The sequence below is a fragment of the Dipodomys merriami genome, unplaced genomic scaffold, assembly GCF_024711535.1.
Source record: "Dipodomys merriami isolate MVZ:Mamm:240054 unplaced genomic scaffold, mDipMer1.0.p SCAF_133, whole genome shotgun sequence".
Classification (NCBI taxonomy): domain Eukaryota; kingdom Metazoa; phylum Chordata; class Mammalia; order Rodentia; family Heteromyidae; genus Dipodomys; species Dipodomys merriami.
Genome location: NW_027202638.1, coordinates 2,329,898 through 2,401,986, shown reverse-complemented (window position 1 = coordinate 2,401,986; position 72,089 = coordinate 2,329,898). Strand labels below are relative to the sequence as shown.

The following is a 72,089-nucleotide window of genomic DNA, read 5'->3' as shown; positions in this document are numbered from 1 at the left end:
CATAGCTAGCAAGATCAATAGAAAGTCCATGGCTTGGGAGATCTTCACTAGTCATACAACGGACAAGGGTCTCATATCTAAAATATACCTGGAACTCAAACAATTAAATCCCCAACAACAAATCCTCAAAGAAACAACTGCCCAATAAAGAAGTGGGCTAAAGACTTAAAGAGAAACTTCTCTGAAGAGGAAAGAATGGCCAATAGACACATGATCAACCTTTCTAGCCATAAAAGAGATGCAAATCAAAACAACATTGAGATACCACCTCACCCCGGTTAGAATGGCTATAATCAAGAACTCTAATAACAACAGATGCTGGAAGGGGATGTGGACAGAAGGGAACCTTACTGCATTGTTTGTGGGAGTGTAAACTTGTTCAACCACTTTGGAAAGTAGTATGGAGGTTCCTCAAAAGACTCCACATAGAGCTCCCCTATGATCCAGCAATCTCACTTTGGGCATTTACCCAAATGATCACAAACAAGACCATACTAAAGCTACCAGCACAACTATGTTTATTGCAGCATTATTTACCATAGCTAAGATATGGAACCAACCCAGATGCCCAGATGCCCCTCAGTAGATGAATGGATCAAGAAAATGTGGTATATATACACAATTGAATTCTATGCCTCCATCATAAAGAATGGCATTGCCCCATTTGTTAGGAAATGGAAAAACTTGGAAAAAATTAAGTGAAGTAAGCCAGGCCCAAAGAAACATAGGTCCCATGGTTTCCCTCATTTGCAATAACTAGTATATGTCTGATACAAGCATAAAAGGTCAGATAAGTTGATGTTAGGCGAAATGAACCCCAAGATAAGTATTCAAATGTTTTTTTTTCTTTCATGCTATTATTTCTAACATATTTATAGGATGATTTCTTTGTTGCTTTGTATGTCCCTCTCCCACAGTATAACCCCTGCTCTCATTGTATTTGATGTTGGTATAATTTGTGGAGGGGAAGGGCAAAAACAAATTGTTTAACTAGGGATATAGGTGGACCCACTGCAACAATGAATTGTACAAGTCGTTATGTCAAAAAACAAACTTTACAACTTTGGCGGGGCTGGGGGTGGCGGGGGGAGGGGAGAAGGTGGGAGATGGGAAGGGATGGGAAGGGGAAACAAAGAAGGCGGCAACAATGCTTGATAAGAAATGTACTCATTATCTTGCCCATGTAATTGTAACCCCTCTGTATGGTATTTTCACAATAATTTTTTTAAAAAGAAAAAAAACAAGTCACTTGTTATGAACTAGTGACTGAAATTTAACACCATGTCTTCATCCTTTCACTTTTGTTATATTTATGTAAATGAAAAATATTGATCATGCTCATATAAGAACAATATTTTTCATCAATTATAAGTATAGATTGTCTATGGACATGAGAATCCAGCAAAAATTAAAACAACTATGTTAGGACCAAATGGCTAATGGAGTTTTGATAAATATTACAGTATATTCCATTATTGTGTATAATCTCTTTAACACATCTTCCTTAAATCAGTAATATTTATGACTGACATAAGTCCATGTTGAAAACTATTGTGCTTTTGCCTAGTAAATGGATAGGACACTATTAGATGTATTGCAGAATTTGGGGCCTTCTTTTATATAAACATAACTGCATATTTCTAGGTATGCAGCCACACACACACACAGGTAGACTTCAGCAATTTGTTTCAATATACTTCATAAAACTAACATTAAAGTAAAACACTGTCTTTGAAATCTCAACTTTTCTAAGTGTCATATTACATGTCTTTCATCTTTTTAAAGGAGGTAGCAGAAATCTTCCCAGCTTGTGATTATCTTCTTATCGTAATTTGTAGGGGAAAGAGCTTGTCAAGTTTAACTCCTGCATGTGACTTATATAACGTGATATATATCCAAAGTCTATCCATATTAAATTTAGTTCAACTTACTCCAATGATTTGCATATTATAGTTATGTCTATTCATATCAGAAAATACCCATGAGTAATTTGCTTAAAATATAATGCTTATTCATTTTCAACATTTTCATAGTTAATGACATAGACTTAAGGAGAAAGGCCTCTGAACTTTACATTTTTTTCTAAAATCAGCTGTCTTTCATAGTAGAAAATTATAAGTTTAGAAAATTATCTCACCCCCAGAAAAAAATGGAGCAAGATAGTCATGTGATGTCTCAACATGGTACCATATTGGCCAGCCTCTGTCCTCTGATTTCTCTTTATTATTCTACCACTATTCATCTACCACTATTCATTGTTTACTCTTACCCTTAATATCAGTGTTAAGCTCATGACGTTACAACCACTTTGAAGCACCAGATAAAAAGGTATCGTTGATGTCCTTTAGTCTCTGGCCAAGGATTTCATTCCCTTTTTTCTAATCTGAAGAATAAATTTAGGACACCCAATTTTTTAATTACCTTTTAGAGTCTACCCCTGCTTCTAACCAACTTTCTCCACAATGTCCACTTATCTAGGATTTGTTTGAAATTGGTTAACCTCTCCCGTGGTAATAAGGTTAGCAGTAAAAATTTTTTTAAATGATCATAAAGTTTTTAGCTCTCCCCACAAAGATATGAGTACTTGGAAATGACACAATAAAACTCTTTTTTTCAATTAATATATGTTCATAAAAAGATGTATGTATTTGACTAGTGCATAATAGAGCAGAACCACCAGTCCCAAATTAAGATGTCAAGACCTATAGAATCATGAGCAAATGAATTGTTGTTTGTGAGCCCCTACATTTTGAGGTATTTTGTTACATAGTTGAAACTAATGGAAACAACAGGTAATCCAGTCACAGGAAATCTTTCCTTCCTGCCACAGTTGGTTCATGACACAGGTCTATGTTAATCAGTGAATATATACACAGGGTCAGAAATGGTCGTCAGAACCTCAAGGCCTTGGCTGAGAATAAGAAGTCACAGTTGTTCTTCATAGCACATTATGAAGTAAAGCTTGGAATTATGACAGCCATCTTGCTACCATAACAATATCAGCCCAAGAAAGAAACCTATATATGAGAACTCTATGAAACACTGCAGTACAGAGCCTTGAACAAAACTTCTATCAGCCAGGCACTAGTAGCTCACACCTGTAATCCTAGCTACTCAGGAGGCTGAGATCTGGCAATCACAGTTCAAAGGCAGCCTGGGCAAGAAAGTCCGAGACTTTTATCTCCAATTACCCACCAGAAAACTAAAAGTGGTGCTGTGGCTCAAACTGGCAGAGTGCTAGCTTTGAGCAAAAGAGCTCAAGCCTAGAGTTCAAGCCCCATAACTCACACACACACACACAGAGAGAGAGAGAGAGAGAGAGAGAGAGAGAGAGAGAGAGAGAGAGAGAGACAGACAGACAGACAGACAGACAGACAGACAGACAGACAGACAGACAGACAGACAGAGACAGAGACAGAGACAGAGACAGACAGACAGACAGAGGCAGAGGAGAGAATTTCTGACAAATGACACAGAAACTCACATCACCTTTGATTCTTACAATTATATGAGCCAGAAATCTTTTGGTATAGGCTTTTAGTTATTTGCAATTAAAACTGATACATTCTCAAACCTCTATCTGTTGTTTTCATGCTCTTTTTACCAATAACATGATTTTCAAACAAAACATAAGTATAAAATGAAGGACAATATGTTAAGAATACATAATCCTCATGGCTACTTCCTGACTCCCTGTGTACATTTCTTAGGACTGCTGAATCAAAGTGCCATACACTGAATGGTTCAAAACAGCAGAAATGTATTATCTCATAGCTCTGTAAGTTTAAAGACACAAATCAATGGCCATGCTGGCTCTGAAACCCAGAGGAAATCCTTCATGCCTTTTTCAAGATGCTGCTGGTTTGCCAGTACCTTCTGCATTCCTTGACTTCAATCCTCCTCTTCCTGAATCTCTTTTATTGTTTTGGGGGTTTTTTTTTTGGGTCCGGTCATGGGGCCTGAACTCTGGGCCTGGGCGCTGTCCCTCAACTCTTCAGCTCAAGGCTAGCGCTCTACCACTTGAGCCACAGCACCACTTCCGGATTTTTTCCTTTTGCTTATGTGGTGCTGAGGAATTGAACCCAGGGCCTCAGGCATGCAAGGCAAGCACTCTACCACTGAGCCAACTTCCCAGCCCTCTTCCTGAACCTCTTAAGATCGCATTCCTTCTGTGCTTGTCTGTCTGTACCTTAGTTTCCCTTTGTATCAGGACACCAATCATATTGCAACTAGGTATCAGCTAATGACTGATGATGACAGATTGATAAATATTTCTATGAAAACCATTTCCAAATAAAATCTCATTCTGAATTCCTGGAGGTTAAAATATAATCTTTTTTTCTTTTTGAGGGGAGGATACAATCCATCTTCTTTGTTCTCTACCCAACAGCAGTACCTGAGACAACTATCTAAATGAAACAAAACATGCTTTTATTCTAGTGGCATTTTCACATGCCAACTGTCTTACTTAAGTGTTCTTCCTCATCTTTGTTCTTCGGTTTCAAAGCTCAGAGTGAATAATATCTATTCATTCTGCTTTTCCCTCCAAAGAAGAGAGTCTTTGTTTTGTATCCTGTCACACTTGTTACCAAATCAATTACTGCTAACATTTTATGAAATTTAAATCTGTATTTGCGTGGCTATCTCCACACAAGTGAGTGATCCTAATGGCATAAGCTTATAGCCTGACACATGCTGATTATTCCATGGTAGATAGTCATATTGGATAAACAAAGTTATATATACTAATACATTGTATTAATTGCAAGAAGGTATTTTTTAAATAAATAATAGGTTTTTCTCATTCATCCTTTTAAAAACCTGGCAAAAGACTCAGGTTCTGAGGCTCTAGGTTTATGGCATGAAAATGGTTTGGGGAATGAGTGGAAGAGCAATCTAAATATTGCCAGGAAGTTACTCTTATCTCAGATTTTTCCCCATTAAGGTTTTCCTTGATGCTATAACTCCCATTATTTTAAAAAAAAGTGATCAAGTATAATGACCTCTAATTGTTTATTAGAGTCTTTGTGGTTTTCAGTTATTGCTCATTATTGGTTGTCTAATGTTCATGTAAAGGTTGGGATAAACATGGAAGAATAGCAAAATCTCAACACATTTGGTGGGTTAACTTATGAAACTTCCACTGTGTTTGTGTGTATGTGTGTGCATGAAAACATGTGTACATGCATGTGTGAGGGTTAGAATAAGGGGAGAGGGGGGCTAGGAAGGTGGCCCAGTGGTAGAGTGCTTGCCTTGCATGCCTGAGGCCCTGGGTTCAATTTCTCACCACCACATAAGCAAAAAGAAAAAAGCCGGAAGTGGCACTGTGGCTCAAGTGGTAGAGTGCTAGCCTTGAGCTGAAGAGCTGAGGGACAGCGCCCAGGCCCAGAGTTCAGGTCCCAAAGACCAACAAAAAAAAATTGAAACTAACATACTAACATCCAGAATTATTATTGGAAGGTTCATAGAATTCCAGCCGTTTTATTGCTTCTATACTGTTCAATTCTTCCATACTCTTCATTTGCTTATATACTTATCTAGTAAAAGTTGTTTTTCCATATTTCACAGTTACACTTATCTTCTGTGTGTAGAATTCCTTTGAGTGTGGCTGGTTTTTGCATGGCTGGTTTAGTGGTCATAGATTGCTTTACATTTTGTTTATTATAGAAAGTGTTTATTTCTTCAATTATGAGTAATAGTTTTGCTAGGCTCAGTAATCTATGGTGGTAGTTATTTTATTTCAGAGCTTAAAATACATCATTGCATGCCCTCCTGTTTTTGTAGAGAAATTTGCTATTATTCTGATGGGTCTGTCTTTACAAATGACTTGGCACTAGTGCTTTTAGAAAAATTAAAAACACAAACATTTAAATTACCTAGCACAATGCTACATGTATGTTACTGTCCTTTGTGCCTTGCTTTCTTAGAATAGAATTAGAATAAAGCATCTGGAGTAGACTATGGCATTGATCTCTACCTTACATGAGACATAGCTAGGACCTACTTCTCCCTGGGACCAAGTAGAAATGTGTTGACAAATTTGTAGTATTTGGCTGTCCTCTTTCTGGGCTTACTTGGTTGCCATCATTGTCATGTTTATTCTCTCAGTGTGCTAACTTTTTTTTGCCAGTCATGGGGCTTGAACTCAGAGCTGGGGCACTGTTCTGAGCTTCTTTTGTTCAAGGCTAGCACTCTATCACTTGAGCCACTTCTGGCTTTTTCTGTGTTTGTGGTACTGAGGAATCGAACCCAGAGCTTCATGCATGCTAGGCAAGCACTCTACCACTAAGCCACATTCCTAGCCCTTAGAGTGCTAATTTTAAAAGATCATCCTCTACAAATCCCTCATTTCACCATTACATTTATGACTAGTTCTTTACCCTAAGATTCTAGAAAAGACTCAGTTTAGTCCCATAGGAGGTAAATGGTGTTCTTATCTATACTTCCTCTAGATGAGAATGCCAACTGAGTTGTGCTGGTAGCTTTAGTATGGCTTTTTTTGTGATCATTTGGGTAAATGCCCAGAAGTGGGATTTCTGGGTCATGAGTGAGCTCTATGTGGAGTCTTTTGAGGAACCTCCATACTGCTTTCCAGAGTGGCTGAATAAATTCACACTCCCACCAAAAATGTAGTACAGTTCCCTTTTGGCCATATCCCCTGAATATCTGTTGTTATTAGATTTTTTTATTATAGCCATTCTAACTGGGGTGAGGTAGAACCTCAATGTTGTTTTGATTAGCATTTCTTTTATGGCCAAAGGAGTTGAGGATTTCTTCATGTGTCTATTGGCCATTCTTGTTTCCTCTTCAGAGAAGTCTCTAAGTCTTTAGCCCGCTTATTACTGGGATGGTTGTGTTTTTGAGGATTTGTTTTGGGGGGATTTAATTTTTTGAGTTCTAAGTATATTTTAGGTATGAGGCCCTTGTCTGTTATATACTAGTTAAGATCTTCTCCCAATGTGGGCCTTCTATTGATCTTGCTAGCTATGTCTTTTGCCATGCAGAAGTTCTGCAGTTTAATACAGTCCCATTTGTCCAAACTTTCTTTGATTTGTTTTGTTTCTGGGTGTCTGTTAAGAAAATTTCGACCCATGCCAAGGAGACCTAACATTTCTCTTATTCCTTCCTGTAGTGTTTTCAGTTCTTTGCTTCCATCAGAAAGAATGGCCCTGCCTCATTTGTTAGAAAAGGGAAAGACTTGGAAAAAATCATATTAAGTGAAGTAAGCCAGACCCAAAGAAACATAGGTCCCATGGATTCCCTTATTTGCAATAATTAGTAATGTCTAGGATAATCTTATCAGATGAGCAGAATAGCTCAATAGCTATGTACATAAGACCATATAAGATGATGCTAAGTGAAATGAATTTCAAGACATGGACATAAGAGGTTTTTCTTTGTTGTTGTCTTTAATGTACTATGTAATTTTTTGTTTCTTTTGTATATTCTTCCCCCTATGGTATATCTCCTGTTGTCACTGTATTTGATTTTGGTACTTGGTATTGTATATACATTCACTGGAATTAGGGAAAGGAAGGGGAACAAGAGAATGGTAAGACAAAGGACAAGAGGGGAACCAGTGCAAAAGTGACATACACAAGACAATATGTTGGAAGTGATCTGTACTACTTGGGGAGGGGGGGTTGGAGGAGAATGGAAATTAGGAGAAAAATGAGGGAAGGGGTAACAAGTTTGACAAGAAATGTACTTATTACCTTACTTATATAACTGTAACAGCTCTATACATCATTTTGACAATAAAAAATTTAATTGAAAAATAAAAAAACATCAAATATGTATTGAGCTTCTTGGTTTGACGTTGCATTCTTAATTATCTTGGCATTTCCATGTGAGTTACAGATAATACAGGATGAATTTCATTCTCTAAAATGGCTTTTCTCCACCATTTGCCTACATCCTAGTCATCTCACCTACCCCCTAGTTGATATATGTTTAGAAAACCAGAGTAATTTTCCTCATAGCCTAAGCAATATACCAGCCAACTAGTTTTCAAATCTTGTAATGTTGGATACAGTAAATGTTTGTGGGAAACATAGTAATAAAAACAGCTTGGTACTGGCATACGAACAGGCCTCATAACCAATGCAATAGAATTGAGGACCCAGAAATGAACCCGCAGACCTATGGCCATCTCAGTTTGATAAGGGAGCCAAAAAATAGAATGGAAGAAAGCCTCTTCAACAAATGGTACTGTCAGAATTGGCTAAACACATGTAAAAAACTAAAGTTAGATCTTCATATATCACCCTGAACCAGGATCAATTTGAAATGGATCAAAGACCTCCAGGTAAAAGCAGACACCCTGAAAATATTACAGGGTATTAGTATTATCCCCACCTTTGGTCTCAGCTCCACCCAGACCTGAGCTCCTCCTAGTCCTGGAGTTCCCACCGTACAGCTGGCCATGCAAACCCGCCTGAGTTCCCATCTACCTCACTTCCTGCTCCCAGACTCTGCTGCTATTTGAATAGGGATAGGTGCCATGCACCACCCCCTTGGGGAAATGTGGCTCCTCTAACAAAGGATATATAATCTCTGGAGATTCAGTCAGTTGGCATCAGGTAGGACCTTAGAGAATGTGTCTTTAGCCACATGCTAGTGGCTCACATGTATAATCCTAGTTACTCAGAACACTAAGATCTCAGGATCAGAGTTTTAAGCCATCTTACACTAACAAATCCAAGAGACCCTTATCTCCAATTAACTTGGAAACAACCAGACTTGAGGCATGGCTCAAGTGACAAAGTTCCAACAGGGAGTGAAAAAGCCAAATGAGAAATCTAGACCTTGAGTTCAAGACAGTACCAGCACAAAAAAAGAAAAGAAAAGAGATAAAGAAAGGGAAAAGGAAAGGGAAAAGGAGGAAGGGAGGGAGGGAGGAAGGAAAGGAGGGAGAAGAAAGAATAAAATGTGTTAATTTAGCACCTAAATGATGCTAGTATAATCAGCTTTCAAAGCTCTTTGATGACACATGGGTTTAGGGCACAATTCAATTGTCTTAAAGAAAAAAAATTAAAAATATATCTTTAGCATTTAAAATTTTTTTATGTCATCAGTTTTTTTCTGGCATCCCTTCCCCCTCTTTTGAAGACCTACAAGGTAATGTTTGTCCTTTAATAGGTGCCAAGATTCTGATTCATTCCATTGCAATTATCATATTAGGCTGTTATAATCTTTTGTGCTGAATCAGAATGAACTCCATTTTCATATTTTCATTGGAATTTAACAATGAAGTAAGTCTCCTAGAGTATGTGATGATATTTTAGTATTTACATTTCTTTAATATATCAATGCTTATTGTCACTAAGCTATATTGGAAACTTTTGTTGAAACTTCTTTGAGATTATTAACTCCTGGGATCTACTTGCTTGCTTTCAATGTTTGCTATAACTTTGAAAACATGATGAATCCTCCTGTGGTGTACCATAAGGATGACTTTCCCAAGAAGTAAACTGTTATTATTTGGCATTCTTCAGAATTTACTAGCAGCATCTACAAAGCTTTAAGTCCTGTCCCTTTCCAATCCAAGAGCTTGCTAACTAGAATTCCTTACAGTTGTATTGAGAATTTTCATATCATGCCTCTCATTTTCCTCTATTTGAGTAGGAAATTAATTCATTTATTTAATAAGTATTTGAGCATATAGCTATATTTTAGACATCAGAAATCTATAGGTGAACAGGCTAGACAATATTTCTGCTTTAATAGTGTTCACAGTCTAATGTGCAAAAAGAACAAAGAATTATATAATATGGTATACCAATTTTATCAGGAAGGATTCTAGCTGAGAAAGAGAACCAATAGGAAATATACAATAGATATATGCAGATACATGGATAATATGTATTTATGCAAGCATATACATATGTATATGTATATGTGTACATGTGTGTATGTCCAGAGAGAGAGAGACAGAAGTTGGGGGTTCCAAAAAATCCAAATTCTGAAATTCTTCAAAATCCAAAAGTCTCTAAATGCTACGTGAAAAATTCCATGCCTGACCTCAAAGGTATGTGATAGTCAAAATGCAATCACAGCAAAATTATTGCTGTGATTACCTTCAGGTTATGTGTTTAAAGTATATATGAAACATAAATCAATTCCATGTTTAAACTGGAATTACTTGCCCAAAATTACTTGTCCAAAATATTCCCTCCCAATGCAAAATCTGAAGCACTTCTGATCTCAACTACTTGGGGTAAGGGATACTCAAACTGTATATAAATTGGAAGGAACTGGTTTACAGGATTACTGGGTCAGGCTAGCACAATCCATAGAGCAGCCATCAGAAAGGGAAGGCTGGAAATTCTCCGGTGACAATTGAGGCTATAAATCAGAGAAGCAATTGATTTCTCCTACGGGAAATTTCAATTCTGTTTTTTGTTAGTTGCTCTTTGTTAGTTGTTTTCTTTGTTTGTTGGTTGGTACTGGGGGTGAATCATGGCCTCTGGCTTGCTAAGCAAGCATTCTACTGCTTGAGCCACACCCACAATGTATTTCTGTTTTTAAGGCCTTACAACTACTTAGATAAAGGCCATCCATATTATGAAAGGTAATTTTACATAAAAAACTGGTTATAGATGCAAACTACACCACACAATGCCTACACATAAGTAGTTAGACTAATTAGTGTTTAATGGATGCCTAGGAAGTCTGGCTAAGGTGACATATGAAGCTGCTAATCAAAGAAAGCAAAGTTTAGGAAATGTGAAGGTGGAGAAATACAAATGACCATGAACACATATCATATATGTATCTTACAGAGAGTATGTGTACCTGGCCTTTATCTAAGGGAGTCAGATAATACTTCCCAGAAGAAGAGCAGTTAAGATCTAAAGGATAAGCAGAGAGAGAGAATTGTGTAAGCAAAGGCATAGAGACCAGACAGATAAAACACTAGAGATGTAATTTTCTTTTCTCAACAATTTTTTTCTGGCTTTCTTTTCTGAGAATATCTTTAGCAGAAGCCAAGATTTGATTCATTTCTTTAAAAAATTATTAGATTGTATTAGTTCAATGTCCTTGCTGATGAATTAAATGAGACTTTATTTTCATGTTTTAATTTTATTTTTTATGAGTGAGATAAAGCACCTTTTCATATGTTTATTTGACATTCAAACTTACTCCTCTATAGATTTCCTGTTTGTAATCTTTGTATCATTCTACTGGGTAGTTTTCTTTATTGATTGGATACTAATAGAGACATAGTGTCTTTACAGACATTGTAGGTCTATTCTTCTAGAAAATACTAGTCAAAAGTAAAAATATTAGTCAAAAATTGTTAAATAGAACTTGCAAATGAGAGCAAGAGGACTAGAATTAAGTCAGAGAATGTGGAGGTGATCTTGACTCTGGGTCCAAATCTCACTCTAGAACAAAGCATCTATACTCAGCAAGAACAATAGAGAAATAGGACAAAGTAGGACAGGAAGGAGCTCATTGTGCAGACCTACAGTATTTTTTTAATCTTTCAGATACACTACAAACAAGGAAGCTCTAAAACCCTGAGGCTAGGAAAACTATACTATCTTCCCTGCTAACACAGGAAAACTCATCTTATTAAAATAATAGTACAAAATAAAAGTAGCTAATCCTTGGAAATTATTGTCAGAGTAATATTCTTTCAAGCAACTATAACAATCCAGAAGAACATGTCCACAAATAAAGTATAACTATGTTCTACTATTTTAAACAAACAAATAATAGAAGTTAAAAAAGACAACTTAGTTTCAACATAACTCTAAAATAGTATTAGAAAAGAGAACAAGAAGTGAAAATGGAGTTTATAAAAACAAGGAAAATATTAGACATGAAAGAAAAACTATTTTGGAAATGGAGACTAAACCATAAGTAACACACTAGTGGATAGAAATCATGGATTATAAGAGAAACAGAAAGTGTAAGGAAGGATTATGTTTTCAGTTAAAGACATGAAAAATAAGCCAGGTGCCAATGGATCACACTTATAATTCTAGCTACTTAAGAGGCTGAGATCTGAGGATGATAGTTAGAAGCCAGCCCAGGCAGGAAACTCTGTGAGACTCTTATCTCCAATTAATAACCAAAAAACCAGAAATGGTACTATAGTTCAAGTGGTAGAGAGCTAACCTTGAACAAAAGGAGTTTAGGGATAGTGCCCAAGCCCAGAGTTCAAGGCCCAGGACCAGCCAAAAAGAAAGTATGAAAAATATAAGAAAACCAACAACTCAATAGCAAAATGTCACCTGATTTTAAAATGGGTAAATAATCTGAGCAGACATTTTTTGAAAAGAAAACATATACCTTGGTACTGACTGGCTCATACCTGTAATTTTAGCTACTCAGGAGGCTGAGATCTGAAGCCCACAGTTCAAAGCTAGCTGTGGCAGAAAAATCCATGAGATTCTTATCTCCAATTAACTAGCAAAAAGCCAAAGATGGAGGTGTGGTAAAGCATCAGCCTAGAGTGAAAAATTGCAAGGCTCTGAATTCACACCCCAATACCGGCATGCACACACACAAAGAAGACATACAATTAGTCTACAAGTACCTGAAAAAATACTCAACCTAAGTAATGCAAATAAAAACTACAATAAGACAATATTGTATCCCAGTTAGAATGGCTATCAAAAAGGCAATAAGTAGCACCTGCCATTAAGGATATGAAGAAAAGGGAATATATACCCTGCTAGTAGAAAGGCAGACTGGTACAGCCAGTTGTGAAAAACAGTAGTGAAGTTGCTCAGAAAAAGTGAAAATGGAACTATTTCATGATCCAGAAATCTGGGTTATGAAATACTGATAACAGTATTTCAAAGGGAGATAAGCTTAGAAGATACTACATTAAATGAATAAGCCATACACAGGAAGACAAATGCCAACTGTTTTTATTTCTACATGGAAGATAAATAAGTTGATCTCATAACCATTGAGAATATAATAGTGGTTATTAGAGGCTGAGGAAAGGTAGGAGAAAGAAGAGATAAAAAGAGGCTTGCCATAGGATTAAAAATACAGTTCCATGGAAGGACTAAACTATAATATATAGCACAATAGAGTAACTATACTTTACAATAATTTATTCCATATTGCAAAATAGCAAGGAGAGAAGACTTATTTTAACATTCCCAAAACAAAGAAATGACAAATATTTGAAGTGGCAGATATGCTAATTACTTGATTAGATTATATATTATATACATTATCAAAATATATCATACCTCATAAATATGCAGAAGTATTCTATATCACTTACATTTAAAAACACAATTAAAATGAAATTAAATCTACTTCCTTTTTTCCTTTTTTAATTCCATTTTACTCTTCTGTTCACTTTAAAAATTTTTATTGATGCATAATCTGCACAAAATTAAATACACTCATTTAAAGCTTATAGTTCAGTAAGTCTTGACAAATAAATTCATTGCCAAAATCAAAGAACAAGACAGCATTGAAAAGAATTAAGCAAATTCATTTCAGACAAAAGAAAACAAGAAAAAGGAATATAAACCAGAGGGGCAAGAACAAAATAAATAGAACAAAAAACAAGCTCCATTATTATCAGAAATTAAATATAATCAGACTATATTTAAGAAAACAATCCCTAACTGTATGCTTTTTATCTTTATGTGAAGAAGAAAGAAAGGAAGGGAGGAAGGGAGGAAGGGAGGAAGGAAGGAAGGAAAGAAGGAAAGAAGGGAGGAAGGGAGGAAGGGAGGGAGGGAGGGAGGGAGGGAGGGAGAGAGGAAGGGAGGGAGGAAGGAAGGAAGGAAGAAAGGAAGAAAGAAAGAGAGAGAGAAAGAAAGAAAGAAAGAAAGAAAGAAAGGAGAGAGAGAAAGAAAGAGAAAGGGAGAAAGGGAGGAAGAAAGAGGAAGGAAGGAAGGAAGGAAGGAAGGAAGGAAGGAAGGAAGGAAGGAAGGAAGGAAGGAAGGAAGGAAGGTAGGCAGGAAGGCAGGAAAGAAAAGAGGAGAGGAGAGGGAGGGGAAAGGAAGGGAGAGGAGGGGAGAGGAGGGGACATGAAAGGAAAAAAAGAAAAAAGAAAGGAAAAAGCGAAAAAGGAAAAAGGAAAGCAAAGCAAAGCAAAGCTGGGTGCTAATGGCAAATACCTGTAAGCCTAGTTACTCAGGAAGCTGAGATCTGAGGATCAAGGTTTGAATCTAGCCCCAGTAGACAAATCCAAAAGACTTTTATATCCAATTAACCAACAAAAAGCTGGAAGGAGGTATGGCACAAGTGGTAGAGTGCCAGTTGTAAGCCAAGCAAGAATGTGAAACTCTCAGTTCAAGCCCCACTACTGGCACATACAAACACACACACACACACACACACACACGAATGAGAAAAAACATTCCATGAAAACACTAACTATATATATATATATATATATATATATATATATATATATGTAATAGTTACACAGTTCCAGGTAAGCAAACTTTAAGATAAGCAGTATTAGAAATAATAAGGGTACATTCCACAATCTTAAAATGTATAAATTCAGAAGTAAGGGGAAAAAACTTACATTTTAAATGCACATAGTTTCAAATTATATGCAACTGAAATATCTGGAAGTATTAAGAGAAATAAATAAACCCACATAGTTGGAGAATTTCACACATCCTTCCCAACAGCCAACAGAAAAAGCGCTCAGCAATTACAATGTACATAGGATTTCAATGGGCACAATTAAGCAACTCAACCTAATTGACCTACAATTTGACAACCAAGTACAGAATCCATAAGTTATACTAGAAAAAATACTAAAATAGACTACATGCTAATATAACACAATTCTCAATAAATTTTGAAGAATTGGAATCACTGAAAGGATTTGATCATTGTGAAAATAAATTAGAAATCAACAGAACACATACAAATATTTGAAAATTAAGTAGTATACTTCTATATAACTAAACATCAATATAAGACATATCAAAATTTATGGACTATAGCCAAAATGGTCATAGAAAAAGTTAAAGTTTTAACTTCATATGCTAGAAAAATAATTTAAAATGAGTTATTTCTTCCTTCATCACAAAAAGCTGTAAAAAAAATCCAAAGAAAGGAGAAAAAAGAAAATAACAAAAGCAAGAGTAGAAATTAATGAAATAATAGAGAAATTCAACATAGCCCAAAGTAGATTCTTGAAAATTATTATTAATCACAATATTTGTTTCAATAACATATAATGTTCAAATTACCAGTATAAAGAATAAAAGGATAGACTCCATACAGATATCAAAGGACGATAGTATGAATAATTGTATGTCAATAATTCTAGCAATTTTGATAAAACTAATTTCTTCAAAAAGACAATGTCCTCAAAATTTATACATGAGAAAATGGAAAATATGAACATTACTACATCTGATAAAGAACTTTTATATGTAATTCAAATATGTACCACAAAGGAAACTTTAAGAAGGAATAAATAAATAAAGGTGCTGGTAGCTCAAGCTTGTAATCCTAGCAACTCAGTAGAGATCTAAGGATAGTGGTTGGAAGCTAGCCTCAGCAGAAAAGTCCATGAGATTCTTTTTTATATATTTTATTTTTATTTTTAATGAATATTTTTATTGTAAAGATACTGTACAGAGGGGTTACAGTTACATGGGTAAGGTAATGAGTACATTTCCTATCGAGCATTGTTACCCCCTCTTTTGTTTTTCCCCTACCCCTTCCCTTCTCCAAATTAACCAACAGGGGAAGTGGAGCTGTGGCTCAAAGTGGTAGAGGCCTCGCCTTGAGCCAAAAAGTTCAGGGACAGCACTCAGGCCCTGAGTTCAAGCCCCATGACCACCACCACTAACAACAAAAGTAAGAAATATAACCAATCAAACAAAAACGTCCTCAGAAAAAGAAAGAAAAATCATTTCTCTTACCAAAATGTATAAGGCAATTATTATTGAAAATACAGATAAATACATTTCATGAATATACAATAACCATTAATATAGTAAATAATAATAAAAATAGATGTACAACTAGCCTTTCTGAATCCTAAACTCCAGCTTTATCATTTACTTGTTTATGACTTTAAACAGATTGCTTAACCTATTGGGCTGTAGTTTTCCCATCTGTACATGTTTATTCTAGGAACACAAGATTGATTTTCCATCCAAAGTCAGTGTAAATCACCATATTGACAGAATAAAAGAAAAACACCATAACTATCTCAGTAAGATATAGAACAGCCATATGGTAAAAATTAAGACCTTTTATAACCCTACTTAGAAATAAAGACTTCTTATTCTAGAAAAAAAGGATATTTTTAAAAATTGTATTGCTATCATCTTATCTTATTTAAATATTTATAAAATAGCATTGCTATCAACTTCTTTAATGGCATAATAGAGAACAATTTGCTCCCTCATGGATATACTATCACTGGCTCTTTCAATATTGCACTAGAGAGTCAACAAATATCCCCCAGCCATTTCAGCATCAATTAAACTCAAGAGATTTCACTTACTTTCCTGTGAATTTAATTATTCAGAAATGAGAAACATTTCTGAGTTCTATATCCATTTTCTTTTTCTTTCAGATTGACAATATTTTAGAGCTTTTAACTGTCATTTGTATAGTTCTCTACTGCCACCTCCTGGTAATAAACTGTTTTATCTGACCTATAAACCTCAACTTTAGGGAAGGTATAGGGAAAAGATAATCATCAGAAATCAAACTATTTATCAAGCATTGTTGCCTCCTCCTTTGTTTTTCCCCTACCATCCCTTCCCTCGCACCTAATGTACTCATTACCTTGCTCATGTAACTGTAACCCCTCTGTACAGTATTTTCAAAATAAAAACATATAAAAAAAAGAAAAAAAGAAATCAAACTATTTGACCAGAAGCACACTTGTGACTGAAACCCCAGCCACTTGGGAAACAGAAGCAAAAGCATTGTGGTTTGAGAACAGCCTGCCAAAGGGCCATGTAAAAGAAAGTGTGTAAGACTCTGTCCTGGACAGTAACAATACTTTGAAGGATCAAGGAAAGAAAAGGTCTGTTAGTGAAAAGTTAGGTTGTGGGATGGACCACTATGGTAAAATAAAGGGAAGGATTGTGAGGCCTGAAGATCAATGGAACAAACTAGAAGACCCAGAAATAAAGCCATGTACTTGCACAGTTGTCTAATACTTGACCAGAGAGCCAAAAATGTACGGTGAAAAAAAGATAGCCTTTTCAATAAGCAGTGCTGGGAAAACTGGACATCCATATATAGAAAACTAAAATTGGCCTTTTCTGCTTGACTCATACATATACTAGATATTGCAAATAAGGGAAACGATGGGACCTATGTTTCTTTGGGCCTGGCTTACTTCACTTAATAGAATTTTTTCCAAGCCTTTCCATTTCCTAACAAATGGGGCAATGTCATTCTTTCTGATGGAGGCATAGAATTCCATTGTGTATATATACCACATTTTCTTGATCCATTCATCTACTGAGGGGCATCTGGGTTGGTTCCATATCTTAGCTATGGTAAATAATGCTGCAATAAACTTAGTTGTGCTGGTAGCTTTAGTGTGGTCTTGTTTGTAAACATTTGGGTAAATGCCCAAAAGTGGGATTGCTGGGTCATAGGGGAGCTCTATGTGAAGTCTTTTGAGGAACCTCCATACTGCTTTCCAAAGTGGTTGAACAAGTTTACATTCCCACCAACAATGAAGTAAGGTTCCCTTCTGTCCACATCCTCTCCAGCATCTGTTGTTGTTAGAGTTCTTGGTTTTTGCCATTCTAACTGGAGTGAGGTGGTATCTCAATGTTGTTTTGATTTGCATTTCTTTTATGGCTAGGGATGTTGAGCATTTCTTCATGTGTCTATTGGCCATCCTTCTTTCTTCTTCAGAGAAGTTTCTCTTTAAGTCTTTAGCCCACTTATTTATTGGGCAGTTGTTTCTTTGAAGATTTGTTGTTGGGGGATTTAATTTTTTGAGTTCCAAGTATATTTTAGATATGAGACCCTTGTCTGTTGTATGGCCAATCCGTGGACTTTATATTGATCTTGCTAGCTATGTCCTTTGCCATGCAGAAGCTCTGCAACTTCATGCAATCCCATTTGTCCAACCTTGCTTTGATTTGTTGTGTTTCTGGGTCTCTATTAAGAAAATTTCGGCCTGAGCCAAGGAGACTGAGGGTTTCTCCTATTCCATCCTGTAATGTTTTCAGAGTGTCTGCTTTGACTTCGAGGTCTTTGATCCATTTGGAGTTGATTCTGGTGCAGGGTGATATATAAGGATCTAGCTTTAGTTTTCTACAAGTAGTTAACTAATTTTGCCAGCACCATTTACTGAAGAGGCTGTCTTTCTTCCATTCTATTGTTTTAGCTCCCTTATCGAAGATTAGATGGCTATAGGTCTGTAGGTTCATTTCTGGGTTTTCAATTCTATTCCATTGGTCCTGAGGCCTGTTCTTATGCCAATACCAAGCTGTCCCTTAGATATGTATTTTAATGTTTTTTTTCTTTCATGCATTTGTTTCTAACGCATTTATAAGATTATTTCTTTGTTGCTTTGTACGTCCCTCCCCCCGCAGTATAACCCCTGCTCTCACTATATTTGATGTTGGTATAACTTGTGGAGAATATGGGGAAAAACAAGTCGTTTAAGGATACAGGTGGACCTGTTGCAACAATGAGAAGTACAAGTTGTCATGTCGAAAGAGCTTTGCAACGTTGGTGTGGGGAGGGGAGGGGGGAAGGATTGGGTGGGGGGGTGGGGGGAAGGCTGGGAAGGGATACGAAGGGTAAACAAAGGAGGAGGCTGCAATGCTTGATAAGAAATGTACACATTATCCTGCCCATGTAATTGTAACCCCTCTGTACAGTATGTTCACAAATAAAATAAAATAAAATAAAATAAAATGAAAAAAAAAAGAAAACTAAAATTGGAACCCTGTTTGTCACTATGCACCAATATCAACTCAAAGTAGATCAAAGACCTCAGTATGGGAACTGAAACACTGAAATTTCTAAGATGGAGTGGGGAAACATTATAACTTACAGGCATAGGCAGGAACTTTTTGAAGAGTCCCAGGGACACAATAAACAGGAGAGAGACTTGACAAGTAGGATTACATCAGAATAAAAAGTTTCTGCAATGTAAAGGATATAGTTACTAAACTAGAAAGATAGCCAACAGAGTGGAAGATCTTTACCAGCAATACATATGACATAGGCCTAGTATCCAAAATATACAAAGAGCTCAAAAAATTGACCCCCCCAAAAGAACTAATAAACCAATCAATAAATGGACTATGGAGCTAGAGAGACTTCTCAGTAGAAGAAGTAAGAATGACTCTAGGGAGGAACTCAAAATCTGAACATTTAAAATACTATTTATCAAAATGAATTCTAGGATGTGGAAACGGGGTTTTTAGTGTCATTGGTGGTGGTGTTTCTTGACTTTGGATATTTTTTTGTCTTTTGAGAGGAGCAAAGAAAGATGCAGAAAGGGAGGGAGTGGGAGTGAACAAATGCAGTAGTGTTATTTCAGTATACACTGTGTGGGAAATGAAGCATGCAACTTGTAGGCAGGGACATGAGAGGAAAACTAGGGTAAAGCAAAGGTAGGGGTTACATTGTCCAAACAAGAAATGTACTCATTATCTAACTTACGAAATAGTAACCCCTCTGTACAATGCCTTAATAATAACATTAAGATTGTATTAAAAAATAAATAGCCAGGTGCCAGTGGTTCACGTCTGTAATCCTAGCTACTCAGGAGGCTGAGATCTGAGGATTGTGGTTCAAAGCCAGCCCAGGCAGGAAAGTCCATGAGACTCTTATCTCCAATAAATCACTCAAAAACTGGAAGTGGTGCTGTGGTTCAAAGTGGTAAAGCAATAGCCTTGAGCAAAAGAGCTCAGGGACAAAACCCAGGCCCTAAGTTCAAGTCCTATGACCAACCAACCAACCATACATACATTCATACATACATGCATGCATACATACATACATACATACATACACATACATACATACATGGAACAACTGTGAGCCTCTGAGATTAGGAGAGGCCAGTGATAAAGAGCCTTCTCTGTGGTACCTGCATATAATGAAGCAATGTCAGAGTTGTACCACTATGCCAACTGAGTGTTACTCCTAATTAGGATAATTATCAATTATCCTGCAAACTCTCCTAGGAGCACTCCCTAAAGAATGTCACAGAAAACCAGAACCTACAGAGATTCCTGATTCCTGGCTGCGGACCACCTGTGGAGCACTCATTCCCTTGTCTCTTTGGTGACAGTAAGGGGTGATTGACAAAAGCTAGAATTAGTCTTCACAATGAATGTGGAGTTACCTGCCATCCCACTCTGAGACACATAACAGAGCCTATAGATGCTACATGCTGAGGATTTCTCCACAAGAAAAAGAACAATCCCCAAAGACTCACCTGGAAGAGGCTCAGAAAACAGAACTTGGGTCATCCTGTTTCAGAAATACTTGCCTGCCTGCTGTATACCTGTTTTTGCTACTTGAGCTGGGTCACAGAGACCATCTGTCAAGTCTAGGGTTGTATCATCCTTGATTATTATTGCTCCTAAGGTCATCTCAAGACCAGAGACTTGGGTAGTGCAAGAAGTGCTGCAGCCCAGGGCCATTTAGATATAGTTTTATGACCAAATGGCAACATAGGGACATGCTAAGTGGTGTTTAGGAGCTTTTTTCCTGCTCACCAAGCTCTGTTCTTACTGTGAATTTTCTATCCCATCTTGAAGTCTTCAACATTCTATGTCAAGAGCAAAGTCTTCAAAACCAGCTTAAAAACAACTAAAGAGGAACCAGATACAACCAGTATGGGAAGAAAACCAGACAACAGTCAGGAGCATTCAATTGGCAATGCACCCTAAAGTGAAGGGAGCAAAACTGTTAGCGGTTTCTCCTTCCCCACCAGATATTTCAGAACTGAAGCCAAAGGTGGAGAATGTGTAAAATGTGTTCAGGTCCTACCTGTACATGCCTACAACATAGATTTTGACACACTTTAGTGACAAGGCTGTCTACATTGCAGAGAAGACATGCCAGTTAGTACCATGCACTAGGAGCTGCCCCCTATATGCAGTCAGCAGAAGTTAGACTAGGCAGGGGGATCTTGAGTTGGAGCAGTAGAAGCCAAGAGGACAGGTCACACACCCTCCATTAGGAGGTGCAGTAAACCAGGGCTGGGAAGGGGAAGGGTGACCTTTTCTGACATTCCACATTCTGTTCATTCGTTCATGCTCCACAAAGGGCATCCTCTGCTTCTCCCTGGTCAGGTTTGGGCCAGTCCAGGGCTGGGAAAAGGTGCTATCCCTGGCCCTGGAACATCATAAATATCTCCACAGATACCCTCAACCTGAGCTAGTGCTCTATCTGATCTCATTTCCTGCAAGGTCTTCACCTTGACAAAGTAAAATGAAAGGTGTGAAAGAACAACATACTAAGATTAACTAGAGTCCCATTTATCTACAGCCAGGGCATCTTAAAAGTTTGATGGTATCCATTCCCTGGCTTCATACTGCATTTACATAATCCATTCCAGTGTTAGAAAAATGTCCCTCTGTGGTGAAGAAAAATCCACATCTTCCTATTTCAACTATTAACACCTACAAATAATTTCTATCTTCAGTGGAGCCTAAAACAACTGGGCCTCAGGTCCTGGTGAACAAGCTTAGTCTGCTGGATTCCTGGCCAGTGTGTCTCTCCTATCTCTCCAGGATATGACCTTTGAGATACATCGGGGTTGGATAGGGTACCTCACCTGGATCCCTTGGCTCCTGGTCCTGCTCTTGCTTCTGCTCCTGCTCCATCTCCAGCTCTCTGGTCTTCATTTGCACATAGTCCTGTACTAGTGAAGCCAGTTGAATGTATGCATCCTTCTCACTGAGGGAGGCAAGGTCTGAATTGCTCTCTTCTTCCCCTGAGGAAGTAGTCACCTTGACAACTGAGGCTCAGGCTTGAGGCCAGTGTCCATCTGAGGGTGTTCATTCACTAAGAGCCAAGCACCAGTGTGGTCTCTGAGGCAGTCTGATCCCAAAAGCACTGGGAAGAGTGTGGGCCTCTGGCTTGGCTGTGTCACCTGAAGGCTGCCTACCTCCCATAGGGCCATGATTCTGAGAGGCAGAAAGGAGAAAACTTTATATATAAAGTCCATAAGGGCACTAAATGAGGAATGATGCCACCAGCAAAAATCACTGATTAATGATGATGGTCCATTGCCACAGCCTTCTTCAGACTTTTGAGATAATGTGGCATATTAGGGGTTTCACTTACTTTCTAATGAACTAAACCAGGCCAACTATGTCTATATTTCCATATTTCCTACTTTTATTTCTGAGCAGCTTCTGTCCAAATACCTGATCTCTCCCTACCATGACAAACTGAGTCTACCATTTCTCAAGAGGAATTCAGAAGGTTCCCTCTTTGTCTCTGTCCCATAATTCTTTGAAGATGTCTTGGGTTTGCTCAGCTTTCTCTAGCCAAAATAATGTCCCAGCTAGGAATTCCCATGACCCCTCATGTTCAGACCTCATTTCCACATCTTTCCATCCTTTCTCACCTTTTCCACAAAATATCAACCCATACATCCTTCTGTGAACAAGAGCAAGTGAGGATCATTCCCATTCCCATAAAATTACTTGGTATGTGATGGGACAGGCACATGCTTCTCATATACTTCTCATCAGCTGCCTATAGCTGTCTGTCTGTAGTGCTAAGTTGGGCCCATGAATGATGTTATATATCCAAATGCTCATTGGAAGAAAAAAATTTCCCCACCCCTAGAACATGTAGAGCTGGGATGAGGGTTAGTTATTCCTTCTATAGTCTTCTTTCTTCATAGGAATTTAAATTTCTAGGGACATACACTATTCTGCATTTGTACATGAACTCTCTAAAGTGCCTCCTGTATTTTTGGAGATTCTTTTCTAAGAGGGTGGGTGTGGCAGAGCGGCCTCTGTTCCTGTGTGACTCCCTCTCTAGGTCTGAAAGCCCATGAAAGGCATCCACAAATGTAAATGGTTTGAATGCTGAAAGTGCAGAGAGATATGTCTAAACCTGAGGACTTCAAATTTTGCTTGAAGCTAGAAAGCCTGAGCAAAGTACTGAGAAATATGGAACCATATTTCCCTGTGCAAGGTTATTCATTTATTTCAATAACTCAGAAACTCAGAGGGGAGGGTAAGACTCATATCCCTAGTCCTTGGGACATTAAATGACAGGTACAGAGCTGAAGTCTCTTACCTGCATGCACACCTGTCCTTAGCAGGAGCTAAGAAATATGACTTCTGTTGAACTCAGATCCAAGTGCCACACCAGTCCCCACTCACACCAGATCCATGGACACACCTATCTCCTGATGATTGCCTGCTTACACTGCTTTGGTTTAATGACTAGTCCCAAGGAGCATGCTGTAGCTAAAGCTCAAGTTCCAGTTTCCACTGAACTGCATCTTTCCAAACACAAATGCAGGGCTCATCTGATTCTGAGTATTGTTAGAGTAGAGATCTGGAATTCCCAAGCAACAAGCTTATCTGGGAAGGTGGTACCCTGCTCAGAGAAGAGGAATTAGGGCTCACCGAAGGGATGACTAGAATCAAAGTTGCCCAGAGACTGGCAGCTTTTGAAGTACAGTCTCCCTGATTTAAAAAAACAAAAACAAAAAACACAGAGACCAGGGGAATCTAGACAGGAAAGGAAAACCAGGAGAGAGCCTAGAAACAGGCAGACTTAAAACTCCCATGGGCTCTCCCAACAATTATGCCTTCCTTGGGACCCACACTGCTCAGCCTAGCCCCATTCGGAAGGCTCCTCATTGCAGCCAATTTGGCTGCTCCCCAACACACACACATACACACACACACACACACACACACACACACACACACACACACACACACACACATGTTCTCTCCCATCAGGTTGAGGGCAGTCCTTCTGGAGGCTGTTTGCACAGCTGCTTTGAATGATGGGAGTATTTACAGAGCCACTTGGGTCAGACCAGTCCCCCTTGGTTCACCTGCTGCAGGGCTGCCTGAGCTGGAGGGCCAGACCCTCCTTAGCCCATCCTTCTGTGCCCTCCAGTGGCACATAGGAGGTACTGGAGTCCCCAAAGTTACCAACTGTCAGTACTCAACCAAAGGCAATCACTATTATTGGATACCTCTGGAGTCATCCAGGACCTTCTTTTTAGAAATATACTCTCCATAGGGGCTCATCTTCTCTCAGCCATTTACTCCCTAAGTTCATTGTGACACCCAGAAGTACTCACTCTTTAACCACACATATGCCAACAACAGATGCAGCCCTGACAGTCTTATGCCATGTTAACACAGTACACACACGCCTTCTCTCAGATCTCCGCAGATGAATATTTTTCCTGAGTAGATATTTCACAGGTCTATGTCACAGCATCAGTAACGGTTCTCAAGTACAGGATGCCCATAGTCTCCTGGCTCTAGATTCTGCAGACTCCACTTTGGTACAGTAAAAAGGGACAGCAAGAAAAGAAGCCCTGCTGAAGTCAGGCCAAAGGATTGTGTGGGTGGCTGGGAAGAGCCTGTGATATAAATATCCTTAGCTATGTAGCATGGGGCTGAAGCTCTTGGCAAGGCAATAGATTTACCTGGGTATCCACTGGTAGGTTGTTTCTTCTATTGTATTCAAACACAAGAAGGGGAAATACATGACAAGAAAATATAATGGCCTAATGGGGAACAAGAGGTGAAGAATTACCAGAGGGTTTGTTGACTATCATCCCCCAGGGAATAGCAGGATGCCTCCCAATGCTAAGAAAAATAATTTCTCTAGGTTGATGTACCTTTTAGAAAAATTATGAAGGGTTTCTTAGTAATGGTGGCTTATGCCTTTGGTTCATGCCTATAACCATAGCTACTCAGGAGATTGATATCTGAGGATAGTGGTTCAAAGCCAATCCAGGCATGAAAGCCCATGAGACTCTTATCTTCAATTAACTGCCAAAAAGCCAGAAGTAGAGGTGTGGCTCAAGTGGCAGGCATTAGTCTTGAGTAAAAGTGCTCAGGGATAGCATCCAGGCTCTGAGTTCAAGCCCTAGGACCAGTACAACACACCACAAACCACACACACACACACACACACACACACACACACACACACACACACACACACACACACATACACACACACACACACTGTTAAGGGACGAAACCCTCTACTGCCTTTCTGTTTCCTTTTCTTAAATCTTTACAGCCAGCACTCATCAACATCATTATGCCATACCACCAACAAACCAGAGCCATTGTACTTCCCATTTGGTCTCACCTACAAATGCCATAATAAACTAACTAACATATATATATATATATATATATATATATATATATATATATATATATGTCATTTTAGGAAATTCCTATCCCTCCATTCTTATGTAATGTTTTAAAATCAGCCTATTTTAGGAAACAGGACCATATATATTAATTTGTAAATGCTGAACTTCAAGCAATAGAAGGGAAAGACTGTTAGTGGTTAAAGGTAGACTTTTCATAAGGCCCTCAAATCCTATTTAGTGAAACCTGGTCTGCAAACCCTACCCTGGTGCTATTCCTCTAAAAGTACCATGAAAACTCAAGGTCAAAAACCCAATTCCTATGCACCATTTTGTACCCAAATCATCATTTAGATATGCCATCTCCCAAAAGTAGGGTAAGGTATGGGAAGAGTTCACTTTAGAAGCAAAACGTAAGGAAGCAGCAGGCTCCAGTAGCCATGTCTTTTATCCCTGCTAAGCAAGAGGATGAGATCAGGAGGATTGTGGTTCCAGATAATACTATGCGGAAACCAAGACCCTATCTCAAAAAATAACCAGCACCTACACAGCAAACACAATTGTTGTCATCTACATCACTCTGTGTTAGAGGAATACCCCAGCATGGCGAGCAACTAAAATTTGTCAGGGGGCCCATAAGACACTCTCACCTGAACACCATCTCTCAGAGTGAGTCCTGAAGGGGCAGTTCCTGACTGGGGTTCTTTTTGGTTGTTGTTGTTGTTGCTATAAGAGGTTGGACAATTTAGAAAAGAGATTTGTATAGCTGACAGTTCTGCAGGCCCAGTGTGCCACCAGTCTTTTCTTGGCTTATACAGAAAGCTATGTGCTGCTCTGTGGCAGAGAAGCAGAAAAGAAGTAGGTTCTTGATGACGAGATCAAATATGTACAGTAGAAACAACAGAAAGCCAAACTCAGATTTTGTTAATGACCCCTTCTCAGAATAACCCATACTTGAGGTAACTACATTAATTCCTTCATATTGGTAGAGTTCCCATGATCTAATTACCTCTTGAAAATCCCAAATCTAAACACTGCCATATTTAGGACCAAGCCTCAACATGAGGTGAAGGAACCAACCATATCCAAAACCAAAGCAATTCCCAAAGGCTGGAAAAGAGATTCTCAGTGGAGCAAAATTGTGCCATTCTCTATAATAACAATTACAATTCTACACACAAGATGTCAAGATTTGTACAATTTATTCATATTTCTCCAGACACCCATTCCACCCTGCATACTGTTATGAAACAGTGAAATCCTCTACTTCCAAACATCCCTGTAGTGGGTGGAGGGATGTGGCTATATAAAGTGGTAGAGTGTTTGCCTAGCAAGTGTGAAACCCTGGGTTCAAACTCTAGTACTACATACACACTGTGGTGAATTTTTTAAAAGCATGGATAAATACTACTGATCATTTTCTGTCATTTAAAGAACAAATGTTAGGAGGAGGAAATGAAGGAAAAAGGAGCACAGGGAGCTATATTTGCTGAGCATCAAGAGAATATAGATGGTTGTGGGGAAGGCTCTGGGCTCTAAGTTTTATTCTTTGTTTTGTTTTGTTTTGTTTTGTTTTTTTGGTCGGCCGTGGGGCTTGAACTCTGGGCTTGGGCACTGTCCCTGTGCTTGAGCGCTCTACTGCTTGAGCCACAGTGCCACTTCTGGTTTTCTGGTGGTTTATTGGAGATAGGAGTTTCACGGACTTTCCTGCCCGTGCTGGCTTTGAACCGTGATCCTCAGATCTCAGCCTCCTCAGTAGCTAGGATTACAGGCGGGAGCCACCTGCGCCCGGCTTCTAAGTTTTATTCTTAAGAAGCTCTCTAATTATCTTTCAAAGGGTGGTCAATAAGCCAGGTAGCTTGGGGTGAACTGAGTTCTCTACTAAGGTAGAGATTGGTCGTTAAGTGAATTGTAGGTTTTTAAAAAAAAAAAAAAAAAAAAAAAAGATAAGGATTCAGGTGGACCTATTGCAACAATGAGAAGTACAAAATGTCATGTCAAAACCAGCTTTACAATGCCGGTGTGGGGGTTGTTGGTGGGAATGTAAACTTGTTCAACCACTTTGGAAAGCAGTATGGAGGTTCCTCAAAAGACTTCACATAGATCTCCCCTATGATCCAGCAATCCCACTTTTGGGCATTTACCCAAATGTTTACAAACAAGACCACACTAAAGCTACCAGCACAACTATGTTTATTGCAGCATTATTTACCATAGCTAAGATATGGAACCAACCCAGATGCCCCTCAGTAGATGAATGGATCAAGAAAATGTGGTATATATACACAATGGAATTCTATGCCTCCATCAGAAAGAATGACATTTCCCCATTTGTTAGGAAATGGAAAGGTTTGGAAAAAATTATATTAAGTGAAGTAAGCCAGGCCCAAAGAAGCATAGGTCCCATGGTTTCCCTTATTTGCAATATCTAGTATAGGTATGAGTCAAGCGGAAAAGGCCAGATAATGTGATGTTAGGAAAATGAACCCTTAAATATGTATTTTAATGTTTTCGTTTCTTTCATGCATGTATTTCTAATGCATTTATAAGATTATTCCTTTATTGCTTTGTATGTCCCTCCCCCACAGTGTAACCCCCGCTTTCACTATATTTGATATCAGTATATCATGTGGAGGAGATGGGGACAAACAAATCGTTTAAGGATTCAGGTGGACCTGTTGCAACAATGAGAAGTACAAAATGTCATGTCAAAACCAGCTTTACAATTTCGGTGTGGGGGGGGGAGGGGGGTATAATTGGGTGGGGGGAGGGGGGTAAAATTGGGTGGGGGGAGGGGGGAGGCAGGGAAGGGAAGTGAAGGGTAAACAAAGGAGGAGGCTGCAATGCTTGGTAAGAAATGTATGCATTATTCTGCCCATGTAATTGTAGCCCCTCTGTACAGTATGTTCTCAAATAAAATAAAATACAATTTAAAAAAAAAAAAAAAAAAGAATAATCTTTCTGAAATAAAAGATGAAAAAGTGTCACTTCTGAATCAAGTGCCTCTACTGCCTAACAGCTGTATCTAGACCAAACACTGTAAGCCTGATGATGCTGGGGAAAGCAGAGCTGACCTCAGGCATCTGGTAGATGCCTCAGCATTATGTCCCCCATCTGAAAGCTCAGCATCTATCTTGTGACATTAGTGACTAACAATAATCACTTACCATTATTTTTCCATTTTTCTAGCAGATTGATAAGGATTGATTAATATGAATTTAAAGAATCATTAAAGATAATATATGAAGAATTTATAATCAGCAGTAGTGGATATTTTGTGGGTGGAGAGCATTATTGCTCATACTAAAATATATATCTTCATTGCTTAGGGCATCTTGCAGGAAGCAGAGATTCACTAAATATTTATTGTATGAATGAAATTTAAGCGAATGAGAACTACAAAACCTGCCAATATCAAATCATAATTAGAGACCCCGTAGGTCTTGGGTTGCAAGTAATTGCCTAATAAAAATGAAATAACGATATGAAACCAGTTGCGTAGTTTTAGGTAGGAGACGATCTCAAAGAGTATTACCCCTGAGCAACTGCACACGAGAGGCCCATAAGTAATCCGTTTGGGAAAACCAGACACAGGGAAAATAGTAGGCGAACCAAGTCAAACTCATAACTAACTCATCACGATTCTTATAAAGACGAGTGAAGTAAAATATTACAGTACGATTATTTTCTTTTGGTATAACAGGTGAATTCTCTAATGGAACTTCAGAAAGTTGTCAAGTTCAGGCAGGTACCGATTATAGTGCTGGAAGCTTCTCTGGTCTTAGTCTGAAACAGGCACACCTAGTAACCTAAAGGACGCCTTACAAAAGGACTGGCTGGCAAGAAAGCCAAGATCCACCTAGCCCAGTGAGTGAAACTAACCTGACCTGTAGTCCACGTACCGATGTCAACATCGCGGAAAAGAGCCACCGGGCTCGGTGCCCTGTGGGTCAGTGTTCACCGCGTCAGCTCCTATGGGTCGCAAAGCGGACCCGGCGAGACCAAGTCGGGAGACAGCTAACCTGACAGCGCAGGAGCGCCCTACATTCCGTAAGCCAATAGCCACGAACTAAGGCGGGACTACTGCATAGCTAACCAATGGGAGCGCGGCTGAGCTGGCGGGACCGTCGCGGGGGGGGGGGGCCCACAGCGCGTCTGTGGGAGTCCGAGTGTGCGGACCGATGAGGAAGCTTTGGAAAGCTGAGGTGTTCGCTGCGGTGCTCGGGGGCGCGTTCTTCCTGCTGCTGTTAGCACTGGTGGTTCGCCAGCTACTGAAGCAGAGACGGCCAGCGGGCTTCCCCCCGGGCCCTCGGGGGCTGCCATGTATCGGCAACATCTACTCTCTGGCCACCTCAGCTGACCTTCCTCACGTGTACATGCGGAAGCAGAGCCAGGTGTACGGCGAGGTACGGCCCCCACGGCGGCTCGGGCTAACGCGGGGCTTCTCACCGTGTCGCGGCTGCCCTGGGAGGGTCCTCTCGCTGACGAGGTAGGGCGAGGAACCTAGCTTCAGCCTGGAGAACTCCGTGCCACTACCTCGAGGCCAGGCAGTGACGACTTTCCCGCCTTCTGGTGTGGGCGCCCAGCGAGCACTGCGCCTGCGCACTGAGAGCTGCGTCTGGACCCACGCCTGCGCTCAGTGGCCAAAAACTTCTCGACCCTGTGGAGGCATAGGTTCTGTTTGTCAGAGAGTCCAGGTGGTGAGTTCTAGATCCGAACTAGTTCTTCGATGTTGTCCTTTGAGCAAGGACTACTGTGAAGGTGAAAAGAGTACACAGGGGAATGGCCCTGGCAGAAATGGGGTCGGATGAGAGATTTTGTAAAGCGACTACATTAATTAAAAAAAGAAACATGAACAAGTGTGGGAGCCTTACGGTACAGTGAGCCTTCTTGGCCTGAATGGCCAGGAATGTGCTCTTAATAGCATGGCCTAGCAATCAATGTGCCTACAGTGTGTTGATCTCACTGTCAATCTGCACTCATCCAGAGCACTGAACCATTTCAAACCCCACCTATTCTGGATAGTTTTAAATTACACTGCTTTACGTGAAACAACATGTCAGGCACATGCCTGGTGGCAGGAGTAAAAAGAGGAAGAAAACAAACACAACTTTAAGGAATCCAGTAGCAGAGTGAAAATTTATTAATCAGAAACAGGGAAAATTGCAGAGTCTTAGACAATTGTATTTCAGGTTGATGCTTAACTGTTTATTTAACTATTCTTTACCTAATTGTAATTTAGGTTGGTGAGAAAACTAATTTTTATAAGCATTAGCTAAGTTTCTTCAGCTTACTAAAGGTTTGGTCACAAAAGGGAAGCTGGATTTAGGTAAAGAAAATATCTGTAACTCTTAGATTCTGTTTTCCACCATCCAGTACTCCTGGTATGAGTATATTTTGAAAGTTTTAGCAGGAGAGTTAAAAACTGCTAAAAGTATTTTCAGGACAGTTATTTAAAATAGTTTCTCACAAAATAGAGAATTATAATCTCCATATATAGATACTTGAACTAAAAAGAACTGTATTTACTACAAATATTCCTTTGGGACAAGGTTACAAATTAGGATATAAATATGCCAGAAAGCTGTCATGTAGTGATATGTAGATCTAATTTAAGAGATGAGAACTGGGCATAAATAATAGTTTTTTTCTTGGTATTAGTTTTTGAGAGTTCCATAATTATTTGGTTTTTTTATTTTGTTTTATTTACCATGAGAGCTCCTTACTACAAATAGGGTTAAATTGAGAAGAGGCAGAGGAAAAACAGAAGAAAAAAAATGAGGTTATATGCACTGAAAAGTGGGCATTGGTTTACCCCTACTCTTATACTTGAATTGATAACCACTAAAACAAAACTGTTTAAGCCACTTCAATATTATTATACTAGTATATAATTATACTATTATTATACTAGAATGCCCATAAGACCTCCCTTTGTCTTAGCAGTACTTTTCAATTCCGTCAGTCTCAAAGTTAGTAAGAGCCATTAAAATACCTTTGCTAGAGGTAGAAGGAAATTATTATCTGCTATAGTTTGGGAAGAAAGTAGTTTATATGACTTACTTGGAAATACAATCTTATGTTTTCAGTCTTTTTTTTTTTGAAATGTGATTGCACAGATGAAAGCCTGGACATTTAAATTGCTTATGACAGTCACTTCAAGTGAAACCTACTTTGTACATGCAGAAAAATCCAGTCTTCATAATTCTTACATAGAAATATTCTACAGGGCTGGGAAGGTGGCTCAGTGGTACAGCGCTTGCCTTGAATGCATGAAGCCCTGGGTTCAATTCCTCAGCACCACATAAGCAAAAAGAAAAAAGCCGGAAGGGGTGCTGTGGCTCAAGTGGTAGAGCACTAGCCTTGAGCTGAAGAGCTTAGGGACAGCGCCCAGGCCCAGAGTTCAGGCCCCATGACTGGACCCCCCCCCCCAAAAAAAAGAAAAGAAATATTCTACACTAAAAGTTACCATTTCTTTGGGGATTTACTCCAAGTCTTTAAGTTTCTGCAGCAACTTTAACGTTAAGCTAGACTTCAAGAAGCAATGCCAATACAGTTGGCTTTGTCATATACTTTTCAGGTACTATAAAGACCATAAAATAATGGCTTTAAGGCAAGTGAAATTAATAACAATTTATTTTTACAGCAAACATTGAGAACTTTATGCAACGCACTAATTGAGATTCTGAAGGATTCAAAGCTGAAATCACTGCTTCTAAGGAGTTATAATTTATCAGGCAGGTTGAAGATGAGAAAGTAAACATTTCTTTTCTTTTGGGGGGGGGGAGAATCCCGTCGTGGGGCCTGAACTTTGGGTCTGGGCGCTGTCCCTCAGCTCTTCAGCTCAAGGCTAGCTCTCTACCACTTGAGCCACAGCACCACTTCTGGCTTTTTTCTTTTTGCTTATATGGTGCTGAGGAATCAAACCCAGGGCCTCATTCATGCAAAGCAAGCACTCTACCACTGAGCCACCTTCCCAGCCCCAGTAAACATTATTTCTTTTAAGGTAGTTCATGAGAGCTTCTAAGTGTGAGTTGTGATTCTAACCAGGAAGCAAGAATGCATCAAGAAAGGCTACATGGATGATGATGATTTTTTTTTTTTTTTTTTTTTTTTTTTGTCGGTCGTGGGGCTTGAACTCTGGGCCTGGGCGCTGTCCCTCAGCTCTTCAGCTCAAGGCGAGCGCTCTACCACTTGAGCTACAGCGCCACTTCCGGTTTTCTGGTGGTTTATTGGAGATAGGAGTCTCACGGTCTCTCCTGCCAGGGCTGGCTTTGAACCGTGATCCTCAGATCTCAGTCCCCTGAGTAGCTAGGATTACAGGCGTGAGCCACCAGCGCCCGGCAACGGATGATGATTCTTAAAGACTTAATTTTGCATAGCATGATAGTCAACAGAGTCATTCCACATGAAAAAATAAATGGAGAAAGGTTTAAAGAATGTGGCAATCACCAGAGCATCAACAACATTTACTATTTATTTATTTGAATTTAGTCTATAATGTCGTGAAAATATGCTTAAGTATATGCCTCCATCACAGAATATTTTTGTTAATTGTCATCATTTGCTTTGTATTATGCTAGGTGTTGGAGATATAGCAGTAAGAAAAAAGAGGCCCCTCCCTTATAAACTTACATTTTAGTAGAGCCTAGTGGAGGTAAGACAATTATAAACATGATTTTTTCAATTAAACCATGATTTATTAAGTTATGTTAGAAGAATGTAGTGTTCAAAATAAGCTAAATTAGAGTGAGGGAAACAGAATGCTAGAGGGTCAAATGTTAAATTGGTTTGCTAGAGCAGATCTCACTGTAAAGATAGCAACTGATCAAAGGCTTACAAGGAAATGAAGGAGCAAACTATTAGGACAAGAATACATGAGAGCAAGAGACAAGCAAGTACAAAATCATGAAGCAGGAATATGCCATGTTGAGAATTATCTATAGTGTGGAGGTTGTCATGAAGCGTAAGAACTGTAGTTAATTTGGATCACAGTACCAGTATAGAGGTTATTTTCGTCAGTTTTGTGTTATTGTAACAAAATACCTGAGATAAGGGGAAAGACTGGTTTCAGCTTTTAATTTTGGAGAGTTCATTACATGGTTGATTGGCCCCATTGCTTTTGAGCCTGTGGTGAAGCAGTACGTTATAGTAGAGGTGTGGAATAGAGGAAGCTGTTTATCTCTTGGAAGCTAGGATGTAAAAATGAGAGAGAAAGAGGAGTGGCTAGGATGACAACATCACCTTTCAGAGCATTGCCCTCGTGGTCTAAAATCTTCCAGTTGGTCCTACCTTTTTAATATATATTTTTTATTGTAAAGATACTATACCGAGGGGTTATAGTTACATGAGCAAGGTAATGAGTCCATTTCCTATGGAGCATTATACCCCCTCCTTTGTTTTTCCCCTACCATCCCTAAAGAGAGACTTCTCTGGAGAGGAAATAAGAATGGCCAATAGACACATGAAGAAATGCTTAACTTGTGTGGCCATAAAAGAAATGCAAATCAAAACAACATTGAGATTCCACCTCACCCCAGTTAGAATCAAAAAATATAATAACAGATGCTAGAAGGGATGTGGCCAAAAACGCTACTGCATTGTTTGTGGGAATGTAAACTTGTTCAACCACTTTGGAAAGCAGTATGAAGGTTCCGCAAAAGACTACACATAGAGCTCCCCTTTGACCCAGAAATTCCACTTTTAGGCATCTGCCAAAATGGTCACAAACCAGGCCATACTAAAGCTACCAGCACAACTATGTTTAGCGCAGCATTATTCACCATAGCTAACATATGGAGCCAACTCAGATGCCCTCAGTAGATGAGTGGAATTCTATGCCTCTGTCAGAAAGAATAATACCACCCCATTTCTTAGGAAATGGAAAGACTTGGAAAAAATTATATTAAGTAAAGTAAGCCAGACCCAAAGAAACATAGGTCCCATAGTTTCCCTTATCTGCAGTAACTAATATTTGCTAGGACAAGCAGAAGAGGTCAAAAGCTATGTACATACGGCCATATAAGCTTATAGCCCTACTTTTTAAAGTTTCTACCACTTCCCAAGAAGTACCAAACCCCAAGATCACGCCTTTAACACATAGGCTGTTAGGGAACATTTAAGATCCAACTTTTGGTAGAAATGATAAGAAATTGTCAAACTCTATATTCTGAAAGTAGAAACAACTTGACTTCTGAGTAGGTGATTTGGGATTTGGGGAAAACATGAGTCACATGGGCAATTGTAACATTAGGATTTGAGAAACTTGAAGATAGATAAAGTGATCATTAACTGGATAGTGAAAATATTTAGGTATAACTGATTTTTCAGGGAAAGGAAGTGACTTAGATCATAGAGTGACTTATAGAAGTTAAAGAGAAAGTGTCATATATTCTTGTTTACATGTCTGCCAGCATCAGAACTTGCCCATAATAAGTGCTAAAAAAAACAATTGAATAAATCAAAGAATGTATGGGTCTAATAGTGGACCTTTTCATATATCAAACACATTCAAGGTTCACAAAAATTTAAGTTTCACAAAAATTTACCAACAGTCATTAAAAGCAGTATATACCAGAATAAAATACTAGTTTTACTCTCAAAAATAATATCCAAAGTCCTTGAGTACCATCTTTCTGTAATAATGTCTTTTTGGTTTTTATACTCTAGCATCTACATTTGAAAACTTTACATTGAACTACATTTCCTCTCTGTTCTGTGTTTATACTAGTATAGCTTTCAATACCAGTGTCTTTGCCTATCCTTGTGAAATTATGAGTTACTTGTTTTTTCTTCCCTACATCAGGACCACTTATATTAATTTATGCTGTTTTTATTGGTTTTCCTAAAATTACATTTCTGTGAAAGATCTTCTCATAACAACACTATTTAACTGCTTTTGGGAACTGAAAGACTGCTTTCACCCACTCCCCTGTGATTCAGTTTATCGGCTCATAACTATTCCCTTGTGTGGAAAACTCTCCCACTGCCACTTTGACTCATACCTGTACTAATAGTGGTACTTTTTTTTTTTTTTTTGTCGGCCATGGGGCTTGAACTCTGGGCCTGGGCGCTGTCCCTCAGCTCTTCAGCTCAAGGCCAGCGCTCTACCACTTGAGCTACAGCGCCACTTCCGGTTTTCTGGTGGTTTATTGGAGATAGGAGTCTCATGGTCTCTCCTGCCCGGGCTGGCTTTGAACCACGATCCTCAGATCTCAGCCTCCTGAGTAGCTAGGATTACAGGCATGAGCCACCAGCGCCCGGCTCTAATAGTGGTACTTATATACTCTTTCCTCAAGTTTCTAAATATACCTACTGCCCAGTTCCAGGGCCCACACTTGTGCCTGAGACTCTGGTGGACACGTCACTCAGGTGGGACTGATTTCATTTCCACTTGACAATCGCTATCACTTTTGCTGACATAAATGCTTCTGCAGAAGTTTTGCTCTCTTCCAAATCTTGTGTTTTCTTTTAACTAGTGTGGACCATACTAAATCTTGTTCATATAGAGATAGGCCTTGTCTCAATATTTTGTCTGTAAGAAGCTGTCAAGCAAAACTGAGAGGATAGTCACCTATGCCTGTGTGGTGAATGTCTTTCCTTCAAGGTCTTTTTTCATTAAGTTGTTCAGGGCTACCTTCATGAGGCAAGTACAAATGAGCCTTGCTTACAATGTATTTCTACTTGAGAGTTATCTCTCAGACCTCTGATAAGCTCTTCCCCTGAATCTGGCATAATAATGAACAGATGGTGTTGCCTCTCCATTCATCTTGAAAATAACAGATTTCTATATATTTGAGGTCCGATGAATCCTAAAAGAACATATAAGTTAAATATAACTTCTGTGGCAACTTAAAGCCCATAAAGGTTAAGTGAACTGCCTCAGGTCTTATATCTATCTAATGGCTGTGGGAACCCTAGACCCCTGTGAGAACCCTGAAGCCCCATGAAAACTATGACTGTGTGTAGGAATTCTGAGTAAAAGGTGTTCATAGTAAATGCCTGATGCCAGCAGAAAAACTGCAGGTTGTATGAGTACTTATCTTGTTTATGAGTAGATACAGGATTCTAAGTGTTTAGCCTTCTACAATAATCCCATCAAAAGACTAGATGAGAGCTTGTTTGTACCTATCTTACTGCTTCTAGATATCCTTTAACTGTTCCTTAGAATGAGCTATTTCATCTCCCTAAGCAAACAGGTACTCTCTGACCCTTTAAAATCAGAAGACAGAGAAGATTCTAGAGTTTAATGTGTCTGTCGATTAAATTCTCCTGGCTCTCATGGCAATAATATTGTTTCATGAGTAATTTTTTATATACCATCAAAGTGGCTGCTGGAGAGAACCAGCAAATGGAAAATCTTTAACTAGAACCTAGGCCTCCTGAGTACCATTCTTTCCATGTTACCACTTATATGATTATAGCTTCAGATACAGAATATTATAATGAATTGTGCTATTGAGATATTGTCAGTTGACCAATAAATGCTCATATTTTCAGGAAAGTAACGACTACTGGAAGGGCTGGGCTTATAAGTGTGGATTTTCTTGATTGTATTTCTTTGTACATACTGCCATTTGATTGTTTCTTCTCTTCTTAAAGATTTTCAGTTTAGATCTTGGAGGCATATTAACTGTGGTTCTCAATGGCTATGATGCAATAAAGGAATGCCTTGTTCATCAAAGTGAAATTTTTGCAGATAGACCATGCCTTCCTCTCTTCATAAAAATGACAAAAATGGGAGGTATGTATATTCAGCTATTTAGGGGCTTATTAAACTATTTAACATTACATTCCTTATTTTAGGTAGTTTAAATGCATAGAGTTTGGATTCTTTCTAATTACAAAAGTATATTTATATACTTATGGAAATATTAATATCTGAGGACATGCTCATTTCTTTTAAACCAGTTTTAATAAATATTACAAATAATGTTTTAAAGAATTAGTACTTGCTAATAGTTAAAATTTATGAAACAAATTAGAGTGTGCACATGTATATATGCATACACATATTTGAATCAGGAGTGTCTTTTTGATGTCAGATGAGTATTTTGTAACATATTTACTATTGTTTTACTTATAAGCTTACAAAAATTGAAGGAGCCTTTCTTAATTACTCACTATTATGATAGATACATAAATGAACTGTGAAGCTTAAATAAAGAACTAGCATGCCATATGGATTAATATCAAATTATCTATATTCAACAGAATGGATAGCTAAAAGTTGACTAAGTTGGTAAGAAGAAAGTCTCCAAATGTTGAAATCAGATACAATCTTTTTTGTTCGTTCTTTGGTGCTGATCTGGGGCTTGAACTCAGAGTCTGACTCTCTCTGAGCTTTTATGCTCAAGGCTAGTGTTCTTCTACCACCTAAGCCACAACCCTACTTCTGGCTTTTTGGTGGTTCATTGGAGGTTCTTATGGACTTTCCTGCCAGGGCTGGCTTTGAAGTACAATCCTCACATCTCAGCCTCCTGAGTAGCTAAGATTATGCCCAGCCATATACAATGGTTTTAATAAAATTTTTTTTACAATCGTGATGCTTTAAATTATCTAATGACAACTTTACATTTTCAAAAAATTAACATTTTGTTTAGGTAGACTAAAAAGCCATTTAGTTAAAAAGAAAAATGCTCAAAATCATAAAACAAATCAATTAATGAAAAAAACAGAACCAATTTTAAAGACTAAAATTTCGGATCATAAAGCAGTAAGGAAATGTAAATCAAATCTGCAGCCTTTTGAATAACCTTAATAATAATTAGACAAAAGAATAAATCACAATTATAAAACCTTTAAGAAAGTGATGAAAATGAAAGATGATGTGACAAGAATAATACTTGAGACAAAGTATGTATTTTCAAAGCTGTAAACTTAGAGTTCAGGCTATTTTTTATCATGGATATAAAGTGAGAATTCAAGTTGTTTATTTTTTTAAATCAATAGGTTAAAAATAAGAAAAAATATCTGCTTTGAAAATACATATGCACTGACCTTGGAAATGAGAAACCATAGCTACCATTACCCAGCTGCAAGAATGGAGATAAGTTGCTCTTTGGATAGGCTCAGCCCCATTTTGGCCAATATAGGATTAATATGAAAATGTGCTTCCATACCTTCTTGTTGTATGTACCAAAATCACACATTTCTCTAATATGCTGTCATGTTTTTGCTATGGTTCTTTGCTCTCATTTTGTTTTTGCCTCTTACAGCTGCTGTGTCTACCTACAGTTACTTTCCCCAAAATATTTGGTTGACTAACTCATGTACCTAAGGGTTTACTTACTTATCTAAAGATTCACTACCTAGATTAAACTTTCCATGACTACTTTGTATCACTTTTCTCTGTAGTTTATCTGTTGTCTATCACTCCTACTTGTAGTTCCGTGTGAATGGAGATCTTTGACTCTTCTTTTCACTGATAAATCCCTAACTACCTGGAACATAATAGATATTCCATAAACACATTTTGAATTCATGTTTGTTGAATGAATAGTCATCTGGGAATGTGGAGAGCAAGAGTAGACTATTAGGATATAAAATTGCTTCAGTAAATACTCTACATATTGTGGAGGTTCCTTTTTATTATTAGTTGTACAAAGGAATTGTCATCTAACAAACAGTTTATGAATACAATATATCTTGATCAAAGTCACCTCTTCAACATCCCTCCCCTACCATTCCTTCCTTCACTCTTCTTAATTTTATTGGATATACATTAGACTCTTGACTGCATTTTCTTCTTTTCCTTGACCCATATCAACCCTTTCTAGTACCCACTTCCTGGTATTTTATTTTTCTCAACTTTCTAAGGAATTACTCTATTTGAGATGTCCCTTGAATCTACACTACTATATTTAGTTAATACATTTGTATACACTTTCAGACTACCCAATGTATTTACTTATGAGTTTGTAAGTGAAATCTAGCTTTCACATATAAGAAAAAATATGCATCCTTTGTTTCTCTGGACCTGACTTATATCACTTAACCTGATCTTTTTTTTTCAGGTATTTCCATTTCTTTACAAATGGTACAATATCATTCTTCCTAATAGATGAGTAAAAATCCATTGTATATGTACCACATTTTCTGGATCTATTCATCCATTGAGGGACATCTGAGCTGATTCTATACCATGGCTATGGTGAACAGTGCTGCAATAAACATGGCTGTACTAGTGGCTTTACTATATCCTGGTATGGAATCTTTTGGGTAAATGCCCAGGAGTGGAATTGCTGGATCAATGAGCACCTAATTTTAAAAGTGCTTCACAAAAGTTGTTGGAATTTAAATTTTATATGTACCTCATGAACACAAGAAAATTTGACATGTTTCATTATAGGTTGTCCAATGTCCTAGTGAAGAATGTAATTGTACCTAGAAAACATTAGCTACATAAATACATGCATTAAAGATACTGTGAATTTTCTTCATAGTTAATATAAAAAGGATATTTTCTATAGTAACCATATCAGGACAGCAGCAGATACACTGTCAGGATTCTAGAATTCTATGGGAAACATTAACCACCTCAGAAAAGTATGAGCTTCTTGTTTGCCTATGCTGTTTCCTACCTTCATTATTTGATGTTTATATTACATTATCATTTTATTCAGATTACCTTGCTGGGTAAAATATTCTTGTATAGAAAATAAACTTAGGTCTGGGAACGTGGCTCAGTGGTAGAACGCTTGCTTTGCATGGTTGAGGCCCTGGGTTCGATTCCTCAGCACCACATAAGCAGAAAAAAAAGCCGGAAGTAGTGCTGTGGCTCAAGTGGTAGAGCACTAGCATTGAGCTGAAGAGCTGAGGGACAGCGCCCAGGCCCAGAGTTCAGGCCCCACGACCGGACCTCCCCCCAAAAAATAAATAAGTAAAATAAACTTATAGGGGCTGGGAAGGTGGCTCAGTGGCAGAGTGCTTGCCACGCATGCATGAGGCCTTGGGTTCGATTCCTTAGCACCCCATAAATAGAAAAAGTCAGAAGTGGTACTGTGGCTCAAGTGGTAGAGCACTAACCTTGAGCTGAAGAGCGGAGGGACAGTGGCCAGCCCAGAATTTAAGTTACACAACTGACAAAAATAAATAAATACATACATACATAAATAAACTTATATCCTAAATCTGGTTTAAGTAGAAATTTTCCAACCCGAAAAGAATGATTTTCAGATGTTTCTTTAATCCAAGGTAAAAATTTTCCCTTAAAGACATTATCTTTTATAAGTTAGTCTTATAGTAAAAGTTGAACAACCCAGGTCGAATTAACCCAAACTAGTCATAATTCCTGTGTCGGGAGAATTATAGATCTTTTCTTCCAATCTCCTTCTGGAGATTAGACAGGTTCTCTCTAATATTCTATAGCTAGTGAGTAGCAGAGAATAAGACCCAACTACCTAGTCATGTGGAAAGATAATTAGGAAAATAACTATTCATTTAAATATTTTTTTCTTTTTGCAATTCCATAGCCTTTTCAGTTGTTAAATACAGAAAAGTTGGAATTATACAAAATTTTAATATCTTTTTCAGGCTTACTCAACTCCAGATATGGCAGAGAATGGATTGATCACAGAAGATTAGCTGTAAACAGCTTTCGCTACTTTGGATATGGTCAAAAGTCTTTTGAATCTAAGATCTTAGAAGAAACTCAGTTTTTTACTGATGCTATTGAAACTTACAAAGGCAGACCTTTTGACTTTAAACAATTAATAACAAATGCTGTTTCAAATATAACTAATCTTATCCTTTTCGGAGAACGATTTACTTATGAAGACACTGATTTTCAGCACATGATTGAGTTATTTAGTGAAAATGTAGAACTTGCTGCCAGTGCCTCAGTCTTCCTGTATAACGCCTTTCCATGGATTGGCATCTTACCTTTTGGAAAACATCAACAACTATTTAGAAATGCAGATGTGGTTTATGATTTTCTCTCCAGGCTTATTGAAAAAGCGTCAGCCAACAGAAAGCCTCATTCGCCTCAGCATTTTGTTGATGCTTATTTAGATGAAATGGATCAGGGCAAAAGTGATCCATTATCTACTTTCTCCAAAGAAAATCTAATTTTCTCAGTCGGTGAACTGATCATTGCTGGAACTGAAACAACAACCAATGTGCTACGTTGGGCAATGCTTTTCATGGCCCTTTATCCAAACATTCAAGGTAAGGATTTTCTTGATCTCAAGGTCTGCCTATATATATGAACCATATATTTCTACTCTGGCAGATGTACAAAGCACCTCTAGAAACTCTTGCTATGATAGTCAAGAAGAGAAATACTTAAATCTATTATCACACTAATAGTATGATAATAGTATTGCATTCATGTAAAAAAGGTCTTGAAATAGGACTTAGTGTACCGATGTTATGAGTGAGGACATAGGCTAAAGGTCTAGAAGTGCCAGAGCTAAAATTGAATCTCTGGTTTCTCTCAACTGAGTTTTATGTTTTACTATTTTCCTCACTGAACGCAAGGACTGTTTTACAATTTTCCTCATTCAATTCTGGATTGATTTATTTATTGGTTTGGTTTTCTTTTACTTGTTTTTATGACCAAGCTGCACAGAGCATTGACTACTATTAGTAAAAGATATATAGTATATATTAAATAGAATTCCCAAATAATGAACAATCTAAATCTGAATGTATCCTGATGGCTTATTGTAGGATATTTAGTATTACTCCAAGTAAAATTATTTTGAATATAATATACATATAGCCATACACACACATATATACAGTTCTAAGAATTGTGTTGATTAACTTTTTTCAGGACAAGTTTGGAAAGAGATTGATTTAATTATAGGCCCAAATAGGAAGCCTTCTTGGGATGACAAACGCAAAATGCCTTATACTGAAGCAGTTTTACATGAAGTTTTAAGATTCTGTAACATAGTTCCATTAGGGATTTTCCATGCAACCTCTGAAGATGCAGTTGTACGTGGTTATTCCATTCCAAAAGGCACAACCATAATTACAAATCTTTATTCTGTACACTTCGATGAAAAGTACTGGAGAAACCCAGAAATGTTCTATCCTGAGCGATTTTTGGACAGCAATGGATATTTTTCCAAGAAGGATGCTTTGGTACCTTTTTCCCTGGGTAAGACAATTTTCATGAGTATAAATTCAGAATATATAACATTTGAATATTAAACATCCCTTTCTGGAATTAAATATCCTGACTAAATAATATTGATTCTTCTAGGAGAGAAAGGTTTGATTAAAAGTAATTAACTGGGGGCTGGGAAGGTGGCTCAGTGGTAGAATGCTTGCCTTGCATGCATGAGGCCCTGGGTTCAATTCCTCAGCACCACATAAAACGAAAAGAAAAAAAGCCGGAAGTGGTGCTGTGGCTCAAGTGGTAGAGCGCTAGCCTTGAGCTGAAGAGCTGAGGGACAGGGCCCAGGCCCAGAGTTCAGACTCCACGACCAGACCAAAAAAAAAAAAAAGTAATTAACTGGGAGTAATTTCCTGGTTCAAGCCTGTAAACCTAGTTGTTTATGAGTCTATGATCTAAGGATCATGATTCAAAGCCATCTTAGGCAAGAAAGTACCTGACACTCTTATCTCCAGTTAACCAGCAAAAACCTAGAAGTGGAGCTCAAGTGGTAGAGTGCTATTCTTGAGCAAAACTGCTAAGGGACAGTGCCCAGGCCCTAGTTCAAGCCCGGGTATCAGCACATACACCGTATCAGCTGCTTTTACTCAAAGTAAGTCTTAATTAACTAGAATTAAACTGCTGAAAAGCAAAGCTTCTTTAGAAACTTTTGACTCTAATCAAACTTGTAGAGCTTGAATGTAGTAACACATGTCTTGAGAAACAGACTTTGAGAAAGGAACAAGATGACAACTTAAAGTAAAACTAGAATCTAGCCTCCCAGCTTATATTACCTCGTCTCTTACTAGGAAATATTGCGTTGAAATACGACACATTTAAGAGACCCATGGACTAGATATGCATCCTCAAGAAGAATACACATTTCATCAGTTGAAATGAGCTTCTCTTGTCTATTGAACAAAATGCCAAACCTCAAATTAGATCTCTTACAACATATCTGAAGACGCGGTAATTTTGAAATTAAGAGAAGTAATAGAACAGATGGAACTAAACCCTTAAAAGAAACCTATGACCTAACAAAAGAACATAAAGGAATAGTTTCTGAAAGCTGAAAATGCTAGTTTGTATTTGGAAGATTTAAGAGAATCCTTTAATAAACATAACTTTGTAACATTTAAAATTCCAGATTTCATTAATTGCAACCAAACATCAGACATCAATTTTAGGAAATACAGGCCTTAAAAACTTACTGTATCTCTTTTTCTTTAGGGAGAAGACATTGTCTTGGAGAACAGCTTGCTTGGATGGAAATGTTCTTGTTTTTTACAACATTGCTTCAGAGGTTTCATTTACATTTTTCACATGACCTAGTTCCAAATCTAAAGCCCAGATTAGGTATGACATTACAGCCCCAGCCCTACCTTATCTGTGCCAAAAGACGTTGAAAGTACATAGGTGTTTTAGAAGATAAAGTTGTGTCTTTAACTTACTTCCAAACCTTTTTAACCTAATTAGTGTAGTATCTAGAAGAAAGCCACAGTATCATAAAGTAAACACAGTGTGTTATTAAAAACAGTACTAGAAAGGGTAAACAAAGGAGGAGGCTGCAATGCTTGGTAAGAAATGTACGCATTATCCTGCCCATGTAATTGTAACTCCTCTGTACAGTATGTTCACAAATAAAATAAAATTAAATTAAAAAATAAATAAATAAAAACAGTACTAGAGTAATAATAGGCATTAGTTATTTTACTTCTAAGGTAGAATTCTTTGTTGAGAAACAGATACAAATTGCAGGTGTTTCATAAGACGCTAAAAACCAAAAATCATGGATGCCCTACTGCTTGTTCAGTACAAAGTTCCTGTCATCCCTTCCTTACTCTGTTTGTCTTATGCCTTAGGAAGCTTTGCTTCCAAGTGCTAACTCCTCTCTGATCATCTACTGCCATTAATAGACTGTAGTACTTGTCCAGCTTAGAAGTTTAATGGAGAAATTAAATTCCAAATAAATGAGGAGTTTGTACTACAGAGGCATTTTAGATACAATAGTAGATAATAGTAGAAATACTTACCTAATGTAGAGCCTGCCAGTCTTCTTCCCTATATCCTCATAAGATCTGTGTCGTTCTTCCTAAAAATTGAGGGTTGCTGGGGTCCCTAAGCATACATCCTATAGCCATTGTCTATTGAAAGTTGCAGTAAACTGTCATGGGATTATTGATTCTTTGTAGGAACAGCCATTTATCCTGCTTCACTTCTTTATAAAAGCAGTTGTATGACTTAAAAATAGAAACATTTAATCTGTTAGAGATTTTTACACATTTCAATGGATTGTTGCATTTTGAAAGATAAAATATTCCTATCCAAAAACATGATTTAGAGACAAGTTAACTGTAAATTAGGGTACTTGAGAATGATGTAACATTGTTATTAATAATTATGAAAAGACAAAAATGGTAAATTGTGATTTCCCTGAATAAACTGGAATGCATATTCACTGTTTATAACTATCTTCACATGTCATTTTATACATTAAGTGTTACTATTCTTGTAACTTAGTTTATGAGCATTTATTAAGAATATGGATTTAACAATGACATTTATTAAAAATAAGGATTTAATCTTAGTTTAGACTTGTACACTGAATATTTGCAAGTTTTTATGTTATGAATCAAGAGTGTTTGCATATTTAAAATATTAAGGTTTTTCACGTGCAGGGAAAATATTTTATTATTTACTTAAATAATAAAATGAAACTTGAAGTTTTAGAGTTAGTATTGCCTTAACTATGTGGTAAGATCCTGTTTTTCCCATCTTTCTGATTTATCTACCAAATAATAAATATCTTTGTCTTAAGGCTGGCTTGTACACTATACTCAGCTTCGTGTAAAGAGGAAAAACTTGAATGGTTTCTTGGAAAGGAAGTTTTTTTAGATACACCCAGAAAACTATTCTTTGTATCTCAGCATTCTTAAATGAATTAACTTAAAATTATGTGTTACATATGAGATTATGGTTCACTTAGACCTGAATGTATACCTGACTACAAATAACTAGTGATGATGTTGGCATCCCTTAAAGTACAATTGCTAATACCTATGTGCCAAATATTGGTGCACCATGCTTCATTAAACACTACTAGACGTTAAAGCACAGATATACTTCAACATGATAATACTGGAAGACTTCAGCACTCCACTCTTTCCAATAGTTATGTTAGGCAGACTTAATGGACTCTACAGACATTTACAAGTTATTTCTCCAAACAACTCACAGGACACATTCTTAGCAACTCTAGAACATTCTCTGAGATAGATACTATTTCAAAACATAAAATTAGTCTTAGCCAATACAAGAAAACAAATACCCTAGCATTCTGTCAGATCCTAGAGATGTCATATAAATAGCCTAATGAAACACCTCAAACTTCTAGAAAAACAAGAACTTGCCAAACCCAAAAGTAGCAGGCAGAAATAATAATGATTATGGAATGAGTCAATGAAATAGATATAGAGACTTAAAAAAAACTGTACAGTGAAACAAAAAGTTGGTTCTTCTAAAATATAAGATTGACAAACCCTTAACCAATCAGACTAAAAGGAGGAGGGTAAAGACCAAAATAAAATGCAGGTGAAATTAAGGTTATCACAACAAATGCCAATGAAATTCAGAAGATCATGAAGTAATACTTTGAAAACATGCATTCAAGGTAACTGAAAAATCAAGGGATGGATGCAGTTCTAGATGCACTTGAGCTAGCAAAATTGAAGCAAAAGAATATGAAGTTTGAAATACCTTTATAACAAATAATAAGATTAAAACAGTAATAAAGAGTCTCCCATAAAAGTCCAAGACATAATTCACTGATGAACTATACAAAATCTTCAGAGAACTAATACTAGTACTCTTCAGAATATTTCATGCAGTACAAAGGAAAGGAACACTACCAAACACATCTTTTTTTTTTTTTTACTCTTAAGGCATTTATTAAAACGTTCTTTGCCAAGATTTCACATTAGCTTAAAATTCAATTCAGTCTTTACATGTCTCTATTTGAGGGTGCCACCTCAGTGTTTCACCAAACACCTTCTTCAGCAATTCAGTGTGACCAGTATCCACACGCTGAGCCCCATGGTCAGCCTCTCTGTTCCCAGGTGAACCAACTAGATGTTAATACTGCTTCTGCTACAAGGTATAAGCTCCTAACTCAAACTTATCAGAAAAGGAGTGAAACTTCTGCAAAGTGCACTTTTAAGAAGAGGTACTTTTTGCTTATGAAAAGAAACCAGTGAATCCTCTAGGAATAATAAAAGGGAGTATTTTACAGTTAAGCACATGATTTTGGAGTGAAGAATTCAATATTGATCTGCTGGTCCAGACTGTTAATACTCTTCTTGCTCTTCCTGTGGGCCCCCTTCATCAGGTATCACAAAGCCTTCATCTGTGGCATAAAGAATGTCTACAATCCTCTGCAATACAGGGTCATTTTCCCCCTCATTCTCCTGGCAAATCAATTCAATGTTCCTTAGCTTTCCAAAGTAGAAATCTCTCTCTTTCTCCAAATCTTCAACAGTAAGTTTCAATACTTTGACCTGCTGCATCAATTCAGCTGCTTCATCATCCCCGTTGCCCACACCAGGATTCTTTCGCACCACCCCTGGGCCAGCCTTAGGAGTCGCAGTAGTTCTCTGTGTTGAAATGGGCCTCGGTGGAGCTGCACCACTAGAGCCAAGAGGTTTCTTGGGTTTATTCAGAGCTGGAGCAACAAGGGTGGGAGCCACTGCAGTTTCTTGACCTTGTCTGGCAGCTACAGGGTCATAGTCTTTTCCATCATAGTTCGCATCAAAAAAAATTTCTTGAACCACTGAACGAATTCAAAATTGTCTTGAAACTTTCCTTTTACTAATTTATCCACAGGAATTATTTTGTCAACACCCATTCTCTTAAAACCTGCTTGTAGTATTTTGAAGTTCTGGATATATTCATGTTCTAGCTTAGCTTGGAATTTCACTTTCTTCAAGGCAATAGAGCCAGGGAATAGCATGTCCATAAACTGACAATAGGCAGCACCTGAGCACAACTGTTCAATCTTTGTCAGATTCAACTGTAAAGACTCATTGATCCAGGCCAGCATGTCATGTCGACTTAGGTTATCACTGGTTACTGACGTTGAGTATACGTTCACTGCCATCTTCGGCTCTCGGCGGAACCGCGTCCACTACCCGCGCCCGGCTCAGGTTCCGTCTTCGTCTCGTTCAAACCGTCCGACCCCGCCCGCCCGCCCGCGCGATGACCTCACACGCTCCCCCCCCCCTCCCGTGACGTGCCGACGTAAAGCTACCAAACACATCTTATGAAGCTAGTATTACAGTCATTCTAAAACTTGTCAGGGACAAAACAATTACGGAACAATCTCTTCAGTGGATATAGATCCAAAAGTTCTCAACAAAATACCTGCAAACTGCTAAAAGATTGAGCACCATGGTCACTAGTTTCATTCCAAGTATGCAAGGTTGGATCAAGATACGTAAATTAATAAACATAATACAGCACATAAATAGAACCAGAGACAATTATATGATCATCTCAGTTGATATAGAAAGAATCTTTGACAGAATTAAATGTTTTTTGATAAAATCCCTAAAGAAACAAAGAATAGAAGCAATGTTCCTCAACATAATAATGATGAAGTATGACAAGCCTATAGCCAATATTATAATAATTAGGGGAAAACAAATAATTTTCTCTAGTCAGGAATGAGACCAGGGTATCCCTTTTCCCCATGCCTATTCAAAATAGTACTGGAATTCCTAGCCAGAGTGAGAAGACAGCAGAAATTTCAGTGACAAAAAAATTTCAGTGTGTAGAGATTTATGAGCATAAAGATTCCGATCCAAAACTCCTAAATCTTATATATATGTATATGTATATGTATATATATATTAAAAAGCTTAGCAATATAGCAGAATACAAAACCAACACAAAAATCAGCACCTTTTCTGTGCACCACCAATAAATAGACTTCGAAAGATCAGGATAACAATTCCATTCCAATAGCCTTTACAGAGGAGTAAATAGCCAAGAAGGTGAAAATGAAAAATATAAAACCTTGAAAAAGGAAATTGAAGAATATATTAAAAGTTAAAAAGACCTCTCATGCTCATGGATTGGCAGAATCAATTTTATGAAAAGGATTATGCAACTGAAAGGAATCTACTGATTCAGCACAACCCCATGAAAATCCCAGTGTCAATTTTAGCAGAACAGAAAATCATTTCTTTTTTTTTTTTTTTTTTTTTTGTCGGTCGTGGGGCTTGAACTCTGGGCCTGGGCGCTGTCCCTCAGCTCTTCAGCTCAAGGCGAGCGCTCTACCACTTGAGCTACAGCGCCACTTCCGGTTTTCTGGTGGTTTATTGGAGATAGGAGTCTCACAGTCTTTCCTGCCCGGGCTGGCTTTGAAACGCGATCCTCAGATCTCAGCCTCCTGAGTAGCTAGGATTACAGGCGTGAGCCACCAGCGCCCGGCCAGAAAATCATTTCTAAACCTCACATGGAAGCACAATAGAGCCTGAATAGCTAAAGCATACTGAATGCATTATAATACCAAATTTCATATTATACTCAAGAACCATAATAACATAACCTGGTACTGACACCAAAAACAGACATCAAAACCACTAGAACAAGGGCCGTGAAGCAAATCCATTCAGCTACAGCCATTGGATTTTTGACATAGGAACCCAAAACATAAGTTGGAGAAAAGATAGACTTTCAACATGGTGGCAAGAAAACTGGATATCGACATACTGAAGCTTGATACCCATCTTTTTTCTTGTATTAATATCAATTCAAAGTGGATGAAAGATCTTAGTGTAAGACCTGAAACCTAGAACATATTGGCAGAGGCAGAAACTTCAATATTGAATAGGAAGAACTCCAATAGCTCAGCAAGTCAGTTCAAGAATTGATTGGCAGATGAGAAGATATCAAACTAAAAGGCTTCTGCATAACAAAGGAAATCGTCAATAAAAATATAACCTAGCAAACAGAAGAAAATCTTTGTCACCTATACATCTAACAAGGGATTAATAACCAGAATACACATACATGTAGATCAAACCTCTAAAAGGATTGACCACACAATAAATCAGCAAATGATATGAACACAGTTCTTGAAAAAAGTACTATTGGTCAATAAGTGTATGAAGAAATATTCAACATCCTTGGCCATAAATGGAATACAAAACAACATTGAGATTTTACCTTCCTTGAGTGAGATAGTCATCAAGAACACATACAAGAAATGCTGATCAAGATTCAGGGGAAAAGGAACCCTACTACACTATTGGTAGGAATATAACCACTATATGTAACCACTATAGAAATGATATGGAGGTTTCTGAAAAAAATTAGAAATAAAACTGCTATAAAACCAGGTGATATCACTCTGGGCATCTATCCAGAGGAATGTAAGAATACAATAGAAGGACCTGCATCACTATTGACAATAGTCAAGCTCTGGAAACAGCCCACATGCACTACAACTGGTAAATGGATCATGAAAATATATACACACATATACAAAATAGAATGTTACCCAGCTGTAAAGGATGAAAGTATATTGTTTGCAGGGAAATGGATGAAAGTAATCATTATGAGAAGTAAGCCAGGTTCAGAAGGACAAAAGCTGCATGTTTTCTCATGTGGATGCTAAACCTAAAAGATAAACATATTTTTATCAGCACTCATAGGGTCTCTTATTTATGTCTGTATTTACAGACATTAATGTCTGTAATTGTGGGACTATTTGAGGGGATAAAAGGAAAGAGGAAAAGGGAAATATTAGAGATAAACAACACTGGGATACCATTGAACCTTGAATGAAGATAGCAAAATTGAACTCACAGAAAGCTATATCGTATAATAGGAGTGGTGGGGATAAAGAAAGCAAGCATAAGAGGTCAATCTGATTAAAGTACTGAACATGCAAATGTGCAATAATATATTCAAAAGATAGCAATTAACACAGGTCCTATCTCTGGTGTGGGCATTAGTGGGAAGGGTGAGCAGAGAGGTTGAAAGAGTATTGTGTATAAGAAATTATGATCAATGATGAAAACTTTAAAATCTTAAAAAAGGAAATCAACACAGAATTTAAAAAATGGCAAAACCTCCCATGCTCCTGGATTGGAAAGATTAACATCGTGAAAATGGCAATACTTCCCAAGGCTATCTACAAATTCAACGCAATACCTATCAAAATTCCAACCTCATTCTTCAAGGAAATAGAAGAGGCAATCCAAAAATTCATATGGAACAATAAAAGACCCCGAATAGCAAAAACACTCCTCGATGGAAAGAACACTGCTGGAGGAATATCAATACCAAATTTCAAACTCTACTATAAAGCCATAGTAATCAAAACAGCTTGGTATTGGCATAAGAACAGACCTCAGGACCAATGGAATAGAATTGAAAACCCAGAAATGAACCTACAGACCTATAGCCATCTAATCTTCGATAAGGGAGCTAAAACAATAGAATGGAAGAAAGACAACCTCTGCAGTAAATGGTGCTGGCAAAATTGGTTAACTACATGTAGAAAACTTAAGCTAGATCCTTATATATCACCCTGCACCAGAATTAACTCCAAATGTATCAAAGACCTTGAACTCAAAGCAGACACTCTGAAAACATTACAGGATGGAATAGGAGAAACCCTAGGTCTCCTTGGCTTAGGCCGAAATTTTCTGAATAGAGACCCGGAAACACAACAAATCAAAGAAAGGTTGGACAAATGGGATTGCATAAAGTTGCAGAGCTTCTGCAGGGCAAATGACATAGCTAGCAAGATCAATAGAAAGCCCACGGATTGGGAGAAGATCTTTACTAGCCATACAACGGACAAGGGTCTCATCTAAAATATACTTGGAACTCAAAAAATTAAACCCTCCAACAACAAATCCTCAAAGAAACAACTGCCCAATAAATAAGTGGGCGAAAGACTTAAAGAGAAGCTTCTCTGAAGAAGAAAGAAGGATGGCCAATAGACACATGAAGAAATGCTCAACCTCCCTAGCCATAAAAGAAATGCAAATCAAAACAACATTGAGATATCACCTCACTCCAGTTAGAACGGCAAAAATCAAGAACTCTAACAACAACAGATGCTGGAGGGGATGTGGACAGAAAGGAACCTTACTTCATTGTTGGTGGGAATGTAAACTTGTTCAACCACTTTGGAAAGCAGTATGGAGGTTCCTCAAAAGACTTCACATAGAACTCCCCTATGACCCAGCAATCCCACTTTTGGGCATTTACCCAAATGTTTACAAACAAGACCACACTAAAGCTACTAGCACAACTATGTTTATTGCAGCATTATTTACCATAGCTAAGATATGGAACCAACCCAGATGCCCCTCAGTAGATGAATGGATCAAGAAAATGTGGTATATATACACAATGGAATTCTATGCCTCCATCAGAAAGAATGACATTGCCCCATTTGTGAGGAAATGGAAAAACTTGGAAAAAATTCTATTAAATGAAGTAAGCCAGGCCCAAAGAAACATAGGTCCCATGGTTTCCCTTATTTGTAATATCTAGTATATGTATGAGTCAAGCGGAAAAGGTCAGATAATGTGATGTCAGGAAAATGAACCCTTAGATGTGTATTTTAAGGTTTTTTTCTTTCATGCATGTGTTTCTAACGCATTTATAAGATTATCTCTTTGTTGCTTTGTATGTCCCTCCCCCACAGTATAACCCCTGCTTTCACTATATATTTGATGTCAGTATAACTTGTGGAGGAGATAGGGAAAAACCAGTTGTTTAAGGATACAGGTGGACCTGTTGCAACAATGAGAAGTACAAGTTGTCATGTCCAAAACGAGCTTTACAACGTCGGTGCGGGGAGGGGGGGGAAGGGGGGGAAGGGGGGGAAGGAGAAGGATTGGGATTGGGGGGGAGGGGGGAGGCTGGGAAGGGATGTGAAGGGTAAACACAGGAGGAGGCTGCAATGCTTGGTAAGAAATGTACGCATTATCCTGCCCATGTAATTGTAACTCCTCTGTACAGTATGTTCACAAATAAAATTAAATTAAATTAAAAAAAGAAAAAAAAAGAAATTATGATCACAACTTCCAAGATCTCCTGTACATTATTAAAAGGACATACTTGCAAATTTGGTATAGGAGAGGGCAACAAACTTCAGACTAAAAGCATAGAACATCTATTTAGTGAAATCTAGGGAAAGATATTGATATCCCAGGTACAGGAGACATTTAGAAACCCAAAAAAGCATGACTAGAAAAGAACCATCTATATCATTATAATTAAAATACCTAGGGGCTGGGAAGGTGGCTCAGTGGTAGAGTGCTTGCCTTGCATGCATGAGGCCCTGGGTTTGATTCCTCAGCACCACATAAGCAAAATGAAAAAAAAAAGCCGGAAGTGGCGCTGTGGCTCAAGTGGTAGAGCGCTAGCCTTGAGCTGAAGAGCTGAGGGACAGAGCCCAGGCCCAGTTCAGGCCCCACGACTAGACCCCCCCCAAAAAAATTAAAATATCTAAAATCAAATGAAAACAGTTTATCAGAATGTGAGATACAGCATTCAGTTCTAATAGGGAAACTTATAGATATGCCTGTCTATATTGTTAAAAAGTGAAATCTCAAACCCAGTGATGTACCCCAAACTCATGAAAACAAAAATAAGCCAGACCCCAAATCAGTAGATGAAATGATAAAGATGAAAGCTTAAATTAATGAAAAATGAACTGTGAAAGAATAATACAAAACAATGAGTCATAGACTTGGCTCTTTCAAAATGAACTCGATTCTGGGCATTTACCCAATAGATCACAAACAAGGCTATACTAAAGCTACTAGCACAGCTATGTTTATTGCATCATTATTCACCATAGCTAATTCACCATAGCTAAGATATGGAACCAACCCAGATGCCCCTCAGTAGATGAATGGATCAAGAAAATGTTATATACATATATTTATATCCATCAGAAAAAATTACACCACCCCATTTGTTAGGAAATGGAAAGACTTGGGAAAAATCATATTAAGTGAAATAAGCCAAACCCAAAGAAATATAGGTCCTCTGGTTTCCCTCATTTGCAATAATTAGTATTAGATTATGTACATATGACCATATAAGATGATGCTAAGCAAAATGAACCCCAAGATATGGACACGAGTTCTTTCTTCATTGTTTTTAATGTACTATATGGTTTTTTTTTGTTTCCTTTGTATGTTTTTCCTCCTACGGTAAATCCTCTGTTGTCACTGTTCTTGATTTTGATACCTGCATCTTGTATATACAATTATCTAATTTTGGGAAGGGAAGAGGAATAACAACACTGAAACAAGGGGAAAAATGAACTAGACAAAACTTTAGCTAAACTAATCAAGCCGAAAGAAGACCTATGTTACTACAATACGTACCATTGAAATCCAGAGATTTCTTAAGATTATTTCAAAACATTCCAATAAATTGGGAAAACTAAAGTGGACAAATGTCTAGTTCTTTTAAAGAAGAACTTACACTAATTTTCATCAATGTATTCAACAAAGCAGAAAGGTGAACATTTCAATACTCACCTCTACAAAGCCAGTATTATTCTTATTCCAAAACCAAATAAGGGAATGACAACAAAAATAAGCCTGAAAACTAGATCATTTTCTTGATGAATATAGATGTAAAAACTTCAGTGAAATACTTGCAAATTGAATTCAACATCAGATTTAAAGGATCATACATAATCTACTTGATTTTATTCAGAGGTTCAATAATACAATATATAATCAAGGACAAAAATCACATGGTTATCTTAATAGATTCAAGAAAAAGTCATTGTCTCAATTCAACATCCCTTCATGTTAAAAGTCCTGAAGCTATTGAAAGATCATACTTCAACTTTAATAAAGGCTATGAATGACAAACCTCCAGCCAACATCATACTGAAATCAGAAACATGACAAGTGTCCTCTCACTCTCATTATTTTGAGTACAAATTAAGCTCTTACAGCACATCTGAAAATACTTCTGGAACAAGAATAATTTCCATATTTCAGATTTCACCTAACTAAGCAATTGAGGCGTTGTCACGTAACTTTCAGTTGGAAGTGTTTAGATTGCATAAGTAATGGCATCCTGAGGGAAAAAAGAATCAAGAGATTTATTTTTTCTTTTGTTGGTCATGGGGCTTGAACTCATTTTTGGTTTTCTGGTGGTTAGCTGTAGATAAGTCTCACAGACTTCCTACCTGAGCTGGCTTTGAATCATACCTCAGATCTCTGCCTCCTGAGTACCTAGGATTACAGGCATGAGCTACCAGCCCCACTCTGAGGGGACTATAGAGCACAAAAATGGAGAATAGAGCCTACCAAGGATCACCCAAAAGTTAATCTGTTTCTGTTTTAAAGGGTAATGAGTATTATTCCCTCAACATGTCAGATGTACAAAAACATGTCAGGTTGTCCTTAAATGGCACCTAAAAATAAAAAGACAAGAGGGGACTATAGAGCACAAAAATGGAGAATAGAGCCTACCAAAGATCACCCAAAAGTTAATCTGTTTCTCTGTTTTAAAGGGTAATGAGTATTATTCCCTCAACATGTCAGGTTGTCCTTAAATGGCACCTAGAAATAAAAAGACAAGACTGACAAATTCACCAATAAATTGAAAAGCACAACAGAAAAAGAAATGAAATTTCTAGAACTGAGCAATAACAATTTTATAAGCAAATGGAATTTACAAGGCAGAGACAAAAATATAGGAAACATGGAAGTTTAAGAGATACAGGAAAGAGATATTAAGATCTAACATTTGTGTAATTGAAAACTCAAAAAAGAAAAAAAGAATAAGGCTGAGAATTTTTTTGAACTGATGAAAGCCATCAAGCCAGATACTCCATGAATGACTTACTAGATAAATAATCACTGCAAAGAGATAACATTCTGAACATAAGGACAATTTCCCAACTAAAATTCATAACAAGAATTTGATGCTGTTCTATAAAGGAATTAAAATTTGAATAGTAATAATGTATGATATTTTCCCCTAAATTGATTAGGATTTTCTGTGATGACAGTATTGTTTTCTTCCTAATTATGGCTTTTCTTCCATTTTTTACATTCTAGTTAGAACTTCCCCTAGCACATTTAAGTGATAGCAGCAAACGTCTGTTTAAAAGAACAATTCTAACATATCATCAGTATGACATTTGCCCTAGTTTTTTTCATTTTTAGATCATTTTTTTATCCCTCTAATTGGTCAATGGTGTTTATCATATCAAACTTAAATAGGACTCTTTTTCATTCTTGGAATAAACCCAATTTGCACATGTATTATTTAGGAATTATGCATCTGGTTTCACAACTAAATTTGCTTATAAACGTTCCTTATGATCCTAGGTTTGATGTAAAAGTTATATTCATTTGTATAATGCATCAGTAGTGGTGTTGTTTTTAAAATACACTCTGGTATAGCTTTTTAGTGTTCCAAATAATGCAGGGAAGGGGGGAAGTTAAATTGAGCAAACAGTATTGGTTTATTGCAATGCAGCAAAAAATAAATTGTGGAGAAACATGTTACAGTTAAGAACAGGTGCTAAATGACCAATAGAAGTTGAAGATCCCCATGTTGATATGTTTTATTTGGTGTGTACATTTATATTCCTTTGACATAAAACATTTCAATACTGTATAGTGACTATCACTAACATTCTAGCCTTAAATACATTTTAATTTATAAGGCATCCAATTTCTTTAGGAACTTATTTCATCTTTTCTCATTGCTTTCCCTCATCCTGTTATTTTCACATTTTATATGTATTTACTGTCAATAGCACAGCACTAAAATGTTTCTGAAACAATGAAGTAAAACACATTGTCTAAAGCCAAGATTGTCCAATTTGAATTGTTTTCACTAATTTGACACACTTACTGGGTTGCTATAGACAAGTTTCTCAATTTCTTCCTCTGCAAAACTAATATGTTATACCTACCTTGCAGGAATGATGATAAAATATAAATAAGTTATTATATAGAAATCACAAATCACTAGAAACAATACCTAATACAGTATAAGCAATACATAAATGCCAGTTATTTTTCAGCTCCTATTTGAAAATCACCATTGTTTAGCAAAAAAAGTCTATACATATTTATTGTAGGCACTGATATTTTACAATGTGTTCCTACCATTTTGTTTTTACTTCTGTATTTATTCCTTCTCCCATTTATTCCATCTTTATTAGTTTTTGTTTTCTTACTTTTCCCATATAATGCTTAAGAAATTTTATGCTTTCATACCCTTAGTAGTTTATACACAGTGGTAAAAGTACAGTTAGTATCTTACCCTCTTTCCTATATAAAACCCTTTAAAGACTATATCTTTTAATGTACATGCTCTGGTTACCCAGGATTTTTATGGGTATTTTTTGCACCTCACAAAATAGTAATTATTTTTAGTTCACATAGATATTGACTGCTTAGATTTACCTTCTTGTTTACTAATTACTTCTTTCATCCCAGACCCTCCAGTTTTAACAATTTCTTTTTTCCTATATATTTTAGAAACTGGCTGATAAAAATGTAGTCAACGAACCAGAGGCATCAATATCGTATCACCCAAGAGCTATCAAGAAATGCATACTTTGGAAACTCTCTTTTTATTATTTTTACTTTTGGACTACTGGGTTTGAACTCAAGGCTTCATGTTTGGAAGAAAGGTGCTATACCACTGAGGCATGCGTCTAGCTCTTTTTGCTCTAGTTATTTTTGAGATAAGGTCTTACGTGTGTGTGTTTTTCCTTGACTAGGCTGAACTATGAAAGAAGATATGAGTCTGATTTAGGTACACTGTGCATATATGGAGATGTCAAAATGAAACCACATTGTAAAACTAATTGATGCTAATATAAAGTATGGAATAAATTAAATCTGATTCAGGAGCAACCAAAATAAGACCCGAAATATAAGGTAAAAAAAGGTTAGTGGTAGAGTACTTGCTTCTCATGCAAAAGGCCTGAGTTCAATCCTTAGCACCCAAAAGAACCCAACAAAACGAAACTAGATGAATTATGGCAATTTCTCAATTAAGATTCTATCTAACAATACCAGATATGTATCTATGTAGTATATTCTCATATTCATTTTTTACAAACATGAATTTAAAAAAATAATAAAAATATTGTCTCCTTGGACAAGTTATTTTATTTCTATTAAGCAAGAGCTAACTAGCTTAAGAATTCTATTATTTTTGAGTGTCCAGTAATCATATTTTAGTAGAATAAGAACATGATTCTTTCAAGAAAATAAAATTAATAATAAGCAAGTCTATTTAAGTAATATAATGGTGTAGAAATTTGAAGCTGGGTGCTGGTGGCTTATGCCTGTAATCCTAGCTACTCAGATGGCCAAGATCTGAGGATTGCAGTTCAAAGCCAGGCAGAAAGGTCCATGAGACTGTTATCTCCAATGAATCGCAGAAAAAGCTGTAAGTGGAGCTGTGGCTCAAGTGATAGATTATAGATTACTAGCTTTGAACAAGTGGAGCTTGGGACAGCACCCAGGCCTGGAGTTCAAGCCTCAGGACCAGCAAAGAAAAGAAAAGAGAAAAGAAAAGAAATTTGACTGAGTCTGTTATGTGAGTATACACATATATGAATTAACACATATACCTGTGTATAATGTATTCTATAGGAAAGAAAATAATAGTGGAAATACATTTAGGTAGAATGCAAAATGTATTCTAGAGAAACATAGGTGATCTATCACATATATGTATATACACAGATATACACATATGCAAACATACATATAGACATAAAAAAGTGCAAGCTCAATATATTATTGGTTACAATTTTATTATTCAGTAATATATTAGTTTACAAACTGTGTGGCAATGGCAGCAAAACTAGCAGGAAAGAATTCAGCAACATTCAACACATTTAATAAATAAAGCTTAGTGATTCACTCACTTATAGAGGTTGAAGTAGCCTCAACCTTTCAATTCTTGGGCCTCTACCTCCTATGTACTAGGATTATATATATACACCACCATACCCAGCTCAAAAGAGCTTTGAGATCTTTCAGATAACCTATATATTGTAGTTAGGTTAAAAAACTGCCAATATCACACTTTAAGTTAACCACCTTGAAAAATCAATGGTTTACTGTCTTCAAAGCTGCATGATTCCAAAACATGTGGTCTTGATGGATAATGAAAAGTATTAGATTTACCATCTTGGTATTATGTTGGTTGTTCTTTGTAACAGCAAATATTTTTTTCACAACTAGGGTACATGTTGCCACCTTAACAACTATATCAATATTATAAATCCATTTCTGTACAGCCATCTTAATATCATTTTTATATGCTTTTGTGTGAAATAATTTACCAAACTACTCAGACTTTTATATAAAAACTAAGTATTCCCATTATTTACTCTATCTCTGAAATCAGGTTTACAATTGGGCTCCAAAATTATTATGTACTGGTAGGTCATTTCTGTCATGTAGTTCTGATGTATAAAAAAAATCTAATAGATGAGTATAAGTTTATAGTTACCAAACACTTTACACCTAAAATATGGATATAATATTGCCACATATTCTAATTATTCAATGTATATGTCTTTCAGAGCTCATCATATTACTTTTATCTTTGATGATATTCATTTCATTTCACTTTTTCATGAAAGAAAAGACAGATAGCTCCTTTTCCTTGGCTTTAATTAGTCTCACATTCATCCAAGAAGACAAAGTGATACTTATTCATAAAAAGTTAACATTAATATTAGGACAACTTTTTTCTTCTGGCAAATCTATGCCATGTTTATAACAATTCAATGTTTATAATACTAATCCTGAGCAAGAGTAAAAGAACAGTTTTGACTAAAGAACAAAATTCCTTCATTATTAAACAGATTTAAAATTCAACCATGGATCATAAAAATCAGTAACACTACAATTCTGACTTCTGATGTCCATGGCAAACCTGAATACTCTGAGCAAAAATAAACATGTAGTAGATAATACACAGCAATAAAAAGCATCAGAAATTGATGCACCTGGATTTTGTTAAATATAACAAAGGTTACTCAGTCCTTCATGGATAAACCTAGCTGGGAAAACAGCACTGAGCAGTATATTGCAGTGAGCAGAAATCCCTCAAAAAGGCCACAATGGATTCATTTTTAGATAGGTATAGATTTAAAAAAATACAAAGACATAAAAGATGCATTTGGAAATACTGTATGAATCCTGTTTTCATAAAAGCAGAAAGTTCTGGCCACTTTGGAAACTGAAATAAGTCACTTGAGAGTTTACAGTTACAGCCTCCCATCCCCTTGGAAAATGAGAGCTCACTACCCTGCAAAGCAGCATTATCACAAAGTATTTATACACCAGTGAAGACTTCAAGGGAGGACTTTGCAACAGAGGCCAAACGAAGCCTAGCTCTATGAATAATTTTGTAGTCCATTTGGTGAAAGTGCTTAGGAGTGGGAACCTGCCAGAACAGCAAGGATCCTCTCACAGTATTAAGGCTGGTCCACATGCGAATGGTCAGTTGAAAGTCAGCACAGTGAACATTAGGTAATGATTTCTGACCCTGGGAACAGCCCTCCAGGCTGCTTTAGTATGATTCTCCTTTTATTCAAACTGAGGCTCTTCCTCTTCATCTGCTTCTTCAATGACCTGAATCTCATCTGCTTGAGGTAATGTGTTCTCCACCTGTAGTTTATCCCCCTCAACTTTACATTTTTCTTCTTCCTCTATGATTTCCTTCCATATCTTGTGGTTTTCAGAGAGGTGGTGCATTAGCTGACAAAATATTCGCCGCCTGCCTTTCCTTCTTTGTGGCTCTGTGAAATTTAAAATAGACAAATTCTAATTATAGCCATATGACTCAGTCACTCATTCAACAAATAGGTTTAAGTGCCCATTATATTGTAAGTAGGCATGTAATCACTAAGGTTATAATAGTGAATAGAAAGATTAATTAAATAATCTCTGTGCTATGGCACCCAGATTCCATCTAGACTAACAAAATTTAAGTATGTTAGATGGTACTTAGTATTACAGAGAGAAAAGAGAGAAAAGGAATGGAGGTAATTGAGTGGGTGGAAGGAGGGAAGTATAATACTGAAATTTCAGATGAAAATCAAAACAAATGAAGTTCAAAACCAAGAGAAAGAGAGGGAGAAGAAGGAGGGGGAGAGGCATGGGGACAGGAAGGGAGAAGGGGAGGGAGAGAAGAAGAAAGAAAATGAGAAAAGAGGTGGGGAGGGAAGGAATGGTAAGGGAAAAACAAAGGAGGGGTAACAATGCTCCATAGGAAATGTATTCATTATCTCACTCATGTAACTGTAACCCCTCTGTACAATAAAAATATTTATTAAAATTTTAAAAAGAAGACATTTCAAAGGCTTTTTGTGTTTTAAAGCAAATGTAATTATCAACATTCCAGTGAAAATTAATTTTTAAAACCCTGTCTTCGCAAAGTGATATTCAGGTGGCAACAGTCTAAGATTACTCATTGCTATGCTAATCCTAAATACAAAGCACATGTGTGTGAAAGGGATAGGAAATATGTTCTTTGTAGTCATCTCTGTTCTGACTTATAAAGTATATAGAAAAAATAACTGGCTAGGCATAATTTATATAATAATAAAATAATTTAAATATTTGATTTCATTCACAATTACAAAGGTAACATTTTTATTTTCTACTTATACTTGTTGTCTTATATAGGAAAACATGTCGCTACTGTTTAACTCAAATTCATAATACCATAAAACTTAGTTCTCCCCTGGAAACCAAGGAATGTATTTTCCTTTGCTTCTTCACTGTTTTGATGTGTCTTCCAAGACCAAATGAAAGACAGATTAGGTTGCTTTGAAAGTTGTGTTCCTCAACTTCCTGCAAAGTATTTGAGGAGGAGTAAGATAAAGGAGGCTAGCTAGTTCCCATCAACCTTATAGATGTGCAGAGATGGCCACAGCCCTAGCATGAGTACACAGGTGGAGTCTGATGAAGAGCACTGGCTGAAGGACAGTATCTTTGAGAGACACTAGTCATTAATTAAACAAAAGTTCTTGTGTGTGACAGCATCAGCACAATACCTAGACCACGGCATTGCTCAAAACTTGACTATTGAATCTGAACATACCCAAGATATGACTGCTGACTATGCATCTAAGAAACAAACATTTAAGCAGGGCACTGGTGGCTCACGCCTGTAATCCTAGATACTCAGGAGGCTGAGATCTGAGGATCATGGTTCAAAGCCAGCCTGGGCAGAAAGTCCATGAAACTCTTATCTACAATAAACCACCAGAAAACTGGAAGTGGCACTGTAGCTCAAGTGATGAAGCACTCGCCTTGAGCTGAAGAGCTGAGGGACAGTGCCTAAGCACTGAGTTCAAAGCCCAGAGTTCAAAGCCCCACGATTGACCAAAAAAAAAAAGAAAAAAAGAAAGAAACAAACATTTAATCCAAGTTAAATTTTTGGCATCTGAAGTTATTAATTTTGGGCATTTGTAGTTATTAAATAAATTATCCTTACTAGGAATTAGATTGTCTCCCATGTCTTCATCATCTGTATCTAATTCTTCACCATCTTCATCATCACCACTTTCAGTGTCATCATCATCCTCTCCTTCTATCCACTGACCTGGTAGCAAACCAGCAGCATCATAGGAGTTGCACAGAGGACCCACAATGTGGGTGATAAAGGATTCTTGGAGTTTTGCTAGTTGAGGAGAAGAACGATCCATGAAGGGACTGATAGGTAGACCAAGATTTGCTTCTTCATCTCCCTGAGAATTTTAGAGAGAAAATACAATTTAAATTGCTGAAAATCAACTATCAAAGTTTGATATTAAAATTACCTTGAGAGCTGGGTACTTGGTGGCTCACACCAGTACCTCAGGAAGCTGAGATCTGATGATCATATTTCAAAGCCAACCCAGGCAAGAAAGTCTATGAGACTCTGACCTCTAATTAAGCACCCCAAAAAGCAGAAAGTGGTGATGTAGCTCAGGTGTTAGAGCACTACTCTTAAGGGAAAATGCTCAGGGACAATATCCGGGTCCTGAATTCAAGTCCAGGACTGAAACACACATAAAAACATTATCTTGAGGTTTAAAAAAATACCCACATCAAAATAATCTTTACAAAGAAATATCAGTGAATATGTTTTTATATGTTGCTAAGTGGTATAGTGTTTGCATAGCATTCATGAAGACCTCGGTTCAATCTCCAGTACCATTAAAAAATGAAACCAACAACAAAAAAACTGCCGTCATAATTTCTCTACTTGATATATCCTAATTTTATTCTCCCATTCTGTCAACATACATCAATCAGTTTACAAAAAAATAGAAATTTTTTTGGGGGGGAGGGGGCCCGGTCGTGGGGCCTGAACTCTGGGCCTGGGTGCTGTTCCTCAGCTCTTCAGCTCAAGGCTAGCGCTCTACCACTTGAGCCACAGTGCCACTTCCGGCGTTTTTCTTTTTGCTTATGTGGTGCTGAGGAATCGAACCCAGGGCCTCATGCATGCAAGGCAAGCATTCTACCACTGAGTCACCTTCACAGCCCCCCAAAATATAATTTTTTTCAAGTAAGTATGAGCAATTTTACTAACAACTTTCAAAATTCTATAACATTAAATATATTCTCTTTTAAAAAGAATGATATAATAGATAATTTTTGTTGTTTTAATTGTACTTCAAGTTTTTACATGGCTAAATTTTGCAAGTGCTTCTTAGCTCTTTCCTTTTTCTAATAACAAAACCCTTTGATGAATCTAAATGAGAAAGGCTAATATATAAAACGAATTAAAAATACAGGTACTGTGACTGAAGTGAGAATTTGGGCCTAAAGTCCAAATTGTCCTATGATGCCCTCATCGTTGCTTCTAGAAATTTAGTAAGCATAACTTGATAACAGATGTGGCTTAAAAACTTGCTTTTGTTACTTACAAGTTGTAGTATTGAGGAACTTCTATGCCCAATATTCTATATAAATTTTAAATAAACTAACAAGGTTGCTATAAGGAATAAAATCAATATTACTTAAAAGAGAGCATTCGACAAATGGTATTACTAAAGTCTGAGCTAGTTGGAAATTAATTACACCCTACAACATATAAAATTCTGCATTGAAGCAGTATTTACTGGTTATGAGCAAATAAAATCCTACAGAAACAACAGAAAATGTCCCTAAGAAAGAAATCTTTGAAGCCAGGTGCAGGTGGCTCACACCTGTAATCCTAGTTACTCAGGAGGCTGAGATTTGAGGATGGTGGTTCAAAGCCATCCTCAGCAGGAAAGTCAGTGAGACTCTTATCTCCAATTAACCATCAGAAAACCAGAAGTGGTGCTGTGGTTCAAGTGACAGAGTGCTCGCCTTGAGCTGGAGAGCTCAGGGACAGCACACAGGCAGGGAATGAGAGGCAAGAGGAGAGAGGAGAGAGAGAGAGAGGGAGAGAGAGAGAGAGAGAGAGAACTAGGATTTTTGTCAACTGATCTGATGTTTCTAGATACTCTTTTTACAGCAGAGCTGAAAATGTGGTGATAACTTCAAGGTGATGGACCTGTCTATAATCCCAGACCTCAGGAAGCTACATGCAGGTGGATCATGAATTCAACTCTAGTTTATACTATATAGTGAGACCCTGTCTCAAAAGAAAGAAAAGAGAAAAGGAAGCGAGGGAGAGAGGGAGGGAGGGAGGGAAGGAAGGAAGGAAGGAAGGAAGGAAGGAAGGAAGGAAGGAAGGAAGGAAGATAGGAAGGGAAGGAAGAAGGGAGGGAGGGAGGGAGGGGGAGGGAGGGAAGGAGGATAAAAATTAAAAAGAAAGCAGGGTGCTAGTCTTTAAATATATAAATATATTCTGGGCAAACTTTGAAATCACTTAAAAACTGCTTCATCTAAATATCAACTGTACTATGTTGTAGATTCTCAAATTGAAAGGAACTTTACAATCACTGTCTATACTTGAGGATACATTGAATTCATCCCAGATTGTCAGTAAGCTTTTTGTTGTTCTTCTTCTTACTTTGAATTTTGGCAGCAAAGGTAGATGTGAGAAAGACAAAAGAATCTCAGCAAATGTAACACACTCTAACCCTTTTCAAATGCAGCTCTAATTTCACTTAATGTAGATATCCAAATCCTCAAAATAATTTCACTCACCTGGAACCTCTTTAAAAATATCCCACAAATCAGGAGATGCACAGAAATGGAGGGACAAAGGGTAAACAAATGCAGCAGTACTCACTAGACACTAAGTTGAACTATACAACTTGTGGGTGGAGACAGAGTGAGAGAAAGAATTGCCAAAAGGAAATGTACTCTTTACCTAACTCATGTAACAGTAACCCCTCTATACATCGACTTTATAATAACAATGAAATTTTTTTTTAAATCCCACAAATTCCGTGTTTCAACTTACCTGCTCATAAAATTCATTAACAATGCCTTCCGTCCATTTCAAATGCAAATCCCGAACTTTTGCTGGGCCATTTATATCTGCTAATTTGATGCACACCTGGCAGACTAAGAGGCGATCATTTTCACTGTTCCATTCTATACCATTACTATTGACATCATTAGCCTATTTTGGAAAAACAGAATTATTTTAGTCTCTGAAGTCATGAGGAGTTTTCTACTTTTTAGCCAACCAACCTTAAAACTGTTTCCTGTTCAAATGACAGGAAGAAATTTCAGTAAATGATTCTTTTAATCAGTTTATACCAGAATATAAATCTGCATGAGTTAAACATCCCATTTAAGTATTGTGAGAATTTTAGTTAAAAAAAAAGCATAGCATTCTAAAAGCAAACACCTATGGGTATTAACATTTGAGATTATGACAATTATAATCTATATATAGACATATTTTATGCATAGTAAATATATGCACATATATTAATAAAATTGTGAAAGTATAACTATTTGAATCTTTAAAAAGAACACGTAAAGAGCTAAGAATTTGGCTCTCACTGTGAAAGGCAAAGTGATACAGTTTAAAGAACACAAATCCTAGAAATTTATCTTTTTAGTTTTAACTCCTAACTCAGAATGATTTACTAATTCATTGCATGAATACAATAAAATTACAACATCTAACTGAAACATTCTTCATCTGTAAAGTTAGAAACACACTACCAATTTATATGTTGCCATGATGATTAATAAATCGAAATGTCCTGTTTATAATATAAAATATTACTTAACATTATTTAATTAGATGAGATTATCTCTTTAAGACAGACAAAGTTATTAGGCCCTTCAAGAACCCAAAGCTCCCTTAGTAAAAAATGAAGAGAACGTCCAGGTACCAGTGGCTCAGGCCTGTAATACTAGTTACTAAGACTGAGATCTGAGCATCACAGTTTGAAAACAACCCCGGCAGAAAAGTCTGAGAGACTTATCTCCAATTAGCCACCAGAAAATCAGAAGTAACACTTTGAGTCAAAATGGTAGAGCACTAGCCTTGAGAGAAAAGGCTCAGGGGCAGTGCATAGGCCCTGAGTTCAAGTCCCATGACAGCCAAAAAAAAAAAAAAAAAAAAAGAAGAGAATGGGCCAATTATAGCTTTTGAACGTTAGTGTAATTATGGATTTTTTACACCAAAGCCTTTGTCAAAGGAAAAATTATGAAGACCATCACCACAGGGGGAAAAAAAAATTAAGCCAATGGGGAACATGGCTCCAGTGATACATGCATGCTTAGCAAGCATGAGGGTCTTGGTTCAATCCCAGTACCACCAAAAAGAAATACTTAAAGCTGGATGTCGTAGCACACATGATGCAGTCCCAGCACTTGGGAGGTCAAAACAGGAGGACCATTATTTTTTTATTGTTGTTGCTGGTCTTGGGGCTTACATAGTGCCCTGAGTTTTTCTGCTCAGGGATTCATGGAGCCAAAGCTCCATTTATGGCTTTTGGTAGCTAATTGAAGATGAGGCTTATGGGCCTTCCTGCCTGGGCTGACTTCAAACTGCCACCCTCAGATCTCAGCCTCCAGAGCAGCTACAATTATAGGCCTTATAGGCACAACCAGTGCCCTGTGAAGACTGCCTGAGAATTGCCTGAGTTCCACGGCTCATTTGAGAGTAGCCTGCAGCTACATAGTGAAACACTGTTTCAAAAGAGAGAAAACTAGTAAGGAAAAGGAAAATAGGGAAATACTTTTAAAAGGAGGGCTCTTTTGAAAGGAGCCCTATTCTTGGCTGTTTTCTGAAAAATATCAGAACATTAATCCTTGCAAAATACAGATTCGCATGTATTGAGTGTTGAACAGATAATCTTTCACCTGCAAAAGGTGAGTTTAGCATAAAATAATTTTTATTACTAAGTAAAAATAAAAATGAATATAAATATACAGCTAACCATCTTATTAATATTGTGATGACCTCATATAGAGGGGGTTATATCTAATACTCCCTGATTACCTTCTATTCCTGAATGTAGAGAAAATCATTATAAAAATAATCGAGAAAAACAGCAGATTTCTGGCAGGATTCTCAGCAATCTAAAACAAGGTTTTTAACTTTTTTCACCCAAAAATTTCTGAGAGATAGGCTATATTACCAAATACAACATTATGCTAGGTGAGCAGTTCTCTGTTCTCTAGTAAATAGTAATTCTTTCAGGGGGGAGACTAGCCTGTTTTTTTCTCACTCTTCCCCAGCATAATGAATGCCCTTAGAGGGAATTTCTAGTTGTTACTGAATGAGTTAATTATTCTCAAGAGGAAGAGTAGGGATTTTTCTCCTGAATATTAGCTAAAGACTCACTAATACAAACAAGGTGTAACAAGTGGGTGGCAAAGCAGGCAAAATTAGCTTCTTTTCATCTTTGGCCTAGCATTGGTAGCTCAAATCTATGATCCTAACTAATCAGGAAGCTGAGATCTAAGGATCACAGTTCAAAGCCAGACTAGGCAGGAAAGTCTGTGAGACTTTTATCTCTAATTAACTATTCCCCCAAAACCAATGGAACTGTGGCTCAAATGGTAGAATGTTAGCCTTGAGCAAAAAAGCTCAGGGACAGCACTCAGAACCTTAAGTTCAAGCCCCAGGACGGACACAAACAAAAACCACATATAATACATTACATAGCACTGTGTATGACATTCTCAAATCTCCTTATAAAATCTTTTGACATAATTAATTGGTTCTTCATTATGTATATGTAAAAGAAAACCAATAAAATCAATCAATCAATAAATAAAATCAATAAAATAAAATAAATCAGTGAAATATCTATACCAAAAGAAAATATAACAATAGTATTTTGAATTAAAAGTCATTGTAAACAGATGTATTACTTGTATCAAGTGTTTATTCTTAATGAGTAGTATTAATTTTAATTCAACAAAATTGAAAGTAACTTTCATCAGTAGCACTGACAACAATGTTTTCCCTTTTGAAAATCAGGCACAAATTTGCATAACAAACCTTGGCATTGAATTCAGCAAGAAAGTCAAAATGCTTTTTAAGATCTGTGGCAAGGATTGCTTCAATGACTAAAAATCGAAAACGCTTGAATTCCACATGATCAAGATTAAGAAGGAAGTTGTATTCTGGTCGAGAAAGATATAAATTCCAAGCTGATGCAGCATGATGATTTTCTAGAACAGATCTATCATTGTACAGAACTGCCTGAAAATGAATAAAGAAAAATTAAGCAGGAATCTCAAAAATAGGAAATAAATAGGAAGACGGTGAAAATAGAATGAGTACCTACTATCTACTAGATATTTTACCATTTTTATATCTATGAAAAAGGTGATCATTTTATAAATGTGTACACTAAACTGCAAAGAGGTTAAGATATACCTTTGCTTCCAGCACACATAGCTAGTAAATGAAAGGGTTGTCTCCAAATTTCATTTTCTTTGTACATATAATATTGTGCCCCAAGTGTGGGAAAAGTAATATATATATTATATATATATATATATATTATATTATATTTTGGTCTATCATGGGGCCTGAACTCTGGGCCTAGGCACTGTCCCTCAGCTATTCAGCTCAAGGCTACCGCTCTACCACTGAGCCACAGTGCTACTTCCGGCTTTTTCTTCTTATGTGGTGCTCAGGAATTGAAACCAGGGCCTCATGCATGCAAGGCAAGCACTCTACCACTGAGACACCTTCCCAGCCCCAGAAAAGTAATGTACATTTTTCTAACTTGAGGAGGGGAAGGGAAATAACAAAATGCTGATACAAGGATACAGGTTGACCCAGTTTTGTAACAATGAGATGTATAAGACACTATGTAGAAAACGAACTTTACCACTTTGGAGGGAGGGGGTAGTTGGGAAGGCAGGGAGGGAAGGAATGGTAAGGGAAAAACAAAGGAGGAGGTAACAATGCTTGATATGTGTATGTGTTGCATGCCAATCTTGGGGCTTGAACTCAGGGACTGGGTGCTGTCTCTGAGCCTATAGTACTCAGGGCTAGCACTCTGTTTTCTGGCTTTTAATTGGTTAATTGGAGATAAGAGTCACAGATTTTTCTGCTCACACTGGCTTTAAACCACGATCCTCATATCAGTTTCCTTATTAGAATTAAAGTCATAAGCCACCAGCATTGAACTTCATACTAATCTTAATAGACATCATAAATTCCAAAGAGAAAGGTTCACTTCAAAGACTACCTACAGGGTCAATTTCTAATAGTCTTGATAAAGTTATGCTAAAATTTGATGAAAATTTATAAACTATCAAAATAGCATTGTCTCATCAAGAAGAAGTAAACTCCTAGCTCAATAGAGCATAATGTATAGATCAAACACTATTTAGACATTGTTAAATAAATGAATTTACCTTCATGGAATTTACATTCTAGTAAAGCAAGAAAAGCAATAAACAAATGTGTTTGTATGGGGTAGGAGAGAAGCTGCAGGTAGGGGAGGAGAGAAAAAAGGAGAGAGAGAGAGAGAATGGAAAAGGGAGAGAGAAAAGGAAGAAGAGGGGAAGGAGGAGAAAGATAATTATGATATTAGTGCTTGGACAGAGTAAACCAGGAGATAAAAGGGTATTTTTTTTTAAATTTTTGTCAGTCATGGGGCTTGAACTCTGGGCCTGCGCACTGTCCCTCAGCTCTACAGCTCAAGGCTAGCACTGGACCACTTGAGCTACAATGCCACTTCCGGTTTTCTGGTGATTTATTGGAGATAAGAGTTTCACAGACTTTCCTGCCCAGGCTGGCTTTGAACCGCGATCCCCAGATCTCAGCCTTCTCAGCTAGGATTACAGGCATGAGCCACCAGTACCCGGCAAGGGTGTTATTTTTAAGTCAGCATTCTAAACTAGCTACCACTGAGCATGAACCATTAAGATAAAAAACAAAGAGATTCTCAGGTATCCAATAACTAAAAACAATATATCCCATCATCCTGTGAAAGTTATCTAAATGTGTTTTGAGTAAAACAAGGGTGGTAACTAGGACAAAAGAAGATATGGGATTACTAGACGTTTTCACACAAATCCAGAACTTCATGGTAAAGGAGTGCCAAGATAACAGCTATTTTTCCAGACTATATACCTTAGTGGTACTGCTATTTGAACCAAAGCTTCACCCTTGCTAGGCAGCTGTTTTCAATATACCGTTTGTATAAATTATATTTGTGTATCATTACTTTAATTTTTTGCATGTATGAGGGTTAACAAAAAGAATTCATTATTTGTGATATCTTGAAAGAGAAGAAATATGGACATGGAGTCTCTTGAACTTTTCTGCCTGAGCTAGCCTGGAACCATGATCTTCCTACTCTCAGCCTCCCACATAGCTTGGGTTAACATGCACTGTTATCAGTGATAATACAGTATAGCTGTAGTGTTAGTATATCCAGCTATGGACTGAAAGGGATCTTGAGAGCTTTCCAGGTTGGGCTGTCCTCAAACTGCTATCCTCCCATTCTCAGCCTGGCAAGGTTACTTGGAATACTAGGAATACAGGTGTGAGTCACTGACATCCAATTGAGTCTCTACTTTTTCTGAGGCATGTGGCTAGAAATACATGTATAAAATTTCAGGAACCAACATAAACACCAACAACAACGTTTAGTTTTTCTATAACCATATATGTAGTTCTAAGTCCTCATGTCCTATCAGATTACTAGTATGAGAATGTAATCATTGATTACATTCAATTGTTGGGAATTCCTATCACTTTATTTAAACTATGACTCTAAAGGATCAGATATATTGGATACAAAAGTAATATTATTACACAAGAAGTACAAACATATTAATATGTTCATAATGAAAAAACATAGGGTCTGCATATTAAGGCAAATTTTAACAGAATGGGGAGAGCAACTGAAAGATTAGCAATTTATCCTTTAATTTATAGCTTTTAGCCATATTATGGCTTAGATTTAGCCAGTTTTATCAGTTTGATCAAAGACAAAAATGTGTTCAGAAAGGTTTCCAAAATTTTCACAAGGCAATGATTTATATGATTTGTCATTATATATGATTTTATATTATTTATGTCATAAACAATTTACTTTAGTTCAAGAAAAGTGATTTTTCCCCTAACTTACTATAATCATGTTTTTTTTTAAGTTCCTATTTCTTTATTGAGAACAGTAATCATTAAAACTGTTGGCAAGGATGCAGGAACAGGTGTGTTGGGGAAATCTTTTTTACTTCTTTATTTAATATATTTTATTGTAAAGATACTGTACAGAGGGGTTACAATTACATAGGCAAGGTAATGAGTCCATTTCCTATGGAGCATTGTTACACCCTATAGTCATGTTTTTATTCAATTAATTACAATGTAGGGCTTTAGGGAGAGACAGAATGGCTTTTGGGGGCGGGGGGAGGTCCGATCGTGGAGCCTGAACTCTGGGCCTGGGCACTGTCCCTCAGCTCTTCAGCTCAAGGCTAGTGCTCTACCACTTGAGCCACAGTGCCACTTTCGGCTTTTTTCTTTTTGCTTATGTGGTGCTGGGGAATCGAACCCAGGGCCTCATGAGCCACCTTCCCAGCCCCAGAATGGCTTTAGGACTCAAATAAAGAATGGCTTATAAAGGGATGTACAGAAGTGTTATTAATATTCAAAATTACTTATCAAACATTCTTAAAAAGAAGTTCCTACCTGAGGTGCATTTGTAGCCACAAGAAATGCATTTGTTCTCCCTGGGTGATCATAATCATGCATGGCAGCTGCCACATACAAAGCCATCAATTCTAATGCAGGAATGTTTGAAGACAGGCAGCCATAACTCTCATCTGGAATTGAGCAGCTCTTTGAAGAAATGTAAGCAATTTGCCCACGAGTAACTCTACCATCAGAATCTGAGAAACAGTAAGTAGCAAAATAAACAAGAATTAGAAGCTATCTTCCCCACAATTATGTTAAAGACAGAATTCCCATAGGTAGTATGATTATTTATCTTAAAAAGTACACCATGGGCTTTAAAGGAATAAACATTTTCCAACACAACTGATATAAAAATAATGCTAAATATAATCCTGGAGTTGTGAACTTTGCAGGCCATCAGAGGACTCTATTATTCCTACTCTCATAGGACATTTGATGCTTTCTTACTCAGGCTAACACTTTTTAAAAATATGACTTTCTAAATATTTGTTATTTAAAGGCTAGATAATGGCCAGGAAATTGGATCTAAGAAAAAATGAAATTTAAAATTAATTTTTATTTTTAAAAACATGAAGATTA

At 37.2% G+C, this 72,089-nt stretch overlaps 3 protein-coding genes across 5 annotated transcripts in view; 1 reads left to right on the top strand and 2 right to left on the bottom strand.

Annotated features, from left to right (window-relative positions):
* The first annotated feature begins 29,455 nt into the window (after window positions 1–29,455).
* On the top strand, window positions 29,456–44,946 carry LOC138825061 (vitamin D 25-hydroxylase-like). Its single transcript, XM_070019447.1, has 5 exons — window positions 29,456–29,697; window positions 36,893–37,034; window positions 40,826–41,458; window positions 42,069–42,398; window positions 43,626–44,946. The coding sequence occupies exons 1-5, from the start codon at window positions 29,473–29,475 to the stop codon at window positions 43,799–43,801; spliced, it is 1,506 nt and encodes a 501-aa protein (XP_069875548.1). The 5' UTR covers window positions 29,456–29,472; the 3' UTR covers window positions 43,802–44,946.
* Window positions 44,947–46,327: 1,381 nt separating this feature from the next.
* On the bottom strand, window positions 46,328–47,626 carry LOC138825060 (microtubule-associated protein RP/EB family member 1-like). Its single transcript, XM_070019446.1, is given in 2 exon segments — window positions 46,328–47,206; window positions 47,209–47,626. Coding segments are annotated over 2 exon segments (807 nt in total). The 5' UTR covers window positions 47,548–47,626; the 3' UTR covers window positions 46,328–46,738.
* A 10,605-nt stretch (window positions 47,627–58,231) lies between these two features.
* LOC138825058 (cGMP-inhibited 3',5'-cyclic phosphodiesterase 3B-like) overlaps window positions 58,232–72,089 on the bottom strand; it is a 120,331-nt gene continuing 106,473 nt past the window's right edge. For 2 of the 3 annotated variants that reach the window (XM_070019443.1, XM_070019444.1), the window contains exons 12-16: window positions 71,505–71,704; window positions 67,848–68,051; window positions 64,836–64,997; window positions 61,947–62,199; window positions 58,232–60,243 (exon numbers count right to left, since the gene is read on the bottom strand). In XM_070019443.1, the coding sequence (XP_069875544.1) occupies window positions 60,032–60,243; window positions 61,947–62,199; window positions 64,836–64,997; window positions 67,848–68,051; window positions 71,505–71,704 (1,031 nt within the window). In that variant the 3' untranslated portion in view covers window positions 58,232–60,031. The remainder of the gene's footprint in view (window positions 60,244–61,946; window positions 62,200–64,835; window positions 64,998–67,847; window positions 68,052–71,504; window positions 71,705–72,089) is intronic. The other variant, XM_070019445.1, reaches the window with a different exon arrangement.

Bases quoted from the DNA above. Each gene is read 5' to 3' on its own strand.
- LOC138825061 (XM_070019447.1), top strand. From the start codon at position 29,473: ATGAGGAAGCTTTGGAAAGCTGAGGTGTTCGCTGCGGTGCTCGGGGGC. The intron at 41,459-42,068 runs GTAAGGATTTTC...AACTTTTTTCAG, and splicing joins CCTTTATCCAAACATTCAAG to GACAAGTTTGGAAAGAGATT. The intron at 42,399-43,625 runs GTAAGACAATTT...CTTTTTCTTTAG, and splicing joins TTTGGTACCTTTTTCCCTGG to GGAGAAGACATTGTCTTGGA.